Here is a 72,089-nt window from a genome sequence, read left to right as displayed (position 1 = left end):
TTAAATTGAAAATACGGGTGAGAACACGTGCCTCGTAGCAAGCAAAATCTCTCCAGTCCTTCCACAGCCAGCTTCTGTAGTTTACCTTGTAGGTAAATATAGCCATTACTCGTCTTTCGCAACGGAATTTTACGTTCGTCTTTAACCAAAATTTTTCGTGGCCGTTTGCTCTTCTGGACTGAAGCGTTTTTGAATAAAATTTCTAACTGAACTGCATTTTACAACAGTTCTGTTTACTGCATTTGACATCGCTACTAGATAAAACAAGTTTCCGCCCCCAGTGCAAACCATTACTGTAGTTTTCTTTAAATTTATGTTCATGTTACAGACCGAGTTGGTTGACTATCACAAAATAAAGCGTTATGTTACGACTTTTGTCTGTAATCGTGTAAAAATCGATTTACTGCCAAGTGATCGTAAAACTGAATGGATTCTTAACGCAATCGTCAACAATTTAGGTTTATTTATGTAACCTGGCAAGATCTAATCTACATCTATGTCTACTACATCCACACTCCGCAAGCCACCTCACGGTGTGTGGCGGGGGGTACGAAGAGTACCTCTATCTGTTCGCCCTTCTACTCCAGTCTCGTAAGCCGGCCGCTGTGGCCGAGCGGTTCTAGGCGCTACAGTCTGGAACCGCGCGAACGCTACGGTCGCTGGTTCGAATCCTGCCTCTGGCATGGATGTGTGTGATGTCCTTAGGTTAGTTAGGTTTAAGTAGTTCAAAGTTAAGTCCCATAATGCTCAGAGCCATTTGAACCATTTGAACCAGTCTCGTATTGTTCGTGGAAAGAAAGATTGTCGGTATGCCTATGTGTGGGCTCCAATCCCTCTGAATTTATGCTGATGGTCTCTTCGCGTGATATACATAGTAGAGAGCAATATACTACTTGACTCCTCGGTGAAGGTATGTTCTCGAAACTTCCGTACCGAGCTACTGAGCGTCTCTCTTGCAGAGTCTTCCATTGTAGTTTATCTGTCATCTCCGTAACGCTTTCGTGATTACTAAATCATCCTGCAACGAAGCGTGCTGCTCTCCGTTGGATCTTCTCTATCTCTTCTACCAACCCTATCTGGTACGGATCCCACACCGGTGAGCAGTATTCAAGCAGTGGGCGAACAAGTGTACTGTAACCTACTTCCTTTGTTTTCGGACTGCTTTTCTTTAGGATTCTTCCAATGTATCTCAGTCTGGCATCTGCTGTACTGACGATTAATTTTATATGGCCATTCCATTTTAAATCACTCCTAATGCGTACTCCCAGATAATTTATGGAGTTAACTGCTTCCAGTTGCTGACCTGCTATTTTGTAGCTAAATGATAAAGGATCTTTCTTTCTATGTATTCGCAGTACATTACACTTGTCTACATTGAGATTCAATTGCCATTCCCTGCACCATGCGTAAGTCAATTCATTGCAGATCCTCCTGCATTTAAGTACAATTTTCCATTGTTACAACCTCTCGATATACTACAGCATCATCCGCAAAAGCCTCAGTAAACTTCCGATGTTTTCCACAAGGTCATTTATATATATTGTGAATAGCAACGGTCCTACGACACTCCCCTGCGGCACACCTGAAATCACTCTTACTTCGGAAGACTTCTCTCCATTGATAATGACAAACTGCGTTCTGTTATAAGCGAACTCTTCAATCCAATCACACAATTGGTCTGATAGTCCATATGCTCCTACTTTGTTCATTAAAAGACTGTGGGGAACTGCATCAAACTCCTTGCGGGAGTCAAGAAACACGGCATCTACCTGGGAATCCATGTCCACGGCCCCCTGAGTCTCGTGGACGAATAGCGCGAGCTGGCGTTCACGCGATCATCTTTAAGGAAACCCATGCTGATTCCTACAGTGTAGATTTCTAGTCTCCAGGAAAGTCATTATACGCGAAGATAATACGTGTTCCAAACTTCTATAAATGATCGACGTTAGAGATATAGGTCTATAGTTCTGCACATTTGTACGACTTCCCTTCTTGAAAACGGAGATGATATGTGCCCTATCCCAATCTTTTGGCACGATACGCTCTTCTAGAGACCTACGGTACACCGCTGCAAGAAGGGGGCAAGTTCCTCCGCGTACTCTGTGTAAAATCGAAGTGGTACCCCATCAGGGCCAGCGGCCTTTCCTCTTTTGAGCGATTTTAATTATTTTTCTATCCCTCTGTCATCTATTTCGATATCTACCATTTTGTCATCTGTACGGCAATCTAGAGAAGGAACTACAGTGCAGTCTTCTTCTGTGAAACAGCTTTGGAAAAAGACATTTAGTATTTCGGCCTTTAGTCGGTCATCCTCTGTTTCAGTACCATTTTAGTCACAGAGTGTCTGGACGTTTTGTTTTGATCCAACTACCGCTTTGACACAATACCAAAATTTCTTAGGATTTTCTGCATCTCACAAGACATTCTACATACACTACTGGCCATTAAAATTGCTACACCAAGAAGAAATGCAGATGATAAACGGGTATTCATTGGACAAATATATTATACTAGGACTGACATGTAATTACATTTTCACGCAATTTGGCTGCATAGGTCCTGAGAAATCAGTACCCAGAACAACCACCTCTGCCCGTAATAACGGCCTTGATACGGCTAGGCATTGAGTCAGAGCTTGCATGGCGTGTACAGGTACAGCTGCCCATGCAGTTTCAACACGACACCACAGTTCATCAAGAGTAGTGACTGGCTTTTTGTGACGAACTAGTTGCTCGGCCACCATTGACCAGACGTTTTCAATTGGTGAGAAAATCTGGAGATCTGGAGAATGTGCTAGCCAGGGCAGCAGTCGAACATTTTCTGTATCCAGAAAGGCCCGTACAGGACCTGAAACATGCGGTCGTGCATTATCCTGCTGAAATGTTGGGTTTCGCACGGGTCGAATGAAGGATCGAGCCACTGGTCGTAACACATCTGAAATGTAACATCCACTGTTGAAAGTGCCGTCAATGAGAGCAAGAAGTGACCGAGACGTGTAACCAATGGCACCCCATACCATCACGCCGGGTGATACGCCAGTTTGGCAATGAAGAATACACGCTTCCAACGTGCGTTCACCGCGATGTCACCAAACACGGGTGCGACCATAATGAAGCTGTAAACAGAACCTGGATTCATCCGAAAAAATGACTTTTTGCCATTCGTGCACCCAGGTTCGTCCTTGACTACACCATCACAGGCGCTCCTGTCTGTGATGCAGCGTCAAGGGTAATCGCAGCCATGGTTTCCGAGCTGATAGTCCATGTTACTGCAAATGTCGTCGAACTATTCGTGGAGATGATTGTTGTCTTGCAAACGTCTCCATCTGTTTACTCAGGGATCGAGACGTGGCTGCACGATCCATTACAGCCATACGGATAAGATGCCTGTCATCTCGACTGCTAGTGATACGAGGCCGTTGGGATCCAGCACGGCGTCCCGTATTACCCTCCTGAACCCACCGAATCCATATTCTGCTAACAGTCATTGGATCTCTACCAACGGGAGCGAAAATGTCGCGATACGATAACCGCAATAGCGTTATGCTACAATCCGACCTTTATCAAAGTCGTAAACGTGATGGTACGCATTTCTCCTCCTTACAGCAGGCATCGCAACAACGTTTCACCAGGCAACGCCGGTCAAGTGCTGTTTGTGTATGAGAAATCGGTTGGAAACTTTCCTCATGTCAGCACGTTGTAGGTGTCGCCACAGGCGCCAACCTTGTGTGAATGCTCTGAGAAGCTAATCATTTGGATATCACAGCATCTTCTTCCTGTCGGTTAAATTTCGCGTCTGTAGCACGTCATCTTCGTGGTGTAGCAATGTTAATGGCCAGTAGTGTATTTAAGTAGTGGTAACAGGCAGGCCAGTCCACTTGCCGAATATCCTCTCTTGCAAGAGCTCCTCCACCAGCAGAGTTCGATGCGGTCGCGCCGTTGCATCCATAAAAATGAAGTCGGAGGCAAAGACACCCCTGAAAAGGCGCACATGGGGAGGGGTGCTGTGTCACAGTAGCGTTGACCGGTGAGTGTACCGTGTTCAGAGATTTGGGGGTCAGCATGACCATACAACATTATGTCTCCCCACACTATAACATCTGGAGCACCAAAATGATCATGTTCGACAGGTTCAAATGGCTCTGAGCACTATAGGACTTTACTTCTGAGGACATCAGTTGCCTAGAACTTAGAACTAATTAAACCTAACTAACCTAAAGAAATCACACACATCCCTGCCCGAGGCATGATTCGAACCTGCGACCGTAGCGGTCGCTCGGCTCCAGACTGTAGCGCCTAGAACCGCACGACCACTCCGGCCGGCCTGTTCGACGGTGTTTCTGTGTGCATTACGTGTTCCAGCATCTCGCGATATGTGAGTAAGTCCACAAACGCTACTGAGCCTGAATATACCCTTATCTGAGAAGAGCACACGACCGCACTCCTTGTTGGTCCAGTGCCTTTGCTTTTGGCACTATCACAAACGGCGCCGCCGATGTGCGGATGTCAACGGAACTCAACGCACTTGTCACCGTGCCGTCAGACAATCCCTACATGTGAAACGTGAGACTGCGTGTCTTGCAGTCCCGTTAAATGTGACTGCCATTGCACCCGTTGTTTGACGTGGGTCCCTTCTTGCCTGCTGCTGTTTTTGGCCATGGTTGACCACTCCCTCTCCTTCGGGCAACAATTCCTGTGGTAAGGAACGCTCCCTATGCACGTGAAGCAATGCTGTGAGAAATATCAAACTCCTGGGTTGCACTCGTCAAGCTTCATCCTTTTTCTAGTTTCCAGGTGATCTTTCCCCATGTGAAATCATCCAAATGTTGTCTCCGGGTCGTGATGTAACGAAAAACACCACCACAGCGCACCGTAACTGCTCGCTGGTTGAGACATAGTCTTTCCCCGTTCCTCCAGCTGCCCCGTGTTACGGTGTTAGCCCAATCTATGGCTATAGTCACGCTCACGTCACGCCTTAGGTCGTCCAGTTTGCTGTAAATGACTGGGAAACTTCTGGCTACATGCTCCGCCCTTTCATTAAGTTACTTTATATTGCTCGTCTTTAAGTTTTGCTGAGCACTGTGTGTTACAATGAGAATGTAATGCTACATTTACGTATTAATAATTACACACACACACACACACACACACACACACACACACACACACACACACAGTTTATTTTCGCACAATAATTAGCAGTTACGGGGAGGTAGGTTTTAATTATGAGCACTTGCAGTCGTGGGCATCGGAGAAAAGGATGGAAGAGGGAGGGAAATACGAAGGTTAAGGTTCAGGATGTTTGTAAATTAGTTATACAAAGTAACCTTTAATTGTGAAAAAGGTAAATGACTTACAGAAATGTTTGATACAGCAATGAGTGCTGTGTATCTTCAAGTTTTGTTCGCGTCTACCACTCTTAGTTCCCGACGTTCCCACTAGGTGACACATGCGAATGAGGTCTTCCAACAGTCATCATGGAGTCGTATAAAGGTGCAGAGGGTGCGCAGGGTTGTTCATGGTTTCATGAATTCAAATCCGCCACGACAGATCAGAGACAATTCAAGATCAAATATCGCAAGCCACCACCCAAAAGAAAAATTGTTATTACTTGGTACAATCGTTGCATCAAAACTGGCTGTCTATCACATACGACGCCGAGTGCAGGACGGCCAGAAGTCTCTGACGCAGAAATTGAACGAGGCATAGTCTATGGATTGCTATGTTGTTGGCAGCATATTCAAAAAACCAGGACTAAAAATAGCCTATAGGACAGAAAACTCCTGCAGAAAAAACTAAGAGCACCCAACATAAGTACAGACAAACACAAAACATCCGGTATTCACAAATTGACATGTCGAGACTACAGATCAGTGTATACGGACAGACAAGAACTAACTTTAATACTAGATGAAAAGAGCACAGAAGTTCATTAAAAAGTAACAGCTGTCATTCTACATTTGCTGCGCACATTATGGACACGAAATGTAGCACAAAAAGTACCAACACTGCGTCGAAAATTCTTAAATGCAGCTACAGCCCCTCCCCCTCCCAGAAAAACCAATAATCGAAGAAAACTATTAAACACAAAAAGCCACAATTGAATAAATACTCCAAATCCAGTCCCCAACCCCCATTCCAAATACACACAAACACAGGCGCGCGCGCACACACACACACTCACAGACGCGTACACAGACACAATAAATAATAAATAAAGAAGCAAAAATAAATAGTTAAATAAATGAATACAAACCCATTCGCCCACCCATCCACCTACCCCCCCCCCCCCCTCACACACACACACACACACACACACACACACACACACACACACACACACGCGCGCGCGTAATCTTCCACGTAGTATAAGTTAATGATAGGAATAACCATAGATGCCTAGTCGTAAAATGTCGAAGCAAATAACTGTCTTGCATTAAGTTCTATATGAAAAAGTGTGAAACATAACAACTGCATTAAATTACATAAAGTCTAGAAATCCACAGCATATGGTAACAAGATATATCTACAAAATTTTGCCTGTTTTTCAGCTATGTCACCGTTCGAGGTATCGCAGTGGTTAGCACAATGGACTCGCATTCGGCAGGAGGTCGGTTCAAACCCGCGTCCGGCCAGCCTGATTTAGGTTTTCCGTGTTTTCCCTAAATCGCTTCCGGCAAATGCCGGGATGGTTCCTTTGAAAGGGCACGGCCGACTTCCTTCCCATCCTACACAATCCTATGGGACCAATGACCACGCTATTTGACCCCTTCCCGCAAATCAACCAATCAAATATGTAAATACTGTTTTAAAACTAAAATTTATATGTGTACAAGTAGCAAACTTTTTTCTGTCTTGTGGAGATAAAAAACTACTGATGATGCTGAAAGTTCAGTGCAACATGTCTGGGGAATAAAAATAAAAATTACGTTTTGCTCACGGTGCTTCCTCTCGAGAAACAAATCTATTCGTAAGCAAATTAGGACAGAAGAGCTTCAACCTCAAGATGATTAAAACGAAATTAGCCTTGTGTAGAAGTGTTTAACAAAATGCAGACTCAAGATGGTGAGTCGGCATAATGTATTGGCATGGGGTGAACAGAAAGCACGTCATGTAATTTAACGTGAACGGGACTCGCCTATAGTAAATGTTTACTTTTTTCGCTGAAAGCTGGATGAGACATTTGTCGTGACTCAAAAGGTAGCCGCACTGAACATTTGTAAATAAAACTTGAAGATATACTGCATTTAGTGCTGTATCAAACATTTATGTAAATTTTATACCTTTCTTACAACTGCACGTTATTTTTGTACAACTAATTTAGGAACACCCTATATATAAGGCTAGGGGAAAATAAGGTTGCGTGCCTCGTCGATGAACTAGCGTAACTGGGAGAGGATAGGAGCATTGGCTTTACTACTTCGCAGAAGGAAAAGTTATTCATATAGCTAATTTTTTTGGGTAATTTTATGAGGGTGTCAGAAGGAAGAGCTTCAATTTCCTCCTAAAAGCAGCAGGGGCATTGGAAAGTGCGTACAGAGCAAGGCACCTTGTCTGGAGGCGGGCATATGGAACAGCGATGGCATTTGCCATTGTTTTCGTTTTATGGGAGGTCACCTAGGACACGAAGTAAGGGAGACCTTGTGTTGCTGGATTGTCCGTCCTTACAAATCTTGTTGCTTTGTTTTAATTTTACTAATAACAGCCGTTTTCCAAAACTAACTCTGTACCCAAATTTTCAGATTTAGAGGAAGCTTCGTAATTAAATTATAGACTATTTCACTTCACGGGAAATGTGCTTTAAAACCTTTTCAAAACAGTTATTCTCATTCAGCGTTTAATGAAAGCACAGGAATTTTTAATTGCTTTACTGATGGCATGATTAATCTCAAGGAGATTGCTACATTCCAACAAAAGCGAGTCACAGATATTTCACGCAAAGAGTAGAATGGTTAATATTCAGTTAATATTCATAGCGAAAAGTGATGTGGAATAAGTTATTGAAATTTAAATGAAACAGGCTACATGAATGGCTGCTTACGTTCAATGAAGGCAGTAAAATAAACAAGTAATACTACGGAAACACTGTATGAAGCGGCGAATGGCGTCAATACATCAGCTTTCGACTAATCAGTATAAATCCTCAGCGCGAGTGCCAATACACATGGAGAACACGAACTGCATCGATAAATTTTCGGAGACTGTTCAGGGATATGTACTGAGTATTGTGGTGCAAAAGGACACTTGAACTCTTGGGGCACAATTCAGAGGAGTTGCATGTGGAATGATTTCTTAGCCATATTTATCTGTGTATCGGTGTTGCTTAAAAAAAAAACTTGTTCTATTCTCTCGCTGTACTTGCTGTCGACGACAGAAATGTCCAGTTTAGTCTTCGCATTCTGTACTACTCGGTTTTATCTCGATTTTGTTCTTGTGGCAGCGTTAGTTTTACGTTAACAGTGGTACAAAGTAGTATGTATATGTTTATTGAAGAAGAGATGGCCTTATGTATGGATTCACCGAGCGCAATCGAATAGCGGCACGAGGGATGTGTGCTGAGCTGTTCCTGCGTCGGCAGCAGCCACATCACACGTCTACGCCCGTCGGAGAGTTGTTTTCAGGGTGGCGCACGAAAAACGGGCCCGAGTACGGATCGCTCGCTAGGTACGCACGAATTATTGCCCGCCACGAGCAGATACAACAACATATAGACAAACATGTAATAATCAGGTAATAAAGAAATAACAAATAAGCTAACGCAAGGGTCTGTATTTAGTGAGCTGATCATGTGTTTTACATCACATTCCATTAGATGCTGAAAATGACCTCCTTGTGCTTCAGTACAGTTTCGTCCTCGCCATACATGTTCTATACACTGAGCTCTGGCGCATTAGTTCTCAAAATATCATTAGGAATGTTGTCCTTCAAGTCTTCTAACGTTTTTGGGTTATCTATTACACTTCTCCCTTTAGACTGCCCCACAGATAAAAGTCACAAGTGGTCAGGTTCGGCGAACGCGGCGGCCACAGTCCTTTCCCGACAGTCCTTTCTTCTATGAAACTTTCAAGAATTCGTGAACTTGACTCGCGCGAAGTGGGACAGGTCGCGCCATCCTGTTGAAAGTCAGCGTACGTACGTTCATGGAGAGTCAACTGTGCGTAAAATTCCTCAAAGATTCGCATATGTACAGCAGTGTTTACTGTTGTTACAAAAAATAAGAGACCCACAATCCGAGTTGCTGTCACGGCACACCACACTCCGATATTTTCACCGTGAAGAGTATCCTCATTAATGGTATAGGGATTGTTTGTTGACCAATAAATGGTGTTCTGGGAGTTCATGGTTGGTTGGTTTGAAGATTAAAGGGACCAAACTTCATAGGTCATCGGTCCCCTGGGAGTTCATGTGTCCTATCAGATGGAACCAGGCTCATGAAATATAGCAGTGGATCCAACATTCCACTCTGAACTGCTTGACATAGCTACAAGAAGCAGTTCACGCGTTTTGCCTTATCCTCTTCCTCCACATCTTTGAAACATGTCATTTATTTGGGCTTCATTCCTGTATGGTGTAAAACAGGTTTCTTTGGACTCTAGATCATTTGTGCTCGAATATCCGCGTTCACAACAAGTGTACGAACGGACGGGGCTCGCTTATTTTTGCGTTTGCAACTTACCAAGTAGCACGCCAATTTTGTTACCAAATGCTGTTCTTTGCTGGCATGGAAACGCCAGGAAACTTCTTTGCAAAATTATCCCGTGTTTTTTTTTAAGAACTGTTAGACACGTACGCTTCCATTTTTGAGATTCTTTCTTGAAGAGAATAGATCTCGCTGAGGCATTTACTTCACGCATTTTAACCAAGTCGCAACGGCTTTCGTACTGACCGACAATAACCACTCTACTACTTGGAGCCGGTTTCTCGTGCGCCCCGCAGTATTAAGGTGGATTCACACTTGACGGAACGTCACCGTCATGTCCGTCAAGTCAAAAGGCTCTGCTCTGCAGTTCCAATGGTGGCAATCACACACGCCGTCAACGGAACGTTATCGACACGTCACGTCACGTCTCGTCACGTCAGCGTCACGTTAAGGTTTCACAGGAAGAATGTTTCGACGGGCCATAGTGTAGCCTACTTGGCGAACAAATGATACATTAAGTACACAGCGTGAACTAATACGAAAGTATTCCCCGCTGACTGCCATTGCGAAAAGATCTTAATATGTTCTGGAAGACAATACTAACTTAAAAGTATTTTATTTTATATAATGAAGGAATAAATTGCAAAATAGACGACACATATCTTGTTCACTGTGCTTTACTTACGATTTCTCCAGTGGAATAGCGACAAGAAAATCCGGGAGTAAAGCTGATGCTCATGGAGAAGTTTAAAATAAGATCCGTAATAAACTAACGACGAACTGCAGGTGGCAGACGTATGCAGGGTGGTCAATTGATAGTGACCGGGCCAAATATCACATGTAATAAGCATCAAACGAAAAAACTACAAAGAACGAAACTCGTCTAGCTTGAAGGGGGAAACCAGATGGCGCTATGGTTGGCCCGCTAGATGGCGCTGCCATAGCTCAAACGCATATCAACTGCGTTTTTTTAAATAGGAACCTCCATTTTTATTACATATTCGTGTAGTACGTAAAGAAATATGGATGTTTTAGTTGTACCACTTTTCTCGCTTTATGATAGATGGCGATGTAATAGACACAAACGTATAAGTACGTGGTATCACGTAACATTCCGCCAGTACGGACGGTATTTGCTTCGTGATACATTACTCGTGTTAAAATGGACCGTCTACCAATTGCGGAAAAGGTCGATATCGTGTTAATGTATGGCTATTGTGATCAAAATGCCCAACGGGCGTGTGATATGTATGCTGCTCGGTATCCTGGACGACGTCATCGAAGTGTCCGGACCGTTGGTCGGATAGTTACGTTATTTAAGGAAACAGGAAATGTCCAGCCACATGTGAAACGTCAACCACGACCGGCAACAAATGATGATGCCCAGGTAGGTGTTTTAGTTGCTGTAGCGGTCAATTCGCACATCAGTAGCAGACAAACTGCGCGACAATCTATGCACCAGGAATTGCATGGCGACGACTTTGAACGTCGTGTACAGTTCTGCCACTGGGCACAAAAAAAAATAAATAAATAAATAAATAAATAAATTACACGACGATGACGTTTTTATGCACGCGATCTATTTAGCGACGAAGCGTCATTCACCAACAGCGGTAACGTAAACCGGCATAATATGCACTATTGGACAACGGAAAATCCACGAAAGCTGCGACAAGTGGAACATCAGCGACCTTTGCGGTTTAATGTATGGTGCGGCATTATGGAAGGAAGTGTAGTTGGCCCCCATTTTATCGATGGCAATCTAAATGGTGCAATGTATACTGATTTCCTACGTAATGTTCAACAGATGTTACTACGAGATGTTTCACTGCATGACAATGGCGATGTTGTTCCAACATGATGGGTGTCCGGCACATAGCTCGCGTGCGCTTGGAGCGGTATTGAATAGCATGTATCATGACTGGTGGATTGGTCGTCGAAGCACCATACCATGGCCCGCACGTTCACCCGATCTGACGTCCCCGGATTTCTTTCTGTGGGGAAAGTTGAAGGATATTTGCTATCGTGATCCACCGACAACGTCTGACAACATGCGTCAGCGCATTGTCAATGCACGTGCGAACATTACGGAAGGCGAACTACTCGCTGTTGAGAGGAATACGGTAACGTATTGCCAAATGCATTGAGGTTGACGGATATCATTTTGAGCATTTACTTCATTAATGTGATATTTACAAGAAATCACGCTGTAACACCATGCGTTCTCAGAAACTGACATGTATCACATTGGAACAACCGAAATAATATGTTCAAACCTACCTACGTTCTGTATTTTAATTTAAAAAAACCCCCTGTTACCAACTGTTCGTCTAAATATGTGAGCCATATGTTTGTGACTATTGCAGCGCCGTCTATCATAAAGCGAAGAATGTGGTCCAACTAAAACATTCATATTTCTTTACGTACTACACGAATATGTAATAAAAAATTAGGGTTCCTATTTTTTAAAAACGCAGTTGATATCCGTTTGACCAATGGCAGCGCCGTCTAGTGGGCCAACCATAGCGCCATCTGGTTGCCTCCTTGAAGCTAGTTAAGTTTCGTTCTTTGTAGTTTTTTCGTTTGACGCTTATATCGTGAGATATTTGGCCCGGTCACGATCAATGGATCACCCTGTATATGTAAACATAGTTGAAGTACACTAAAACGACCAATCTAGACATACCGTAGGCAAACCATCAATCAGCTTGTGTGGAGGTGATATTAGACACCTAAATCTTGAATTTCTCTTCGTAATTTATATTTGTATCTTGCTTAACAGGTCATAAAAGCTGTTGTTTAGACATTCTGAAACATTTATAGAACGATGACTCCTCCTCTTCCAGCTCCTTGTAAAGGGTGTGGAACTCTCCTTCAGAGTCTCGATTTTTTTAACATCTTTCTAATCCAGACTATTTTTTTCTCTCTGTTCCTCATCATCAAGTGCAACAGCACTCATTGCAACTTGCTTTAAAGTAAATTTAAGCGTTTTATGACGATCTACCATGAACTACAAAACAACGCCTTTGGTGAGTATTTTATGAACCACAACGTTCTTTCGACGTTGACGTGCCGTGTAGTGTGAATGCTCAAAATTTCCTATGACCCTCAATGTTCAAAAAATGGCTCTGAGCACTATGGGACTTAACTGCTGAGGTCATCAGTCCCCTAGAAGTTAGAACTATTTAAACCTAACTAACCTAAGGACATCACACACATCCATGCCCGAGGCAGGATTCGAACCTGCGACCGTAGCGGTCGCGCGGTTCCAGGCTGTAGCGCCTAGAACCGCTCGGCCAGTCAGTCCGGCTCCTCATTGTTCAAAAACGTGATGGTTACGTAACGGTGACGTTCCGGCAATTGTGAATCCACCTTTACTCTGTGTTTGACTTTGCTCACTGCATATTACACTGTTGTGACATTATGTGTACAGAAACAACGGTAACTGGGGTGGCAAACCGAGTAAATCATTGTTACGTTGGTAGGCTGTAAAGCAGGACCGGCAAGAAATTCTGCACGCGTGCGTTGCTCGTGCACATTTGCAACTTCCGGGTCACAGCGTGCACGCCGCAGCCGTCAGCGTTCATGCAGTGCATGTCTCTACGCACAGATGTCGCTTTATCCACTTGCTGGGATACTCTGTACCGGCGCATTCTAGTGCTCTTTCCACAGCTTGCAAGCCAACCAAGGGAAGGTATTTCGCGTATTAAACGTTTAAAATACTGTCACAGTCTACTCATTGAGACGTCTGCTTTTATGTTAACAGTTTAACCCAGTAAGCCATGTAATACAGTTAACAACCGTGGGTTTTTATTAAGGCAGCTTGACTGACGGCACGTAAATCGCGTAGTATTTTTGAGCTAGTATTTATGAAAGAGAGCACTTAGGGACTTCCAACGAACCTTAGTCATGATTTCAAATAACATTAAACTAATGCAACGTTTCCTATAACTAATTCTCGGTGTCCTCAGTTACACACACATAATTTATGTCCCACTGACCACTGAACAGAATGATAACCGCAAATCTCTGGATGATCACCTGTTACTTCAATACCATTATTGCTATCTCTTTCATCAGTTCCGTCTGAAATTTGCATAATAACCGACAGTTAGATGAATGTTATGTTTTATCGACTTCAGCTGAGCGTAGCCGTTCACACGTTTAAAAAAAAAAAACCTAAATGTAAGTATACATTGAAACAATCGGTTTAATGACCAATTTTCCTCTTGCTTGTACCACATAAACAGGGAAGTGGAGCCGCCGCCGTTCATTTAGGACACATGTCTAATAACAGATGTCGCTGTCGCACACGTGCGCACATGTGCAGCACTTCCGCACGCCTGCACACTGTGCAGCGTTTGGCCGGCCCTGCTGTAAAGGGACAGCGGGGGCCACGGGTGTCTGATACCAAAATACTGTGAAAATAATCCCTGAACAAACAATAGTTTTGTTGCAACTCTTGTTCACTCAGGTACGGGAAGCCCTTAGCGGCTCGCCATCTTATCTTATTTATAAGTTTTCATGACGTCGCCTTTCCGGCTTATATTTTTTTGAATGTGACTCGTAAGTACTGCATCTCTTTCCAGTCAGTACACACTTTAGTTTATTAATGTCTTATTTACCTATTATGTTTTAGAACAGTTAGTTTAATTCTGAAGACGACGCTCATAGTAGCGTCGAAACCTGGTCAATTTTGACTTAATATTTGTGACCGAGGGCTCATTTGTTCTAATATAATTCTGACACGGTCACTGAACCTTAGCAGCTATGTTTAAACCTTTTTTTTCTGAAATTTTGTCTATGGAGTTCGGATCCCCCTTGTATAAACAGGGAAGGGGTTCGCCATACCAAGACAGATGCCGGACCCTCGCTGGGCCGTCACCAGCAGACGGCCCGTTTTAATCACGACTCTGCAAGGCCTGACCTTTTGTCCTGAGCTGACTCCCACCCGAACCGCGGCGCCGGGACGGCGAGCACTTTGGCCGGCCGCGCCCTCTTTACCGGACACGCCATGTCAGCGAGGTTCCCCTGCACCGGCCGTTAATGAAAACGCCTTATTAACCCGGGCCCGGTAACGGCCTGAGCCTCTGGAACAGCAGATTGTGGCCGCGCCTTGGGATCCTTTTTCTTTGCGGGGGCACCCCGTGACGCCCTAATTTAGGGCTCTCCTTCAGCGCGGTTAATCTGGCGGAGATCGATGGCGTCCCGATAATTGGTTTCCTCACGCTGAGGGACGCATTAGCGCCATAATGGCGCCGACTGCACCTGAAAGCGCAGACGCGGTCACCGCGTGGACGTCGGCCTGCCCCGCTGCGATAGCGGACGCGGCCCGCGCTCTTGTACTACAACCACACCCACACCCCGGCCGGGGGTGCAGCAGCAGCAACAGGAGCGTCCGTGTGGCGCGGAACACACGGAGATATGTCGGTAGGGAGGTAACAGGCGTCCTGCTTCAGGAACAGTAGCATTCGGGGTACCACACCTAATTCTCGAATCTGCAAGAACTGATATGTTGACGGTAATTTTGTGCTTTCGTCATAACATTGGAATAACAAACAAGTATTGTACGTTACTACTTCTGTATGTGCCATTCTTCTCAATTTTAATTCCTTGTATTCCTATGTCACAATGGTTACTTTTGAGAAGAAAAAGCAAGCCAAGAAGTGTAGTGATTATAGAACAATTAGTCTGATATCGCACGTGGCAAAGATCATTGCAAGAATACTAAATAGACGGTTGGAAAACAAAATTGAAGGAGTGGTGGAAGACGACCAGTTTGGATTCAGGAAAGGAAAAGGGACGAGAGACGCCATTGGCATGATGAGGATATTGTCAGAGAGTTTTGGCCGTTAACGAAGAAGTTTGCGCTTGTTTTATAGACTGGTAGAAGGCCTTCGACAAAGTCAATTGGAATATATCGATGAACATCCTTAAGGAAATAGGAATCAACTGGAGAGATCGGAGCCGGCCGGAGTGGCCGTGCGGTTCTAGGCGCTGCAGTCTGGAACCGCGTGACCGCTACGGTCGCAGGTTCGAGTTTTGCCTCGGGCACGGATGTGTGTGATGTCCTTAGGTTAGTTAAGTTTAATTAGTTCTAAGTTCTAGGCGACTGATGACCTCAGAAGTTAAGTCCCATAGCGCTCAGAGCCATTTGAACCAGGAACTAGTACCTGGGACAAAGGGACGACTGAACTACAGAGAAACAAACAGTGTGGAAATAGGGCGGGGAGTGAGACAAGGATGTTGTCTGTCGCCAAGTCTCTTCAACCTGTATGGAGAAATGCTGGCAAGAGAAGCGCTAAAAAGGATGCTCAAGCTTCGAAGTAGGAGGACGTCTCATCAACACCATCAAGTATGCAGACGACCTGGCAGTGCTCGCCAAAAATCAGAGACAGCTGCAACACATGATGAACAATTTGGTGGACACGGGAAGAAAATACGGCGTGGAAATCAACATCGAAAAATCAAAAGTGATGCACATATCAACACGTGAGAAACACTTGAAGATAACTGTTAACAGTCGGGAACTGGAAAATGTGACTCAGTTCAAGTACCTGGGAAGTTTTATCACAGAGGATGTCCACTGCACCAACGAAGTCCGAGCAAGAATCGCCATGGACAAAGCTGCTTTCAACAAGAAGAGGACTCTGCTGAACACCAAGTTGAGTTTGGCACTGAGGAAAAAACTGGTAAGTGCTGCATTTGGAGCATTGCGCTGTATGCAGCAGAGACATGGGCCATGAGAAAGAAGGAGAAAAAATACTTAGAGAGCTTTGAAATGTGGAGCTGGAGGAGAATAGAAAAGATCAAGTGGGCAGATCGCGTAAAAAATGACGATGTACTGCGAAGAGTACGAGAGAAGAGAAGTATTCTGCCTTACAATTCTTCAGAGAAAGGCCAACTGGATTGGACATGTACTTAGACACGAGGGACTCATACATGATGTCATGGAAGGGAAACTCAGAGGAAACGCAGGACGAGGAAGAAGAAGAATCCCACATCTGGACGACATGAAAGATGGAAGGAGATACAACACACTGAAGAAAGAAGCTGAAGACAGGGAACAGTGGAATCAGAATCAGATATTCTCCGTACGAAGATATGGACCTGCCACTAGGAGGAATACTACATAATAATAATAATAATCCCTATGTACTTAATCTTTGAATTGGCCTAAAAATTCAGCAAATGTCATGGTATCTCTCTGTATATTACTATAGTATCACATCTCGATAATCAGACAATTCAGTTGTTACCTAGATATCGAGTGACATCGTAGTCATCGACAAACAAAAATATTACCAACTGACATTTTTCTTCCATTCTTTCCTTGCTATAGATCTCATATTATCATCACGCTGTAAGAAAATATATATGTGTGCATTCGTCATGAAATATGTAGTTGTTCACCTTCAATCAGTAAACTAGACTTCGGGTTACCGCATGTACTTCTGACATTTACAGGGTGTTACAAAAAGATACGGTCAAACATTCAGGAAACATTCCTCACACACAAAGAAAGAAAAGATGTTACTTGGACATGGGTCCGGAAACGCTTACTTTCCATGTTAGAGCTCATTTTATTACTTCTCTTCAAATCACATTAATCATGGAATGGAAACACACAGCAACAGAACGTACCAGCGTGACTTCAAACACTTTGTTACAGGAAATGTTGAAAATGTCCTCCGTTAGCGAGGATACATGCATCCACCCTCCGTCGCATGGAATCCCTGATGCGCTGATGCAGCCCTGGAGAATGGCGTATTGTATCACAGCCGTCCGCAATACGAGGACGAAGAGTCTCTACATCTGGTACCGGGGTTGCGTAGACAAGAGCTTTCAAATGCCCCCATAAATGAAAGTCAAGAGGGTTGAGGTTAGGAGAGCGTGGAGGCCATGGAATTGGTCCGCCTCCATCGGTCACCGAATCTGTTGTTGAGAAGAGTACGAACACTTCGACTGAAATGTGCATGAACCACATGTTGTCTCGTACTTGTAAAGGCACATGTTCTAGCAGCACAGGTAGAGTATCCCGTATGAAATCATGATAACGTGCTCCATTGAGCGTTGGATGGTCGCGAGTTTGTAGTGGACCTGTCTGATGTCAACTTCGGGCGCTGCTCGTCGCATTGCTGTGGGGACTGTTTTCTTGGAGAGACCCATGCCTCGAGCACATCTCGAACAACGCTCTCCATCGTACGTGTAAGTGATTTTGGTGCCGTAGACACGGACTTTGATTAGAAGTCTTCTTTCAGGAACGCTGTCAAATGCCTTCTGGAAATATAGAAATATGAAATCAGTCTGAGATCCACTGTTGATAACACTCGTTACTTCGTGCGAATAAAGAGCTAGTTGTGTTTCAAAAGAACGATATTTTCTGAATCGGTGCTGACTGTCTGTCTAGACAATTCAAAATGTTCAAACCAAGTACTAATTCGAAAATCTTACTACGATTCGACATTTATGTCCCGGAACTTCAAATACTGTGATAATTGACTAAATGATTACTATAGAAGAAATTAATGTCATACAAATATATATGTCAGTATGGAATAAATAAAAAAAAATCATTATGGTTATAGGAAGCTGCAGGTATCCTTTTGCACTGTAATACTACAGTACAGGATAGATATTAAGCAGCTGTGTTGGGAGATTTGGGAGAAACGTGTGAGTAATTAAGTACGACGTGAATGGTCACAGGCTTCTTTGACTATCTGCAGCAGGCACAGGAGGGCTGAAATATATCTGGCAAAGGTTTCATCAAAGACTCACATTTATTCAACACTCCATCCTGAAGTGAAATGGGAAGAAATTTAAATTTGCGGTACAATCAAAAATACTTTTCACCACAAACTTCGCAAAACAAGTGCGAATGTACAAGTGAAAGAGAAACCAAAAAATTGCCTCGTCGTCATCGAGCGATTCACGTCTAACATGAATTTGCTTAAATCGATCTTTGAAAAAAGCAACGTAAGGCTATTTGCATTTTTATGCTCGAGGTCTTCAACTTTCTACTTTTATACCTTTTGTAGAATAAACGCTGAAGTTTAGCAGAATAAATTGCATCTGTTAGTGAGAAACTGCAGTTATCAGATTTATATGGGAACTACGATGTTACCAAAGCTCAGCCAACCTACTACAATGGTCTCCAAAATAAAGCTCCTGTTAACATGCGTCACCTGAAGTTGGGCATCGAAAGTAAGTTAACTGAACAATAAATAAATTCAAATTATTCGTCTCAAATCGCGATACCCTTACTTGTTAAGCCGGAATGTCTACATTCTGTATAAAGCTGTGTGCTTCTAAACGCTGAGTCTCCAGAATGGTGATATTGACTACTGACTCGGTAATGGCTCCCGGTTCGTATAGCTCGGGTGAGTTATAACGCTAGTGGTATCATTTTATTCGCAGGCGTTATCCATTTATATAGAAACCAGACTACATACGATAAATTCATTTTTATACCAGTTTCATTCTTACACTTAGGCAAGTTATCTGAATGGCAAATTGAGGCAAAAACATTGTTGGAGGCGCCGGGTATCGATCCCGGTACCTCTCACATGCTAAGCGAGCGCTCTACCATCTGAGCTACGCCCCCAGGATGGATGCAAACCTTTCTTGGCATAATGGCGTGCTCCGTTACGCAGCCAACCTGTTACTCGGCCTGTTCTGGTGAAACCTGTTGGGTGTGGCCGCCACCCGACGCCGCTGCGTCTGCGGCCGCCAAACTGTTACATAGAAAGTACGAAATGTAAGTCCAGTGGCTGGGGGCGTAGCTCAGATGGTAGAGCGCTCGCTTAGCATGTGAGAGGTACCGGGATCGATACCCGGCGCCTCCAGGAACCTTTTTTTTTTTTGTTACCTCCAGTTGCAGCGACAACAGACAATGTAGTGATTTTTCTTATACCGGGAACTTCAATGAGATACAAGTACTCAGGTATCTCCTGGGGTCCTTTGACAGGCGAAACAGTGTGGCAGGCCTTCTGCAGCAATCATCCTCTGCCCGCCTCGGCTCGTCTGGCTGTGTGGCCACCGGCAACTTCCTGAACCTCCTGCTCAGACTTTGTGTTCAGCGAATGAGGAGGTGGAATTCTACTCGTGTTTCTGAAGGTAGAACACATGACGTCGGGACGGAAGACTTGTCTCTACACAGAGCTGGACGGGTGTTGCCTACGGCTTCGCCGAAATGTCCATCAGACCGACACGTCTGTGAAACCGGTGAATAAATGTTAGGGGAGACGTTGACCTGAGACAATAACGCCATGTGATCCATTTCATCTTACTTTTTTCTAACCTGATACATATCTAGTAGTTTGAGCACTACTGAAGGAACAGAAACAGAAAATTACACCACTGGCTATTAAAATTGCTACATCACGAAGATGACGTGATAAAGACGCGAAATTTAACCGACAGGAAGGAGATGCTGTGATATGCAAATGATTAGCTTTTCAGAGCATTCACACAAGATTGGCGCCGGTGGCAACACCTACAACGTGCTGACGTGAGGAAAGTTTCGAACAGATTACTCATACACAAACAGCAGTTGAGCGGCGTTGCCTGGTGAAACGTTGTTGTGATGCCTCGTGTAAGGAGGAGAAATGCGTACCAAAACGTTTCCGACTTTGATAAAGGTCGAATTGTAGCCTGTCGCGATTGCGGTTTATCGTATCTCGACATTACGATGGTCGAGATCCAATGACTGTTAGCAGAATATGGAGTCGGGGGGTTCAGGAGGGTAATACGGAAGGCCGTGGTGGATCCCAACGGCCTCGTATCATCGGCAGGCGAAATGACAGGCATCTTATCCGCATGGCTGGAACGGATCGTGCAGCCACGTCTCGATCCCTGAGATGGGGACGTTTGCACGACAACAACCATCTGCACGAACAGTTCGACGAGGTTTGCAGCAGCATGGACTATCAGCTCGGAGACCACGGCTGCGGTTACCCTTGACGTTGCATCACAGACAGAAGCGCCTGCGATGGTGTACTCAACGACGAACCTGGGTGCACGAATGGCTCGTCACAATACGCCACTCACTTCTCTTGATGAACTGTGATATCGTGTTGAAGCTGCGTGGGCAGCTGTACCTATACACGCCATCCAAGATCTGTTTGACTCAATGCCCATGCGTATCAAGGCCGTTATTACGGCCAAAGGTGATTGTTCTGGGTACTGATTTCTCAGGATCTATGCACCCAAACTGCGTGAAAATGTAATCACATGTCAGTTCTAGTATAATATATTTGCCCAATGAATACCTGTTTATCATCTGCATTTCTTCTTGGTGTAGCAATTTTAATGCCCAGTAGTGTAAAAAAAGTGAAGAGAACAACCGATGGAAGAAAATGATATTTATGTGTTCTGGTGTCCGATTCTTGTGACATTAGTCTATACTGCGTGCCACTAAGTTATGCTTTTTTGCACTCAAAATACACCTACATTTTCATTAAAACATACTACAGGTACGGAAATCCTGAAGTATCAGCTTTATCCTGTTCGGTCAAGGTGTTCATGGTGTAATTCCATCGGAGCAGTTATGAGACGCCTAAGATTCTGGAAAAATCAGAACGTTGTGTTTGGCCACTGTACACGACGAAAACACGTAACTGTGAGAAGAACAACTTAGGTACACGATAGCTTATATCTGTAATTTGTGAGCCGGCTAACCACGAACAAGTTGCAGAACAATTAAGGAATCTTGAAATGCAAGTCAGGACTGAGTACAGAAGATTCTTATATGCTCTTTGTAATACACACAGTTCACATGAAACTGACAGGTAAGAAGATTCTTACATGCTCTTTGTAATACACACAGTTCACGTGAAACTGACAGGTAACTAAGTTCTCTAAAATCTCAATCGAAATTACACAAAATGACGCTAACACTGTTGTGGGGAGATGTCCCAAATTATATGGAAGACTATGTGGAGAAAATGCTACAAGATTATCTCATCTGGGCAACTCGCGGATTCAGTGTTAACGAGGTGAAAGAGAGCAAAAATTATAACACACGCCGATTGGCCGAACAAGTAAGCTGAGAGTACAAAACGCACATTAACAAACAAGCGGTTGGTATTGGCCTGCAGCAGTGTTTCACAATCAGCCAACATCTTTGCACCTAGCACTGCGGCGGGAACGACTCATTCAACTAGATACACACTCATTTTGCACGAAAGCATGTGACTATCTTATGTTTCTCAGGCAGCGCCATGACATCCCGTACTTTGATGTCTGTGCAGAAACGGCAAGAAATGTCATGTTCAATTATTCTTTTGGTACGGCAGTGGTGGGACATGTCTCCGCCCTCAGCGAGGACAGGTGCCGGCTGTACCCAACAAAAGCATTAAGCAGGCCGCAGCCCCACCGCTGTGAAACTGCTCAACTCCCCCGGGGAGGCTCGCCTTCGTAATGAGACTTACTCACTGCCTTCTGCCAACAAAAGTGAACTAGAGACCGCGCTAGGAGCTCACCGTCCCAGCGAGGAAAAAAGCAGAACTTTCTTCCCAAGCGAACATGCCCAGTACTCTCAATAAAAGTAGCTACGAAACAGCAGCAGAAAAATGAAACAATATTGCATAGAAATATGTGACACTCTTGTCACAGTTACTACAATAGTACTTTGTAATGTTCGTTAGTTGCAGATTTACTGCAGTGCCGGACATTTGTATGTAGTTGACATTCAAAGCAGTGACCCTTAAATGGTTCTCTCTCTGTGAAACAAGGCAACAATCAGAACAACAGAAACCTGATTCGACTAAGGTAACATTTGACAGAAATTGAGTCTTTTGTTTTTGCGGTAAAAGAAAAATTTCGTGTGACTAGGGCCTCCCGTCGGGTAGACAGTTCGCTGGGTACATGTCTTTCGATTTGACGCCACTCCGGAGTCTTGCGCTGCTATGGGATGAAATGATGATGATTAGGACAACACAACACCCAGTGCCTGAGCGGAGAAAATCTCCTACCCAGCCGGGAATCGAACCCGGATTGACATTCTGTCGCTCTGACCCCTCAGCTACCGGGGGCGAACTGTTTCTGCGGTGACGTCAATCATGTCAACATGTGGGAGGAAAACTGTGGCTTTTGTTTTCTCTGTACTTGCTTCAGGATGTTGTTTACATCTGTCATGGCGCTGAGCTGCTTCGACTAGATGCCCACAGTATCCATTCCATTTAAACATTTGTTGAATATAATTTGGAACTTAGATCTCAAATATTTCACGTCTCCGCAGTGCCCTGTGCCTTACGAACCGGATAATTATTAGGCAACCTGTGTAAATTGATTACTGCCGAATTTTACTTTTAAAAGAGTGGATTAAAACGGCTGATACATAAAAATCCTATTCTTTAGTTCATCGCTATCTGTACATGGATATCAACAACATATTTTCTGAAACTTCCTGGCAGATTAATACTGTGTACCGGACCGAGACTCGAACTCGGGACCTATGCCTTTCGCTGGCAAGTGCTCTACCACTTTTGGCCCGCGAAAGGCGAAGGTCCCGAGTTCGAGTCTCGGTCTGGCACACAGTTTTAATCTGCCAGGAAATTTCATATCAGCGCACACTGCGCTGCAGAGTGAAAATCTCATTCTGGAAACATATTTTCTGTAAATACGTCTTTCGTTGTTCGTATCTAGTTGCATTGCTTGGGGAAAGCACAACCAGAAATTCGGTTGCACTGAAAGAAATCCAAAAACTTAACGGATTGAGGAACGCAAGCAACAGCGTTTGGTTTCCGACGTAGAGATAAGAGTATAAAAAGCCAGGCGACTGCGACACATTGAGGACGCAGAGGTCTGTAAACGAAGAAGCCGGCGGTAGATGGCTGTTCGTCTCCCTGCGGCCCACAGCTTAAATATTCCCGCGCTGGCTCTGCAGAAACTTCGCTGAATTTTTAATCAAGTAATTCTAAGCGATAAAACAATTTGCGCCTGAATTATGTATAGAACGGTAATTTAAGTTATCTCTGCAGAATGAGTTTTTCCCAGGGTGTTTTGTTTTTGTTGGGAATTTTCGCAAGAGATCAAGTTCCGATAGATTTTTCTCCAGAGATGGAGAGGGAGATTGGAAGCTAGGGAGCTATCCGTCTGAGCCTGCGTTAACACTTTACAAAGCAAAAAAAGAAAAGTTTTAAAGTGATCTGATGTTCTACTTTTGGATTGACTTCTGCGTTACAGATCATTTATTGTGCTTCCATAACCACGAAATTAACATGTATCATCCTCACGTACACAAGAATTATTTTTCCCATAAACATCACGCCTGTAGTGCATTGATTAGCTCTGCTGACTATGTAGGTGCATGTTACGGATTCTACGGCCGCTGACTACTACAGGTTCTTCTGCGACGTGGAGTTCTGGAATGGTGTCCACTGAGCATCGTGACGCCAAGTGGGATATCGACTGAATAAAACACAAACAAGCAATGTGAGAAACTTGCAAATCACCGAAGTGGCGCCAGAAAAGGCCTGCATGATAGTATTAGTACAATACCAACAAAAAGCATTTTAGGAATGCTGAGTCTCTCTGCAGTTACGTACATGAAATTTTGCTTCCTTAAAATTATGGCTGGAAATTTAGGGTGGCCGTGTTACTTTCTACATCTACATCTACATCCATACTCCGCAAACCAACTGACGGTGTGTGGCGGAGGGTACCCTGAGTACCTCTATCGGTTCTCCCTTCTATTCCAGTCTCGTATTGTTCGTGGAAAGAAGGATTGTCGGTATGCTTCTGTGTGGCCTCTAATCTCTCTGATTTTATCCTCATGGTCTCTTCGCGAGATATACGTAGGAGGGAGCAATATACTGCTTGACTCCTCGGTGAAGGTATGTTCTCGAAACTTTAACAAAAGCCCGTACCGAGCTACTGAGCGTCTCTCCTGCAGAGTCTTCCACTGGAGTTTATCTATCACCTCCGTAACGCTTTCGCGATTACTACATGATCCTGTAACGAAGCGTGCTGCTCTCCGTTGGATCTTCTCTATCTTTTCTATCAACCCTATCTAGTACAGATCCCACACTGCTGAGCAGTATTCAAGCAGTGGGCGAACAAGCTTACTGTAACCTACTACCTTTGTTTTCGGATTGCACTTGCTTAGGATTCTTCCAAATGGTTCAAATGGCTCTGAGCACTATGGTACTTAACATCTATGGTCATCAGTCCCCTAGAACTTAGAACTACTTAAACCTAACTAACCTAAGGACATCACACAACACCCAGCCATCACGAGGCAGAGAAAATCCCTGACCCCGCTGGGAATCGAACCCGGGATCCCGGGTGTGGGAAGCGAGAACGCTACCGCACGACCACGGGATGCGGGCAGGATTCTTCCAATGAATCTCAGTCTGGCATCTCCTTTACCGACGATCAACTTTATGTAATCATTCTATTTTAAATCACTCCTAATGCGTACTCCTAGATAATTTATGGTATTAACTGCTTCCAGTTGCGGACCTGCTATTTTGTAGCTAAATGGTAAGGGATCTATCTTTCTAAGTATTCACAGCACATTACACTTGTCTACATTGAGATTCAATTGCTATTCCCTGCACCATGCGTCAATTCGCTGCAGCTCCTCCTGCATTTCAGTACAATTTTCCATTGTTACAACCTCTCGATACACCACAGCATCATTTGCAAAAAGCCTCAGTGAATTTCCGATGTCATCCACCACGTAATTTATGTATATTGTGAATTTTAACGGTCCTATGACACTCCACTGCAGCACACCTGAAATCACTCTTACTTCGGAAGACTTCTCTCCATTGAGAATGACATGCTGCGTTCTGTTATCTAGGAACTCCTCAAGCCAATCACACAATTGGTCTCATAGTCCATATGCTCTTACTTTGTTTATTAAATACTTTTCTTCTAACTCACAGTGGTTTTGAAGTTTACGCTTATGCTTACAACAATTAGAACAATCTACTTTGTAGCACTAAGGCCAGTCAGCCCCAGCCCAGAGACTTACCACGTTGGGGCAGTCCTCTGCTTCTAAGTAAACCACTGACAATGATAGCAAATTTTTACACTAGCCAAATTGCATGGTAGATCTATAAGATATCAAATCATTGTGTCTGACTACGATTTTCCATGTACTTTTCCTGTGATTGAAAGGAGCAGATTCTGGCCAGCAAACATGCTATCTAAGATCGTTCGTTGTGTCTGATTAGATATTTCTGCAAAGTGTGTCTTTCTGAAGGTGTGCCTCCCGACTTAAATTAATACTAAAGCAGCCACGCAAAGCATTCACTTTCAGAGCTGCATAATTCTACTGCTCTTTTGTATATCTGTTCTGGGTGACATTATTGTCGGTGAACGGTATTATACTGAGGTGACAAAAGTCATGGGATACCGAAATGCACCTACGCAGATGGCGATTGTTTCGCGTACATAAAAGGCACTGCACTGGCGAAGCCGCCATTTGCACTCAGGCGATTCACGTGGAAACGTTTCCTACGTGATTATGGTCGCACGATGGAAACTAACAGACCTTAAACGCGGAATGATAGTTGGAGCTAGAGGCATGAGACATTCCATTTCGTAAATCGTTGGGGAATTCAGTATTCCGAGAGCCACAGTGCCAAGTGCGTGCCGAGAATATCAGATTGCAACGTCGTTTACATAGAGATGTCAGTGCTAACAGACAAGCAACACTGCGTGAAATAACTTCAGAAATCAATGCGGGGCGTAAGAGGAACGTATCCGTTAGGACAGCGCGGTGCAGTTTGGCGTTAATGGGCTATGACAGCAGACGACTGATGCCTGCAGTGCCTGTCCTGGCTCTCGTGACCATATGGGTTGGACGCTAGATGAGTGGAAAATCGTGGCCTGGTCAGTTTAGTCCTGGTTTCAGTTGGTAAGAGCTGATGGTGCGGCTCGAGTGTGGTGGTGGCCCTATAATGATGTGGGCTGTGTTTCAGTGGAATGCAGAGGGTCCTTTGTTCCATCTGAACCGCTCACTGATTGGAGATGGTTATGTTCAGCTACTTGGAAGCATCTGTAGCCACTGGTGGACTTCACGTTCCGAAAACAACTATAGAAATTTTATCTATGACAATGTGTGATGTAACCAGGCAACAACTGTTCAGGGCTGATTTGAAGAACATTCTGGACATTTCGAGTGAATAATCCAGCCATACAGATCGCCCGACATGAATTACTTCGATCATACATAACGGACAGGTCAGTTCGCGCACAAAGTGCTGCACCGGCAACACTTTCGCAATTATGGTTGCAATAGAGGCAGCATGGCTCAATAGTTCTGCAGGGAACTGCCAATGACTTATTGAATCCATGCCACGTCGAGTTGCTGCACTACACTGGGGTGTCTCCTAAGTGTGCATACATTGCAAGAATGGTGATAAAGGATTTGCATAGCAATTGGCTAATGAGACACATTTGTAATTTATTTTCTGGTTTTTGAGGATTTCTACCTTACTTTCAAGGGCGACTCGTTGAAGAATTGTGCATCATAAATTAATCCCCACTTAGAACCTTAAAAATGATGAGAAAACTACTTGGAAATAAATTCTTTATGTTGTGTAGATCTGATATAATTAAATTTTCCTGCAGACATGTGAGTCTGAGCGTTATTTACAGTAATGATAGAAGCTAAAGAAATGAATTACAATTTGTGGCACAGGCAAGGTTTGAACCCAGGTTTTCTTGCTTCCTTGATAGGTGTGCTAGTCATTACATGACCACAGTAGTATAAGTAACACAGCTGCACAGACTGATCTTGTGCAATGCCCTCCGAATACAAATTTCACTTCATGGCAACGCTGACGATTTAACAAGGGGAACACAAGCTGAAGACGTGAACTGGAGTTATGGAGGCCAATGGAGTAGGGTTGTCTACACAAGGTTCTTGTCTCCACTGCTGCGGTGGTGTAATAGCTAGCACATCTGCATGATAAGCCAGAAAACCTGTGTTCAAGTCCCGGCTGTGCCACAAATTTTAATTTATTTCTTCAGCTTCTGTCATTATCATTATGTTGCGTTCAGATTGTACTGTATATGACGGAAAACCAAACTTGCTTTTATTATTATCAAAACATTCACAAAAGGTATATTTTACACTTGGAAACAATCAGACATCTGCCTCCCTCCCCTCCCCAACACACACTTAAATTAATTAATTTATTTTCATTCTCTTTCGATATCTATTCTACTTAAACACAGAAACCACAAATCATAAATCACCAGTGAGCTATAAAATTCGTTACAAGAGAGAAAAGTGAGTCCACTTCGCGTGAGGTCACCTCACCTCTGGACATCCTGAGTAGAGATTTGGAGTTCAGTGTGCCCGTGCAACATTGTGCCTCCCCACACCATAACACCTGGGCCACCAAAACGATAATGTCCAACAATGCTGGACGTAGCATCATACGGCGAGAGGTGCGAACACATAAAGCAGCCAGGAGCGTTTACGTTCGTCTCGCAGCGTATGTCTACCAGGTATCTTCTGTACTGTAGTGTACTGTGCTATAGTGTAGCGGTTTTTTCGATGTACGGCGCCAGTTTCATCAAGCTGTTTTGTTTGGCAGTGACACCTTAAGCGAAAGCTACTTTCGTCCTTAAGCTTTTCACAGCAGTGTATGTTTAATAAATGACTGAGAATAATTGAGATCCTTGGGAGAGCTAGCCATTACGAAACTACTCCAGCTGATGTGTGACGTATATGAAACTGGCGAAATAGCCTCAGACTTCAAAGAGAATGTAATAATTAAATAATTACACTTCTAAAAAGTTGTTGGCACATTTAGAAGTCTGTTCTATATATATATTATTTGGTGTCTGTTCTTTTCGACATTCCCGAAAGAACAGACATCATTCTGAGCCTGCAGTCATTATCAATCGAGACCCAAATGAATTACAACGTGTAGTGGCTAGTGGGCATTGATTTACTTCAGACGGGAAAGTTGAAAATTTGTGCCAGAATAGGATTCAAACTCAGGTTCCTGCTTACTAGGCAGGTGCTCTGACCATTTTTTTTTTATTTCGTTCGTTCGTGTCCGTGGCATTTGGTCGGGACGGACGTCACATGACATCCTTTCCAGAACATTGTTGATTTCTTCACTCATTTAATTGTATTATGGGGGCAACCAGTCCTCTGACCACGGCGGCCAAAAATTAGGACATGGTTCTAGCATTCACGATTCTAAATGTGAATAAGGCCTGTTACTAACAACCACTCTCCCATACGGTCGCAGTGGTCATGACAAGTGCACAGACTATCCTAGCACGCCTCCCGTCAGACACTCATTCCCAACTTATCCACACACTACTGACGCACTGCCCCTGCCCATTATGCACATTATTCGCGTGTTGCCGATTGCCGTAAAAGTTCGAGCGTGATCTGCATCTGCACTGCAGTGTCTTCTTACTTACATATTTGTTGTCTGTTCTGCACGCCACATTTCAACTCTTAAGGAAACCGGCCAAACGCCTGGAGTAATGAGGACAAAGGGCAGAGGAACTACGACAGCAGTGTGCGATTAGTTGAGAATTTGACGGGAGGCGTGCTGGGGTAGTTCGTGCAGTTGTGCTGATTACTGTGTCCGGAAGGCTCAGTGTTCAGAGCGTCCGCCTACTAAGCTGGAAATCCAGGTTCGAATCACAGCCCAGTAAGAACTTTCAGCTTACGACATTGATGTAAATCAGTGCCCACTAGCACCTGCTTTTCCTAACTACTTTGTGTCTACATGCGAATACAGCCGAACAATCAGTTTAGTACGTCATGCTTGCAAAATATTGCCACTTTTTATTAACAGAAGAAAGGAAAAATTGGTAACAGCCGAGCTCGCGGAAGATCATTTTGGTTTACGGAGAGACACGTAAGGCATTACGACTTAAATTTAAAAAAAAAAGTAAAACTGAGTTTTGCCGATGACCTTGTTATTCTGTCGGAGGCAGCAAATGACTTGCAAGAGCATTTGAACGACATGCTTACAGTCTCGAAAAGAAGTTATGAGGTAAACATTGACACTTAAGTAAAACAAGGTAATGAAATGTGCAGTCGAAATAAATAAGCATGGATCCGTAAAGTTCGTTAAAAAAAAAAGTCAGTATCTGAATACGGAAATAAGACATTAAAAGCAGTATCTGAATTCTGTTATTTAGGCAGCAAAATAACTTAAAATGGCCAAAGCGTTATTCGTGTAAAGACTTATGGAATGAACGGTTTAGAATCGGCGAGGAAAAAGAAACTGTATTTTCGTGCAAACATTTGTGGAGTGTACGGTTTTAAATCACATGGGACTTAACTGCTTAGGTCATCAGACCCTAAGCTTACACACTACTTAACCTAAATTATCCTAAGGACAAACACACACACCCATGCCCGAGGGAGGACTCGAACCTCAGCTGGGATCAGCCGTACAGTCCATGACTGCAGCGCCCCAGACCGCTCGGCTAATCCCGCGCGGCTTTTCATTATTAATCCACCGAATGTGCCATCTCAAAATTAAAGGGAAGCCGTGTCTGAAATGTAAATAAATATTATACTGCAGCAATAAAAAGACGTTTTGAAGTCATAGAGAGGGAACATAAATTCAAGTGTTGGGGGAGTCTTTTTTGAAGGTTTATGTTGGAGTGCAGCCCTGTACGGAAGTGAAACGTGGACGGTAAGCAGCAGAGAAAGAAAGAGAATAGAAGCTTTGTAATGTGCTGCTACAGAAGAATGTAGAAGATTGGATGGACAGATCGGAAAACGAACGAGGTAGTATCGTATCGAAATAAGGAGAGCGTTTTTTGTGACAGAATGTGACTGAAAGAAGCAATCGCTTGTGAGGAGACATCCTGAGGGTCCAAGGAGTAAGAGGGAAGTTGGTATATAGACGTTGTACAGGGAGACTTCGGTTTGTATACAGTAAGCGGGTTCAAATGGATATTGGTTGCAGTAGCAGAGATAAAGAATCGTAAGATAAGCGTCTCGCACTGAAAAAAATAACAACTACAACAGTAACTTGTAAACAGAGGCGAAAACTGCCAAATTAACGATTCAAATACATCTGCTAAATGGAAAAAACATAAATAAAAATGTGGGAGGAAAGAATCTCTAAGAAAACGTAAAACAAAACAACAAAAATGGTTCAAATGGCTCTGAGCACTATGGGACTTAACATCTGAGGTCATCAGTCCCCTAGAAATTTGAACTACTCAAACCTATCTAACCTAAGGACATCACACACATCCATGCCCGAGGATGGATTCGAACCTGCGACCGTAGAAGCAGCACGATTCCGGACTGAAGATCCTAGAACCGCTCGGTCACAGCGGCCGGCGGTAAAACAAAACAAAGTTGCTAACATCATATTCGGTAGTTGTCCACAGTTTGGACTGTACCTCGGAAATGAAGTCAAGTCTAGTGCTTTTGGAAGCGCAGTTCTACAGCAACTGCAGCTATTAGGCGCTGAGGTCCAGTGAGCGCTACTGTTGTGCAGCCGCAGTACTGGAAGCGCCCTCGCCACGCGGACGGGTCTGGCATCCAGGAGCCTTCCGGAGCGTCGCTGGTCCGCCGACACGCTGCGCGGCGTGCGCTGGGTGATCAATACGCCCCCACCTCACCTCCGCCGCCGCCCCCGCCGCCCCCGCCACAGCCGCCTCCGCCACCGGCTCCACACGCCTCCGGGTGCGCGCTAATCGCGGCGTCGCCCCCGCGGCGTGACGCCACCGCTGGGATCCCGCAGGCTTCTTCTCGCCACAGTCAAACAGACCGCCGTATTTTCTTCACATGTGGATTCTGCCTCCGTCTGCCTACCGTGGCTTCTTCTTTCATATACCGTCCTCTGCCGCACTAAAAGAAGTATTAGGAGGGGAATAACGACAATAGAACGAAGAACGAGTTGAAAGAGAGGGAGAAGCAAGAAGAAGATCAAGACGTAGTTCACATTCGAAGCCTTGTGCCAGTTAAGTTTTCCTGTGTAGTCCAGGAAGAGATACATCATCATTTAAAGTTGCGTCGATATGTTCGACCCGTTTGATTTCTGATAACCAGGATCGATTTTCAGCATCATGCCGAAATGTTGTTGGGCCTTTTCCGCCAGCACCACACCTGCGAATCTTCTCTGGTAACGCTGGTGCTGTCAAAGTGAAAAGACAATAATGTCAATTTTCATGCACATCTAAATCACTGCTCTGAAGTTCACATCCAAGTGCTTTGGCAGAGGATTCACATAACTACTTTCAGGCCTTTTCAATCTCGAACAGCACGTGGCGAACTGAGCACCTAAATCTTTTCGTGCGACCTCTGATTTGCCTTTCTTTTCATCCGTGATCTCTCTCCCCTGTTTCTCGATAGTTCAAATCTGTGCTGTAAGGATACATGCTGCAAAGGGCGCACTTCACAGTTTCTCTGGGAGGTGAGACGTAGCGAGCTTTTACCGATGACATTTTAGGCGTTCTCCTTGAAAACTTGCTTGTTTGGTTGCAGCACAATGGTCACCCAGTCCATTTTGCGCTTGGTATTGCGCAAGAATTGAACAACTGATTTCCTGTCAGATGGCTAGGATACTGTGGACCTCAGGAATGGATCGCCCGACTTAACACCAGTAGATTCCTTTTTGTGGAGATAACTGAAGAACTGTGTTTATGTCACCTAACCCACAACCACGGATAACTTAGTGTGGGAGTCGCATTGAGTTGTGCATTCAGTAAAATGGGCACCCATTTTAAGACCGCACTTCAATGTATGTGCCGCACCAGAACATTCATTTGAACACAGGCATTTATCTACAACTCGTTGCGTCCAACCCTAAAACACTGGACTTCCTTATCCTCCAACATAATACAGAAATTTGATTTAAGCCGATTTGTACAGTGTTGGTTTAAATAATTAATAACGTTCCGCTTAAAAAATATACAATTCGTTGCTGTAATGATCTGTAAATTAGCCAAATAAATTCCGTCGATACAGTTCCGCTTTTTATATTTACCTATCTAAATACGTATTTCTTTCACTTCTTAGTACGTAACTTACTGAGGAGAAGCACGTCATACGTCCTGTGTACAGAATGGAGATGCCATGGCTCCTACCTATGTTGTATGGTTACGTTGAAATAGTAATCATCGGCATAGTAAAGCACGTAGAACATTTCAAGCCAGTTTGTCGTTTGTTGCATGCCGCCTCGTGGGTTGCATGTTTAATAGGTAGTACTGTAGTATACGGCCTAAATGAAACCGTGGTTTCAATCTTCCAGAAATTCTTAGCGGCTGTGATCCCAACGTGTGGAAAATGATGTTGTTTATCAACTATTTCTCCTTCTTCTTGATTTTCGCTTTGGCCTGGAAAATCATAAGTGTTCTCGACACTCCTCCATCAACTATTTATGTTCCTCGCTTTCGCGGTCCATTCTCCTTTTCACACAGTTTTAATTACACTATGTGAATAAAAGTATCTGAACACTCCCAAAAACATACATGTTTCATATGTTTTTCATATTAGGTGCATTGTGCTGCCACCTACTGCCAGGTACAATCAGCGACCTCAGTAGTCATTAGACATCATGAGATAGCAGAATCGGCCGCTCCGCGGAACTCACGGACTTCGAACGTGGCCAAGTGATTGGGTGTCACTCGTGTCATGCGTCTGTACATGAGATTTACACGCTCCTAAACATCCTTAGGTCCACTCTTTCCGATGTGATAGAGAAGTAGAAACGTGGCACGTACAGCTCAAAAATGTACAGTCCGACCTCGTCTGTTGACTGACAGAGAGAGTTGAAGACGGTCATAATGTGTAATAGGCAGACATCTATCCAGACCATCACACAGAAATTCCAAACTGCATCAAGATCGACTGCAAATACTATGACAATTAGGCGGGAGGTGAGAAAACTTGGACTTTATGGTCGAGCGGCTGCTCACAAGCCACACATCACGCCGGTAAATGCCAAACGACGCCTCGCATGGTGTAAGGAGTATAAATATTGGGCGATTGAGCAGTGGAAAAACGTAGTGTGGAGTGACGAATCACGGTACACCATGAGGCGATCCGATGGCAGGGTGTGGGTATCGCGAATGCCCCGTGAACGTCATCTGCCAGCGTGTGCAGTGCCAACAGTAAAATTCGGAAACGGTGGTGTTATGGTGTGGTCGTGTTTTTCATGGAGGAGGCTTGCACCCCTTGTTGTTTTGCGTGGGACTGTCACAGCACAGACCTACATTAATGTTTTATGCACCTTATTGCCTCCCACTATTGAAGAGCATTTCGGGGATGGCGATTGCATCTTTCAACACGATCGAGCACCCGTTCATAATGCACGGCCTGTGGCGGAGTCGTTACACGACCGTATTATCCCTGTAATGGACTGGCCTGTTGAGAGTCCTGACCTGAAACCTACAGAACACCTATGGGTAGTTTCGGAACGCCAACTTCGTGCGAGGCCTCACCGACCGACATCGATACCTCTCCTCAGTGCAGCACTCCGTGAAGAATGGGCTGCCATTCCCCAAGAAACCTTCCAGCACCTTATTGAACGTGTCTGCTAGAGTGGAAGCTATCTGTCATTAAGGCTAAAGGTGGGACAACACCATACTGAATTCCAGCGTTACCGATGGAGGGCGCCATGACTTGTAAGCCATTTTCAGCCAGGTGTCCGGATACTTTTGATCACATGGTGTAGGTCGCTTTCTTGTCTGTCTGTCCGTGAGCTACAACTTTTGTAATTTACTTTAAAATAAATTCCTGGGGCACTAGAGACATGAAATTTTAAATTACCTCAAAACTCAATGACAATGGAATACAGGCTCGCTTTCTTATCTACTGTATGGCGGAGGGTACGTTGCTTACCACTGTCTGTTGCATGAAGCTTGAACTTGACATTTTCAACATAGATCAGACAATGCAATATTAATTCGCTTTCTTCTGCAGTGTGTGGCGCAGGGTGCTTTCTGTACCACTGCCATTTCTACCCTTTCTCAGTTCCCGTCGGGAATGGTTTGTGGGAGGAACGATTGCTGGTAAGCTTCCGTGTGAGCTCGAATCTCCCTAATTTTGTCATCGCGTTGTTTTCGCGAGATATACGAAGCAAGAAACAGTAGGTTGGTCGAACCAAGTGATGAGAAATTGAAATAAACATGAAATTTACGACACGTCTCTGTTGTAATCACGTCAAAATGTTTCAAATCGAATGGAAAATGTTAGACACATAAAACTAAATATAAAAACTAAACATAAAAAAACTAAATATAAAAACTAAATATAAAAAAATATAAAAAAATAATTATTTAAATAAAAATAATTTTTTAGTGTACCACGTTTTTAAATCGGACTAAAAAGTATAAAGTAAGTTCTGCTAGCTCCAGAAAATTCCTAAAACCCTACAGATAGTCTTGAGTGTTTGTGATTATGATTTTTAATAGCTATAAAAATATTATTAAGATTTAAAACGAAAGCCGTAGGGCACGTGCAATATGCAGTTAATGCATGAACAGCTTACCTCCTTACTATAATCTATTGTTTCCGCACCGCCTTTCTCGTTTTAAAGCTTCCAGTGTTTTTATAGCTATTAAAAACTGACAAGCGCAAATTTTCAGGGCTACCTTTGTGAGCTTCGGAATTTCTATGGGACTAGGGACTATGGGACTAGGAGAAATTATTTTACACTTTTTAGACCGATGTAAAGACTCGAAACATGGATTAATGACATCCTTGACCGCAATGAAGATTTACTTACAGTTGTTACCGGTTTCGGTCAGAATGTGACCATCTTGAGACCTACAGCAGGTGGGCCGCCCGTGTGGCCGAGCGGTTCTAGGAGCTACAGTCTGGAACCGAGCGACCGCTACGGTCGCAGGTTCGAATCCTGCCTCGGGCATGGATGTATGTGATGTCCTTAGGTTAGTTAGGTTTAATTAGTTCTAAGTTCTAGGCGACTAATGACCTCAGAAGTTAAGTCCCATAGGCTCAGAGCCATTTGAACCAAGCCTACAGCAGGTGACTTTCGTGGTTTCACTACACCTGCTCCGCTCGCCGCCACCACTTACCATCTCGGTATAAATGATCTGAAGATTGTCACATTCTGGCTGAAACTGGTAACCACCAAAATAAATATTTCATTGCCCTCACAATCATTTTTAGTCCATTTTTAAAGCTTTTTAGCTGTGCATCTACGTTTTCGTCGAGTAATGTTCTCAAAAATTACGGACTGAGAGACGAGGCATATTAAAAATTCAACATTATTTAAATAATTATACTTCAGTAAAGCGGCTCGCGTCATTAATTAACTGCAGGTAAACTTCAAGTACTCCAAAAAGAAATCGAGACTTTTTGTGTTGCTTCCACTGTCTTAAATGACGAGATAAAATATAAATAGCTAAAAATGGTGCAAATCTGTGTTGTGAAGGCAAGAAACATATTAAGATGAACCAACAGTATTGGAAATTCGTTGTGCACACTGTTTGGATTGTCGATGTCGCTGATTTATTTATTATGACTGATATGTGGGCCGATATGCTCGGCTGAGCTGGCAGTGTTTAAAAGCGTTGGAGCTGTTGGCGTGAGGGCTCGGCCGGCCAGCCTCCGGAATACGGTAGAGGGACAATGCGCGGCCGCGGACGGTGGCTCATAATTCGGCAGGCTTTCAGCGCTGGCGGGCGCGCAGCGATGGGCAATTTGACGCAGGCCGCCGCCGCCGCCGCCGCCGCTGTCAAAGCGAGGCCGTTATTGCGGCCTAAGCCGCGCCCGCGCCGATGAAATTCGCCGCGCATGCGCCGCCCACGCACGCCACGCAGCATTCCGGAAAATCAAACAGCGCAGCAGCCGCCGCGGCCATAGACGAGCCCAGCACGCCGCACATTAACGGCAAGTGTTCCAGGGACGCACGCGCCACAACAAGGAACAGTATCTCGTCGTATGTCCTCTTTCACTTCCTCCTGCTGCATGACACTAACGAGGGAACCTCCCCATCGCACCCCCCTCAGATTTCGTTATAAGTTGGCACAGTGGATAGGCCTTGAAAAACTGAACACAGATCAATTGAGAAAACAGGAAGAAGTTGTGTGGAACTATGAAAAAACAAGCAAAATATACAAACTGAGGAGTCCATACGCAAGATATGTAATGTCAAGGAGGGTGTGAGCTCAGGAGTGCCGTGGTCCTGTGGTTAGCGTGAGCAGCTGCGGCGTGAGAGGTCCTTGGGTCAAGTCTTCCCTCGAGTGCAAAGTTTACTTTCTTTATTTTCGCAAAGTTATGATCTGTCCATTCGTTCATTGACGTCTCTGTTCACTGTAAGAAGTTTAGTGTCTGTGTTTTGTGGCCGCACCGCAAAACCGTGCGATTAGTAGACGAAAAGATTTGATCGCAAGGTCATAGATCAACTGATTCCTCCACAGGAAAATACGTCTGATACATTCTATACGGTACTGGTGGCGGCATGTGCGTCACATGACAGGAATATGTTGTTGACCCACCTAACTTGTACACTTGGCGAATGAGTGAAAAGATTTTTCTACCTTGCCCGATTTAGGTTTTCTTGTGGATGTGATAATCACTCCCAAAACAGTGATGAAAACATAAAAGTTTGTCACATAAACTGAAAATAAAAAATTAAACTTTTCACTCTAGGGAAGTCTTGCACCAAAGACCGCTGGTCCCGTAGCTGCTCACGCTAACCAAGGTACCACGGCGCTCCTAAACTCATATTATCCTTGATGTTGCCTATGTTAGGCACAGACTACTCAGTTTGTATATTTTGCTTATATTTTCATAGTTACACTCAACTTCTTCCTGTTTTCTCGATTGATCTGTGTTCAGTTTTTCAAGGCCCTGTACCAACTTATAACTAAATCTGAGGGGGGTGCGATGGGAAGGTTCTCTTGTAACAATGAATATACAGGGTGAAAAGTATTTAAACCGAAAAACTCTGAGAGGTTGTAGGGGACATCAAAACAGATATTTTTCCTTAATGTCATTTTTTCCTATGAGGATTATTTAAACCGGTGGAGGCCATACTACGATATTCAGATGTTAGAGGGCGTATTACGCTCTTCAGTTGTAGACAACTCCTGTGCAGTAGTGCATTGTCTCTGTTTACTAATGGAGCGATACACCTGGAGTGAGTGCAATGATATGGTTGGTGCGTACTACGTAGCGCGCCACAACGGACGAGCTGCATAGCGGGTTTATCAACAACAATGTCCTAAGCGCCGTATCCCGCATCATACGACATTTGCGTGAAACCGGCTCATTTAGCAGATTACCTGGACAGGGACGCCGCCGCCCGGTAAGAACGCTGCAATGTGAGGAAGCTGTCTTGCAGCATGTGGAGCGGCATCCTTCAATCAGCACTCGTGCAATTGCACGTAACATGGGGACGAATCAGACGAATGTAAGAACAGTCCTTCGAGAGCAGTTGATATGCCCATTTCACTTACAGCGTGTCCACAACATGGAACCGGTTGATTATCCACCCAGAGCACAGTTTTCGCAATGGTACTTGGGACAGTGTGAAATGCATCCTACATTTACATCCTTTGTGTCGTTTACCGATGAAGCAACGTTCGGGCGTGATGGACTCTTCAACATGCACAATTCAAATGTATGGAGTGAGGATAACCCACATGCCACATTTACTAGCGCTCATTAAGTGCGGTTCTTCGTTAATATGTCGGTCGGTATTGTTGGGGATCGTTTAATTGGGCCGTATCTGCTACCTGTACTAGTGAATGGCAGGCACTATTACACTTTTCTCGCCAGAGCAATGCCAGAATTGCTGGAAGACATCCTGCTTCCTACAAGACAACGCATGTGGTTCCAACATGACGGGGCGCCGGCACATTTCAGTCGTCGTTTGTGTCAATTCCTGGACCGACGGTTCCCAGAAACGTGGATTTGTAGAGGTGGTCCTGTACCATGACCTGCTCGATCCCCAGATATGTCCCCTCTGGACTTTTTTGTGTGGGGAGAGATGCGCAACCTTGTTTACGCAACTTCTGTTGCATCAGAAGAAGATATGGTTGCCCGGATAGCAGCAGCAGAAGGTACAATTCAGAATAGACCTGGAGATTTTGCCCGTGTCAGTCAGAACATGATCCGACGGTGTAACCTTTGCTTACGTGTCAATGGAGGCATGTTTGAAAATCTAATGTAATTGAAATTGGGTTGTGTTAATGTGTTTTCTCTTAGTCATAAAAAAATGGAAAAGTGTTTGTTGGTTTAATAAATTTGCTGCCAGAGAAATCTTCCTCTACCGGTTTAAATAATCCTCTTAGGAAAAAATGACATTAAGAAAAAATATTTATTTTGATGTCCTCTACACCCTTCCAGAGTTTGTCGGTTTAAATACTTTTCACCCTGTAGATAATGCTAAGCAAAATAATGAAAACAGTGGTAGGAATGAGATGGTTGTATTTGAAGGACCCCATGATTCAATCTCTCTAATTTTACATTCGTGATCTCCTCGGCAGGTTCAAATGGTTCAAATGGCTCTGAGCACTATGGGACTCAACTGCTGTGGTCATTAGTCCCCTAGAACTTAGAACTACTTAAACCTAACTAACCTAAGGACATCACACACATCCATGCCCGAGGCAGGATTCGAACCTGCGACCGTAGCAGTCGCACGGTTCCGGACTGCGCGCCTAGAACCACGAGACCACCGCGGCCGGCCTCGGCAGGTATAAGTAGGGGGAAACAATATATACGATACCTCATCCAGAAACGCACCCTCTCGAAACCTGGACAGCAAGCTACACCGCGATGCAGGGCGCCTCTCTGGCAGAGTCTGCCACTTGGATTTGCTAAACATTGAAACGTCCCCTTATAAAAATTATACATGGCTGTGCTTAAACTGACACACAATATTTTTTAGCGCAACGCAATCTGACTTTCAATAATCCCTACAAAAGAATGGCCCTGACTAACATTAATCTATACCTTTCACAAATCACTTACCTCACAAAAATCTTCGTTACTTGAACTACTGCAATACAGCGAGCGCCACTACTGCCAGCTAAATAAAAGATTCAAACTACGGAAGGCACTAACTACTGATAGGCATAGTTAGCAAATGAAAGTTTTTAATAGAGAACAAACAATATATTTACCTTAATAGTCATAATATATATAGCAGCTCATGACATCCATTCTTACAAATGTACTGTTTCTGATGGGCACACGTCCAGATTATCCGCTCTCAAAAATCCGCCCTCTCACTTCCCCACATCCACCACTGCTGGCGGCTCACCTCCAATTGCGCAACGCTACGCGCTATTAACATCCAGCTGCCCAACACTGCAACAGCCAACAACAATGCAAACCAGCCACAGACTGCACACAGCACAGCCAGTGATTTTCATACACTGCGCTACGTGGCATTATCAATAAAAAAAACCGAAACAGCCTACTTACAACATCTCCATAACGCTGTCACGGTTACCAAATAACCCTGCGACGAAACGCGCCGCTCTTCTTTGGATCTTCTCTATCTCCACCATCAATCCGACCTGGTACGGATCACACACTGATGAGCAATACTCAAGTATAGGTCGGACGAGTCTTTTGTAAGCCACCTTCTTTGTTGATGGACTACATTTTCTAAGGACTCTCCCAATGAATCTCAACCTGGTACCCGCATTACCAACAATTAATTTTATATGAGCATTCCACTTCAAATCGTTCCGCACACATATTCCCAGATATTTCACAGAAGTAACTGCTACCAGTGTTTGTTCCGCTATCATATAATCATACAATAAAGGATCCTCCTTTCTACGTATTTGCAATACATTACACTTGTCTATGTTAAGGGTCAGTTGCCACTGCCTGCACCAAGTGCCTATACGCTGCAGATCTTCCTGCATTTCGCTACAATTTTCTAATGCTGCAACTTCTCTGTATACTACAGCATCATCCGCGAAAATCCGCTTGTAACTTCCGACACTATCTACTAGGTCATTTATATATATTGTGAAAAGCAATGATCCCATAACACTGACCTGTGGCACGCTAGAGGTTACTTTAACGTCTGTAGACGTCTCTCCATTGAGAACAACATGCTGTGTTCTGTTTGCTAAAAACTCTTCAATCCAGCCACACAGCTGGTCTGATATTCCGTAGCCGAATATAACCATTTCCAGTCAACGATCGGTTCAGTTGGACCATAGGACCCAGTCCATTGCATGTAAACACAGCCCTCACCGTTATGGAGTGACCACAAACTTGCACAGTGCCTTGTTGACAACTTAGTCCATGGCTTCGTGAGGTCTGCACCACACTCGAACTCTACCATAAGCTCTTACCAACTGAAATCGGAACTCATCTGACCAGGCCACGGCTTTCCAGTCGCCTAAGATCCAGCTGATACGAACATGAGCCCAAGGGGGGAGCTGCAGGCGATGTCTTGTTGCTAGAAAAGGCACTCGCGTCGGTCGTCCGCTGTCATAGTCCATTACGCTAGCTGCGCCGCTCTGTCCTAACGGATACGTTCGTCGTACGTCGCCCATTGATTTCTGACGTTATTTCACGTCATGTTGCTTGACTGTTAGCACTGACATCTCTATGCAAAAGACGCTGGTCGCGGATGTTAAGTGAAGCTCGTTGGCCACTGCGGTTTCCGTGGCAAGAGGTCATGCCTGGAATTTGATACTCTCAATACAGTCTTGACACGTACATCTCAGAATATTGAATTCTCTACCTATTTCCGAAATGGAATGCCCCATGTGTTTAACTCCAAGTACATTTTCCGTGTCCAAAGTCTGTTAATTCCCGTCGTGTGCCCAGAATCACGTCGGAAGCCTTTTCACGTGAATCACCTGAGTTCAAACGACAAATCTGCCAATCCACTACTCTTTTATACCGTCGTCTGTGTATGTGCATATCGCTATACCATGACTTCTGTCACCTCAGCGTATATGTACCACCAAAGTAGGTATGACTTACTGGCCTTATGTGAATATGGTGAAGTATAAATGGATAGGAAGATTATCCATTAAAAGTAACAGTTTTAGACGAGGGTAGCCAAGTCTGTATTCCAGATGAAGCAGCAAATGAAATGGGAAAACGGCATGTAAGTGCAAAAAAGCGTGGAAAAGAAACAGGTACTACAATATCTTTGATTTACTTTGAAGATGCAGGGCTTCAATCGATGCTACGGTTTTGTAACATCTACATCTACATCTACATCTACATCTACATCTACATGGATACTCTGCAAATCACATTTAAGTGCCTAGCTAACGGTTCATCGAACCACGACACACATTCACAATAACTGTGGTTCAAATGGCTCTGAGCACTATGGGACTTAACATCTATGGTCATCAGTCCACTAGAACTTCGAACTACTTAAACCTAACTAACCTAAGGACATGACACAACACAATAACTGTGGTATCAACGTTCGATACCACACTTATTACGGGTTTCAGTTATCGACCGTGATCCATATTAGTATCGTTAGACCCGCGAGTCGCGACCAGCGCCGCTCCGCGGCTTGTACCAAGTTTCTAGCGAGCTCTCGCCCACTCTTGCTCGGGACGTCAACTAGTAAAGTAGCATAGCCTTTAGCTAATACAGGGTGTTTCAAAAATGACCGGTATATTTGAAACGGCAATACAAACTAAACGAGCAGCGATAAAAATACACCGTTTGTTGCAATATGCTTGGGACAACAGTACATTTTCAGGCAGACAAACTTTCAAAATTACAGTAGTTACAATTGTCAACAACAGATGGCACTGCGGTCTGGGAAACTCTATAGTACGATGTTTTCCACATATCCACCATGCGTAGCAATAATATGGCGTAGTCTCTGAATGAAATTACCCGAAACCTTTGACAGCGTGTCTGGCGGAAAGGCTTCACATGCATATGAGATGTACTGCTTCAGCTGTTCAATTGTTTCTGGATTCTGGCGGTACACCTGGTCTTTCAAGTGTCCCCACAGAAAGGAGTCACAGGGGATCATGTCTGGCGAATAGGGAGGCCAATCAACGCCGCCTCCTGCATGTTTCGGATAGCCCAAAGCAATCAAACGATCATCGAAATATTCATTCAGGAAATTAAAGACGTCGGCCGTGCGATGTGGCCGGGCACCATCTTGCATAAACCACGAGGTGTTCGCAGTGTCGTCTAAGGCAGTTTGAACCGCCACAAATTCACGAAGAATGTCCAGATAGCGTGATACAGTAATCGTTTCGGATCTGAAAAATGGGCTAATGATTCCTTTGCAAGAAATGGCGGCGCAGACCAGTACTTTTTGAGGATGCAGGGACGATGGGACTGCAACATGGGGCTTTTTGATTCCCCATATGCGCCAGTTCTCTTTATTGACGAAGCCATCCAGGTAAAAATAAGCTTCGTCAATAAACCAAATGCTGCCTACATGCATATTGCCGTCATCAATCCTGTGCACTATATCGTTAGCGAATGTCTCTCGTGCAGCAATGGTAGTGGCGCTGAGGGGTTTCCGCATTTGAATTTTGTATGGATTGAGGTGTAAACTCTGGCGCATGAGACGATACGTGGACGTTGGCGTCATTTGGACCGCAGCTCCAACACGGCGAACGGAAACCCGAGGCCACTGTTGGATCACCTGCTGCACTAGCTGCGCGTTGTCCTCTGTGGTTGCCGTACGCGGTCGCCCTATTTTTCCAGCACGTTCAACCGTCACGTTCCCAGTCCATTGAAATTTTTCAAACAGATCCTTTATTGTATCGCTTTTCGGTCCTTTGGTTACATTAAACCTCCGTTGAAAACTTCGTCTTGTTGCAACAACAATGTGTTCTAGGCGGTGGAATTCCAACACCAGAAAAATCCTCTGTTCTAAGGAATAAACCATGTTGTCCACAGCACACTTGCACGTTGTGAACAGCACACGCTTACAGCAGAAAGACGACGTACAGAATGGCGAACCCACAGACTGCGTTGTCTTCTATATCTTTCACATCACTTGCAGCGCCATCTGTTGTTGAAAATTGTAACTACTGTAATTTCGAAAGTTTGTCCGCCTGAAAATGGACTGTTGTCCCATGCATATTGCAACAAACGGTGTATTTCTATCGCTGCTCGTTTAGTTTTTATTGCCGTTTCAAATATACCGGTCATTTTTGAAACACCCTGTAGGAAGCAACCTCTAACAAGGCGCATAGTAACCTATGGCGTAAGTGAGGCCTCAATAGCTATCTGTTTATTCTTATATCTATGCAACCAAGAAGAATTCTGTACAACCAGTTTAGTACAATATATACAATATTATTTTTTACCAACGTCTTCTAATTATTTTAGTCGTTGCAGATCTAGACCATGCAGTCAGCGCCTTATCGACGTTACCCATAAACCTGCTGTGATTTATATGTTTCTATTTAGCATTGGCCACCAGTCAACACTGGCAACAATAACTCTGTTATTCCAGTGTCGAGCAGGGCACGAAAAAAACGAACACCTATACTTTCCATGCGATCTCTAATTTCCCTTATTTTATTATGATAATCGTTTCTGCTTACGTAGGAAGGCGCAAACAAAATATTTTCACATTCGGAGGAGAAAGTTGGTGTTCGGAATTTCGTGAGAAGATTCCGCAACAACGAGAAACGCCTTTGTTTTAATGATGTCCATTCCAAATCCTGCATCATTTCAGTGACACTCTCTCCCCTGTTTCGTGATAATACAAAACGTCCTGCCCTTCTTTGAACTTTCCCGATGAACTCCGTCAGTCGTATCTAGTAAGGATGCCACACCACCCAACAGTATTCTAAAAGATGACGGACAAGCGAAATGTAGGCAGTCTCTTTAGCAGATCTCTTACATTTTGTAAGTGTCCTGCCACTAAGATGAAGTGATTGATTACCCTTCCCCACAACGTTTTCTATGCGTTCCTTCCAATTTAAGTGGTTCGTAATTGTAATATGGTTATCATAACACAGTAGTGCGAAACAGTTACTTCATCGCATTAGGAGAAAATACCTATGCAAATCCGACCGATTTCGGACGAATATTCTTTTAAGAAAATACACTACTGGCCATTAAAATTGCTACACCAAGAAGAAATTCAGATGATAAACGGGTATTCATTGGACAAATATATTATACTAGAGCTGACATGTGATTACATTTACACGCAATTTGGGTGCGTAGATCCTGAGGAATCAGTACTCAGAACAACCACCTCTGGCCGTAATAACGGCCTTGTTACGCCTGGTCATTGAGTCAAACAGAGCTTGGATGGCGTGTACAGGTACAGCTGCCCATGTAGCTTCAACACGATGCCATAGATCATCAAGAGTAGTGACTGGTGTATTGTTACGAGCCAGTTGCTCGGCTACCATTGACCAGACGTTTTCAATTGGTGAGAGATCTCGAGACTATGCCTGCCTAGGCAGCAGTCGAACATTTTCTGTATCCAGAAAGACCCGTATAGGACGTGCAACATGCGGTCACGCATTATCCTGCTGAAATTTAGGTTTTTGCAGAGGTCGAATGAAGGGTAGAACCACGGGTCGTAATACATCTGAAATGTAGCGTGCACTGTTAAAAGTGCCGTCAATGCGAATAAGAGGTGACCGAGACGTGTAACCAATGGCACCCCACACCATCACGCCGGGTGATACGCCAGTATAGCGATGACGAATTTACGCTTTCAATGTGCGTTCACGGCGATGTAGCCACACACGGATGCGACCATGATGTTGTAAACAGGACCTGGATTCATCCGAAAAAATGACGTTTTGCCATTCGTGCACCCAGGTTCGTCGTTGAGTACACCATCGCTGGCGCTTTTGTCTGTGACGCAGGGTCAACGGTAACCGCAGCCATGGTCTCCAAGCTGATAGTCCACGCTGCTGCAAACGACGTCAAACTGTTCGTGCAGATCGTTGTTGTCTTGCAAACGTAACCATCTGTTGACTCAGGGATCGAGACGTGGTTGCATGATCCGTTAGAGCCACGCGGATAAGATGCCTGTCATCTCGACTGCTAGTGATACGAGGACGTTAAGATCCAGCACGGCGTTCCGTACTGCCCTCCAGAACCCACCGATTCCATATTCTGCTAACAGTCATTGGATCTCGACCAACGCGATCAGCAATGTCGCAATAGGATAAACCGCAATCGCGATAGGCTACAATCCGACCTTTATCAAAGTCGGAAACGTGATGGTACGCATTTCTCCTCCTTACACGAGGTATCACAACAACTTTTCACCAGGCAACGCCGGTCAACTGCTGTTTGTGTATGAGAAATCGATTGGAAACTTTCTTCATGTCAGCACGTTGTAGGTGTCGCCAGCGACGCCAACCTTGTGTGAATGGTCTGAAAAACTATCACAGCATCTTCTTCCTGTCGGATAAATTTCGCGTCTGTAGCACGTCGTCTTCATGGTGTAGCAATTTTAATGGCCAGTAGTGTAATTTACTGATAAATGATGGCAGCAAAGTTTTATTTGCACATGGTAACAAGTGACTGAATTAGATGATATTGGTGTCTGCTTGCGAAAAGGGAAGACTCATGTTTTTATAGTTGTGAATTACTCTTTGTGCATGGAACGCTCAAAAACTCGAACAAATATTATGGATAGTTGTGTATACTTCACGCTGAGGGTATTCGCTGGACATGAGCACCAGTGATCATCTAGGATTTGTGAACCGCCGTGGCTGAGACTGGAACGCCCTCCCACAAGAACTCATCACCAGTTTTGTGGCCAGCACGGGAGCGCATTGCAGAGCCTGCACTGCCGTCCCTGGTGATCACACAGCCCATTAAGAACCACGCCCAGCCATCGGTAATGTCCAGGGGACCATCGTAAATGGCGGTGACTTCAGTGCAATTATTATCTTTGAACAAAAGTGTCATTTCTGTTCGTCTCGTTGCGTATTTCTTTCATTTACCTTGGGCACTTTATTGTAGCATCCTTTTTTACGTGTAGTCATAGTTTCATCGAGCTTTGTTCTTGCCAGTGAAACATCATGCGAAACTTACTTTCTGTCTGTTGTGTTGGCAGAAGAGCCAGCACCGTGTTGCGAATAGAGGCCGAAATGCTCACGCAGGCTGGCGTGAGGAGGGAAGAACCATACTGACGGGAGGTCTGGAACATGACAAGGAATTAGAATTCAGAAAGCGAACGTAATTAGTTTGATACTTTAATCCATTAATGGTGAACGTAGCTCTTGACGGTACATGATTCACAATATTATCTGTTCAGATTATAGTAACTGAATATGGCGCCTTGCTAGGGCGTAGCAAATGAAGTAGCTGAAGGCTATGCTAAACTATCGTCTCTGCAAATGAGAGCGTCTGTAGACAGTGAGCCATCGCTTGCAAAGTCGGCTGTACAACTGAGGCGCGTGCTAGGGATTCTCTCTAGACTAGACCTGCCGTGTGGCGGCGCTCGGTCTGCAATCACTGATAGTGGCGACACGTGGGTCTGACGTATACTGACGGACCGCGGCGGATTTAAAGGCTACCACCTAGCAAGTGAGGTGTCTGGCGGTGACACCACACTTTCTTTACGTTTTGCACTCCATTTGGCTGAAGAACAGTAGCACGAGGGCTGCCAGCGAGCTCCCCCCTCCTCCCCCCCTCTATGGAGGGAATTGAATAAACTTCAGTATAAAGAACAAAAACAATGCACCATTGTGTCCTGAACACTGTTGTGTAACTTTTATTATGTGTCATCATGTATTTACTCATAACGTCTTAAATACACCCCTTACGGATGACGATTTGCTATGTAACATTATCCATGGTTATACTTGTTGTATGCATAGCTTCTAGTTCTGCCCTTTAGGATACTTGTGTCTTTCTTCTGCAGTCAGCTGAGAACACTTGAGAACGATAAATGGGCAGAAAAAGGTTCAAAGGAGCTACCACTGATAACTGCGGATACTTTGTGCCCAAGGAAAAGTAATGTTGGACAAAATAAAAGGCACATAACTTGTCTGATGAATCGTTGCCGCGAGAGCTGTGAATGGACAGGAAGTGAGTAACATATGTCGATAGCGGTAGTCTGTATTAAAGAAAGAATTTGTCACACGGCACTGTTGGCTATCAGACCCTTAATCGGAAAAGATTCTGTTCTTCCATGCACACTGACCTATTTCATCGAGGTGCTTCAGAGGTGACTGCAGGTGACTGCAATGGATGTGTGTACCATGTGCTATCATGTTTATGTTGTATTACAATAGACGGGAGATGGTGATTTTCAATGCTAGCACCCCCGCCCCATTCTCTCTCTCTCTCTCTCTCTCTCTCTCGGATAGCAGCAAGGCGGGCCCCAACCGTAACTTCCACTTCCGATAGACAGACCAGCGCCAACAGTATTGTAATAGCTCACTTTCCAGTAAAGGGGGCACCTGTCTTACAATTTTCTGTACTGCCGTGATCTAGGCATCAGTTTCTACTCATATTTGCAGGCGTAATTACGCTTGGCATCTCGCTTGATCACTGTGATTATGATCAGCAAACGGAAATTAACGACAGATAAGGAGATTACTACGCTATGTAAATAAGTGTCGAAGACAGGCTCAGATATTCAGTATAAAGGGTATGATACGGCATAGCAGCATCTCGATGAGTGTACATAAAAGATTATGTGGCTGCTTATATAGCAACGCGCAAACTGGCTGACACAGTCTGGGCAGAAGTGGTTTCCACTGGCACGATCTTGCTGCCTTATCTGCAGTTGGTGCGCTTTTCGCTGCTCAAGGTCAACGCACTGCAACTGTTTGCGCTATCTGTTGATCGTCCACTACAGTACAGGATAGCATCGCTGTCGAAATACTGCCGCTCATCAACTGTTTTTACCAGTCCTGCAGTCCTTCTTGGTATTAAGGTTTATTTTGCTTTAGCTTTAATCGATGGTCACGGGGACTCAAATTTGAATTACTTTAACTATTATTGATGTTGACTTGATCAGTACTGCAGGAACTACAGCTTTGGAAAACATTACTCTTCGAGGTGTAATCGCCTACAAGACTTCGATGTTATCCGAGTCTGTGTGGTCATACTCTGCCTCCCTTAGTGCACCTGAAGCTGTCAAATGTTCAAATGTGTGTGAAATCTTATGGGACTTAACTGCTAAGGTCATCAGTCCCTAAGCTTACACACTACTTAACCTAAATTATCCTAAGGACAAACACACACACCCATGCCCGAGGGAGGACTCGAACCTCCGTCGGGACCGACCAGCCGCACAGTCCATGACTGCAGCGCCTGAGACCGCTCGGCTAATCCCGTGCGGCACCTAAAGCTGTCGATAGGCCTTTGTGTATTCGTTCAAGTCATGTATGTAAAATGGGCTCTGAACACTATGGGACTTAACATCTGTGGTCATCAGTCCCCTAGAACTTAGAACTACTTAAACCTAACTAACCTAAGGACATCACACACATCCATGCCCGAGGCAGGATTCGAACCTGCGACCGTAGCGGCCGCGCGGTTCCGGACTGAAGCGCTTAGAACCGCTCGGCCACACCGGCCAGCCATGTATGTGAATTAGGTCCTGATGATGCGTTATGTATTTCGATTAAAGATTGTGGTGGTATTGCGGAATTCTTTGTACTTGGTGATGCTACTGCATAAACATCGTTATAATAAAATACACATTGATCTTGCCAAAGCCGAGAAGCGATTTATTCTTTTTGGCCTCTACGCATTCTACAGATACAAGAAGGAAGGAAGATTACGATCTAACGATCCATCGACAGCGGAGTTATTACAGACGGAGCACAAACTCGAAGCTGGGAAGAATGGCGACGGTAATTGGCAGCGCCCTCCTCAAGTCCTGGCATTTGTCTTGAGCGATTTAGGGAAATTACGCAAAATTTAAATTTGGATGGTCGGACAGGGACTTAAACTGTCCCCCTCCAAATGCGAGTCCGGCTCACTTAGTTGCTTAACGTGAAAGTACTGAAACGAAACGGCAGAGCGTTCTTAAGCTGTTAAAGGTTTTAAAGTTATTGGCTTGAGAGTCCTTGTTCGGTTAACAGGAGAACATCACACAAAATAATCATTGAAATATACAAAAAACTAAGGGGAATAAGAGAAAGATTTTGGCGAATAATGATACGACGGTAACAGAACATTTAGCGTAACTTGAATGGGAGCATGGGAGACCAAATGGTTTTGCTACTGTCGCGCTTACGAAATGTAGTGTGCGTACTGTAAGACCTTCAGTACACACACCATCAGATTATTTGACTTGTCGCTCTAACGAAGTAGGTGAGTGTCAGCAATATGTCTCGTGGTCTTATAGTGACGTGTTTATCTTCTGCCGTGAGGTCAGACGATAGAAATGCCACTTACATGCTTAGAGTAGCTGAGTGACGGTGACCAACTTTAAACAGAACTTGATTAATTTTCACACACATTTATTAAAATAATAACAAGCAAAAAATTACTTAACTTAGTTCTGGATGCTATTTACAATTGACAATCTGAAGTTCCTTTGGTATTGGTACTTTAATCTTATTCTCACATATATCTCTGATACTTGACAAAAGTGTCTATACATTTATCTTCATGGCTATGTACAGGAATATGGTAATCTTATTAGGCGCAGACTGAATCTTGACTATAGATTGGTACAGACAAATGTAGAACTCGTACAGACTGGTGCAGACAAATGCAGACTGACTAATCGGAGGTCTATACACTCGTTATAATACCTCGCGCGTTCATGTATCACTGCAAGAGTGTGATCCGCGAGGATCATTGGCTGCGTTACATATTAATACGCGGATCGGCGAAAGCAGAATTTGGTTCGTCTCTATGGCAGCACCATCTCGTAATGCGGAGACGGACGAGCGCTGCTCCTGCGCTGTTGTGCTTAGCGGGGCGCGCTCTAGTGGGAAAGTTGTGTACGCGCTGACTACGCGGAACTATGTACACAACACGAACTGACGTTGTTACAGCGATGCATCAAGTTTTCGTGATTAGTGGGCAATAAGTTGCTTAAATGATTCACTCGTCGAAAAGTGGTAGCGTTTTCAAAGCTTCTGGAGCTTCAATACGTAGGAATAGAGCTAAAACATGCCGCCTAAACTACAGGTTCATTTGGCTCAAAAGCGCCTGTATTGTAATACAATGGCTGCCGAGTGCTCAGAGCGAGAAGACTCCACTTTACACTCACCTGGTGAGATTTTCCTGAAAGTCAGTCAGGTGCACTCTGATTCAAGTATTTGTTTTTGCTCTGAAAGTGCTGTCCTGTTTAAGAACTGCCTGACTGCAGAGGTCACTGGCGAGCCCCAAACGTCTGGCGGCATCCGAGCGAAGACTTGTGGTTGTTGTCGAGCGGTTCTAGGCGCTTAAGTTTGGAACCGCGCGACCGCTATCGTCGCAGGTTCGAATCCTGCCTCGGGTGTGTGATGTCCGTAGGTTAGGTGAACTTATGGTTGGTTCGCTGATTTTGGGGAAGGGACGAAACAACAATCCCATCGGTCCCATCGGATTAGGAAGTGATGGGGAAGGAAGTTGGGCGTGTCCTTTTAAAGGAAATATCCTGGTATTTACCTGAAGCGGTTTAGGGAAATAACGGAAAACCTAAATCAGGATGGCCGGACGCGGGTTTGAACCGTCGTCCTCCCGAAAGCAGATCCAGTGTGCTAATCACTGCCAATCTCACTCGGTGAAGGCTAATGCATTTCTGTTACAAAGACACAGGTTTATTGTTGCTTTCCAGTCTTGCTCACAATTCAGGAATGCAGACAAACATTTGAAGGAATTATTACCGGTGTTCACGCGAAAATCCAAATAGCAGACAGTGTTGCGAAGTTTCACGATAAGAAACGATAGTGATGAGACTTTGCGACTCAGGAGAGGAAATTCTGTACAAAGACTGGGAGAGATGGTTACAAAGTATCGAACATTCGTAGGGTGAGATTTCAATTAGATCTCACTAATGGCAAATATGTCCTGGAGGGAAAAGTGGGGGGAAAATGAACAAAACCGCCAAGTAGAGGCAGCCGTGGAGTGCAAGTATAACAGATGTAAGTAGGCTGTTTAGGTTTTTTTATTTGTAACACCACCTCTGTATAAAAATCACTGGCTGTGCTGTGTGCAGTCTATGGCTGGTTGGCATTGTTGTAATACTCGCCATTGTAGCGTTGGGCAGTTGGCTGTTAATAGCGCGTAGCGTTACGCAGTTGGATGTGAGCCGCCAGCAGTGGTGGATGTGGGGAGAGAGATGGCGGAGTTTTGAAATTTGTAAGACTAGATGTCATGAACTGATATATATTATGACTATTAAGGTAAATACATTGTTTGTTCTCTATTAAAATCTTTCATTCGCTAACTATGCCTATCAGTAGTTAGTGCCTTCCGTAGTTTGAATCTTTTAGTTAGCTGGCAGTAGTGGCGCTCGCTGTATTGCAGTAGTTCGAGTAACGAAGATTTTGTGAGGTAAGTGATTTGTGAAACGTATAGGTTAATGTTAGTCAGGGCCATTCTTTTGTAGGGATTTTTGAAAGTCAGATTGCGTTGCGCTAAATAATATTGTGTGTCTGTTTAAGCAGAGTCTTGTGTAATTTTTCCAAGGGGACGTTTCACAGAGGATGATGCACACTTATGCGCAGGGGATGGCGCCGGAAGTATTTGCCCAGTGCAATTACAGGCCGAATTGACACGATATCGGTAGATGAGACGAAAGGAATAGGCGAGTGTGGGACAGACACCGTGGTCCAGTGCAAAGAAAGCAACGCATCTGACCATGGACGCCGTGTCAGCTGCGTAGAGTTCGACAGACGCCATGCTTTCCTTTCTTGCAGGTGTGGCCAACGTGGTTTTTATATATGAGCTTCGAGTCAATGAAGAAGACCAATTATCTAATGGTGGTATACGATAGTAGACCAGCTGCGTTTGAATTACTGCATCCTGAAGTAGACGTTTGTTAGTAAACATGATGACTCGTGTTTTGGTGACATTAATGGTTACTGTCCAAAGAAGAGCCCAATTTTCAGTGCCTTGCCGGTGATGTTGTAATTTACGGGCTATTAACTTGGTATTCGCACAGCTCCTATAGACAGCGATGTCGTACAGAAACAACGAGAGCTGCATCACTGGTTGTTGCCGGATGTAGATCGTATAAATTGGATAAAGGGTGCGGCCAACAATTGAGCCCTGAGGTCCTCCTGCTCCTATCAGTCTTGGCGGGCTATTGGATCTCTGAATCGACACTTGCAGTTTCCTGTTTGCCGGAAACGACGACAGACTTTTCATTAACTGTCGTGGGCAATCGAGCAGAATTAATTTATAAATGAGTCCTCAGTGGCACACTTCATCGAAAGACTTTTCAATATCCAGAAACACACCTCCTGTTCTGTGTTGGGATCGGTGGGCTGGGCAGACTTGTTAAACTAGTCCAATGCTTGATGGATCGTGCTATACTGGTCTCGAAACCCATATTACGGCCGAACGACGACATCTCCTGACGTTAGAAAATCCCTGTGAAATTGGAGAATGAGTTTTCCAATAATCTTTCCAAGACTACTTAAAAGGGAAATCTGGCGGTAGTATTGTGGAAATAGCAGATCCTTTCTTGGCATAGGTAGGATGATCCCTCTGGCAAGTTTCACTAGTTTGGGAAACACAGGTTATGAAGGTAGGCGCTATAAAGATTTATGAGAAGGGCAGTGCTATTTGGCGGCAGCTGCTACAGTTGCAATAGAGTATTATTATCAGTCCCAGAGGCCTTTGTGTACATTACGTACCCTCGTATGGCGAGACTGTACTGTATCTTTCTATGTACGGTCCAAGTTTCATCGAGTTACGTTATTTGGCGACGAAAGTTACTTTCGTCCTTAAGTTTTGAACCTCTGTGTAATTGTAATGCAGACTCAAACCAGTCTGGTCTTCACTGTCCTGACCTTCAGTGGTAACCTTGGCAAACTGTAGTTCGAGGGTTATCTTCTTGATTTCGTATTTTGCCAAATTTTTTCCGGAATTCTGTTCTGTTTTATGAAGGGACTGTTGCCACTTATAACTTCCGTGCTGTTGTAATTGATGGCTTTATCTCTCCACGCGATGTCGGTCCGCCGGATCAAGATGCGTTTGTCGGTGTCATCTGTAGTGCCTTCTCTCTATAATTAAGTCTTTTAAAAGTTACGGCAGTAACTACTGGGAGAATAGTGGACAAGTACAGAGGTAGATATAGTACAGTTTTTCGTAATAACGTCAGCGACAGTTCTGATGGCCTGAGCAATATCACCCAGTGTGGTTGGTTCTTGTAGTGGTGGCATCTTGTTTGGAATAGGAGTGTTGAATCTCTTCCAGCTAGTGTGTGAGGTACGTTTTAGTCTGCCAACGTTACGATGCACAAACAAAGGTTTGCGATCATATTCAAGTTAGTTTATAATTGTTAATCCAGTTTGTCGAGAACTATTTTTGAACAACAAAATGTTCAGAAAATAGGGGCGTTGTAAACGGTTATAGTGGAAATTTTTGGGATCATCCACTGCTATCACTGTGATATCTGGAGTTGTCCACGAAAGATCGGAGAATTTTGTTATACCTGTTGGTTATTCTGGGATGCCAGGAAACATGTTTGGGGCTTAGATCGCCACCTACGACGTTTCGTCCCAAATTTGCAAGGGCTTCAAAGACTCTAATAAGAACAGATTTACTGCTAGTGAATTGTAAGCTGCAAAGACGGCAGTATTCCTACCATTGACGCACCTTCCAACAGCAGTAGTTTCAAGTCCGATCATGATCTCTCGGTAAGCGAATTGATTCTGGGCTGAAACAATAGTGCCGATTTCGATGCGATCAGGCCTGCAGACAACGTAGTTCCTACCTTTAAATCTTTTGTTGGGGTGAAGTGAGCTTCGTGGATGTGAGTTACGTTGATGTGATTTATATTGAGGAATACTTACAGCTGAAGCCGTTGGTTTGAAATGTCACTGGCGTTACAGTTCATAATAGTGAAAGGTTTATTTATCTACGACAACAAAGATATTTAAAGCTGTACTTACAATGATAAAAAGCTGAGCGAATGAACCTGATGTTGCACTGACGTTTCTTGGATAGTAACAATGATTTTTGAGATACTGAATTGGTCCGTTATACCAAGGATGAGCTGAATGTCGAGAATGATGTTTGTGGGAAGCTCAGTAGGAGGGAAAACAGATAGAACGTCAGACAGAGAGAGAGGGGTGTGGGAAAGATTTTGGTGATTTCATACGGCGTAGCCGTACTGTGGAGAAGCAGTAGCGGAATGGTTGTTGTTTGAACCAGATGTGGAGTAGGACAGCTTCAAATCTTTGCCTGGTAGCGAAGAAAACTGTTTCAAGTCAGATGGAGCAGGTGCTTGATTTAAGATCAGTCCTGTGCTGGTCCAGAGAGAACAAAAGTCCTGTTCTTCAGTGAAATGGAAGCAGAAGTTACCTTTCTCGGTTTTTGGTGTGAGTCCACCATGGAGTGTTTGATGACTCAAAAAATTACAAGCAGGTTCTAGAGCTAGAGACCACAGTCGTAGGGATGTTCGCTCGTTCCACGCGATTGTCTGTTGGCGACTGGCCAGGCTGATTTTTATCCTGACTGGGCGAAGGGTTTTGCTCGACGTCAGGGAGAGTGTCAGTAGTGGTTGGAAGTCGGAATGATTGGAGCTACATTTGTCTCCATTCCACTTTTTCGTCTGATGTGGACTAATCATTTGCACTTCCCTCTGGAGGAACAGATGTAGCTTTCTTTTTGGGAACAGATATTTCGCCGGAATTTGCGGTATCCACACCTGCTTGTGAGGAGAGAATTTGTGGTTTGCGCTTTTTTTTTCCTTTTCTGTTTCTGCCATCACCGTAGCGAGTACGTGTGTGCCGTATGATTTGTGTTCAGTATGACGGGATGGGGTGATGGGAACCCTGTCAGCCATTCTATTGTAGGCCCTGGGGACTCCACAGCACACTGTGAAGAAGCCGGACTGAGGTGTGATCGGCTCAGATGGAAGAATCTGTCTTGGCCTCCGTGCGTGCGCGCCTGTCTCATTCTCACACTTGAGCAAAGATTTGCTTTAGATGCAAACAGACGGGCAACACAGACTCCGCCCAGACTGAAGTGGTGGCTCATGAAGGGCATCGATCTGCCACTGACATTATCTCAACCCAGATAACGATGCCAACCTAAAAAAAAAAAAGATAACTGGAAAACGCACAGGAAGAACAAGAACTAGAGGAAGAAGAAGATGATGATGTTCAAAATGATAAGAGACTTGTGTTTCACACGAGTCTCTTATCATTTTGAACATCATCTTCTTCTTCCTCTAGTTCTTCTTCTTCCTGTGCGTTTTCCAGTTTTCTTTTTTTTTAGGTTGGGTTGAGGCAATGTCAGTGGCAGATCGATGCCCTTCATGAGCCACCACTTCAGCCTGGGCGGAGTCCGTGTTGCCCGTCTGTTTGCATCTAAAGTAAATCTTTGCTCAAGTGTGAGAATGTTTTCTAAATGTTAACGTAGCGAGTATCGGAAGCGGAACGAGGGCACCAACACGGTGTTAACCAGGTCGGGTGTGGGAAACCGTCCTAATACGACATCCAGGCTGGCCGACTCACCAGTCATCGTCGATAATCCGCGAGGCGGATTCGATCCGCATCAGTCTCGCCTCCCCGTATCCTAGAAGCGACAGCTTCCCTATCTAACACCTAGAATCTGGTTATACCGGAATCTCTAAATGCAGAACCTAAGAGCAGTCGAAGAATAGGCGAAGCGCTCGCTACCATAGCTCGCTAGTGGCTGCTCACATAGCAGTACCTGTCGACACCGCTATAGGCAAGATCCCAGTGTCAGAAGCCGCAAGAGCTAGTAAACACGCCGCCTGGCACAGCGCAGCAGCCTGAATGCTGACATTAGACCAGTTCTCATGTAACAATGAGACAGCTGCAGTGGTGTGCAGACATTTGCCACGGCGGACATTTGCCACAATTTTACCTGCTCCGAAGGGTTGGTCCCTTGTCTCTCCCCCCCCCCCCCCCTCCTCCTCCTCCTCCTCACTCGCCGCTCGACCCACAGAAAAGGTACTTACTGAGCCTTTCCGCTGCTTTTCTTAACATAGGACCAGAATCTCTAGGGACTTTTTGCCAATTTCTAGAGAGAGTTTCGTTGTGGAAACTATTAAATCTCGCATTGAAATCTGCACCAAATTTCGAGCTACAGTAGAACTTCGCCAGTCTTGGAGATTTTGCGCTCGTCTAAATTATACGTGCCTTTTTCGGTGCTCCTGCAGCAGCTTCCTGTCGTGTTTTGTGTACCATGGGGGATCAGTTCCGTCTGATATTAATTTTTTTTGGTATGAATCTCTCGAGTCCTGTTGATACTATTTCTTTGAGCTTAAGCTACATATGGTCTTCACTTACATAGTTCGGAAGGATTGGAGACTGTCTCTTAGAAAGACATCAACCGAAGTTTTAGTTGCTTTTATAAATATATATATTTCGCGTTTAGTTTTTGTAAATTCCCTTGTTACGGAATTGAGCCTCGCTGCGAAAGTGTGTTCACTAATTCCTGTACCCGTCATGATGCTCAGGATTATTTGTGTCTAAGAGGTCAAGTGTGTTTTCGTAACCATTTACAATTTGAATGACCTCGTGAACTAATTGATCAAAATAATTTTATAAAAGCATTTAGAACAATTATGGAAGTTGTTTTCTATTTACAGGAGGGTCTGAAAATGTATTTTTGTCGACATACGGAAGGGAGATTGAAGTCACTGCCAACTGTAATTGTATGAGTAGTGTACCTTTTGCGATGGGACTCGAGTTTTCTTTGAAATGTTCAGCAACTGTTTCATCTGAGACCGGAGGTTGGTAAAAGGAGCCAGTTATTAATTTATTCCGGTTGTCGAATATAACCTCTGTCCATACTAAATCACGGGAACTAACTGCTTCAACGCCGCTTGTTAGCTGGAACACACATTCATTATTTTTCCTTAAGTTGTGCTTCTTGTGTCTGTTGTAGTGGAGATCATTACAATTACGGCTTTTCCCTCCAAAACCTAGGATGGTTACTCTGTGACCCTGTAAATGCGAGAGCTAAACAATGTAGAACAACAACATACGGTACAAGCATAGCATTCTGTATTACTTCATTTCCTTATTTCTAACATTTTAAAATTGTAGGTCGACTTTAGATGACATGTCAATTATAGATGTTCTTATCTCTGTTTATGAACGTACTTTGTCATGTTTTGAACATTGTCCCGCTACTCTTTATTAACTAACGTTTCGCCATAAGGGATATCGGATTTTAGAGTAAATTAATATGAAGTATGTCGTCCTTCTTTTCAAACATTCACATACCCATTTCTTCTTACCTTATTGTCTTTTGGGCATGCAGTTTAGCAATTAAAGTAGGCACAAATGCAGCGATCAAAAAGATGTGGTTAGCGTACATTCTCATTCTGTTTACAGCGTTCCTTTCTCGTTGCTCCCATGGCGATGGACTGTTTCTATCGCAATCAATAAGCGTGAAAGGAAGCTACCGTGGAGACAGAGGGATCTATATTTATACTTGGGAGAACTAATTACATGCTGACATAATAGTCGAAATGGCTTTCGTTTCCCAAAAGATACAAATATTTCGATTTCGGAAAAGAAGCTCTGTATTTGGCCAAAATGTCAAAGAAGAAGGGCCCTTACGTACTGGCTGTACCGAGTAAGATGTGGAGACGGCGGTTTAAAAGCGGACAGAAGAAGTAAGAGGAAGGGCGTCCCTTGCCTGAGGGATCGCTGCTTGGCGAAGGGGCAAGTGTGGCAAATGTCCGGCGTGGCAAATGCTCGGCATTCAGCTGCAGTTTGTTGCTAGGACTTCGCTACTTGTGTTGCGCATGCGCACAGGGCACGTTCCTCTTACCATGCCCCACGCCTCTCTCACAGCGCAATCGTAATAAGAGGACAACAGCAAGACCGCATCCGTCACGCCCGGCGCGTGTTCTGATCAGCTTAGCTCGGCTCGGCGTGGCGCAGCGGCGTACCTGTTACGCCTCATGCGCGTCGTCCGACAGACACCAGACAAGCGAGCAGGCAGGCAGCCCAACGTAGCCGCCGTAATAGGCTTTACGCAACCGGTCCCGTGTCGATGACAGCACAGCTGAGGCACTGTGTCCATCGGCGATAGCGTAAAACGCGTGCCACGGCTGAGGTGCAGCATACTCCTAACGTACGCCGTCTCCGAGTATCATCGCTGCCTCGAAAGTCACAGGTAGTGTTAGAGCATGTGTGTGGCTTCTAAAAGCATCGTTACTAAGCGTTAATGTCTGTCTACATCCTGACAAGAATAAAAAGGAAAGAAATGACTGCAAAGGGTGAACCTCAACTCCAACGACAAAATGTCAGAGGTTATTCAAGGGTGTTTTCTGAACATTTTGGTATGATGGATCATTGACCTCTCTCGTGGTTATTTGCAGAGTAACAATATAATTTATTTATTCGGTTTTTACCTCAGCTACCTTTGTTTCTGCATATACAGGGGGTCCATTGATCGTGACCGGGCCAAATATCTCACGAAATAAGCGTCAAACGAAAAAACTACTAAGAACGAAACTTGTCTAGCTTGAAGGGGGAAACCAGATGGCGGTATGGTAGGCCCGTTAGATGGCGCAGCCATAGGTCAAACGGATATCAACTGCTTTTCTTAAATAGGAACTCCCATTTTTATTACATATTCGTGTAGTACGTAAACAAATATGAATGTTTTAGTTGGACCACTTTTTTCGCTTTGTGATAGCTGGCGCTGTAAGTCACAAACATATGGCTCAGAATTTTAGACGAACAGTTAGCAACAGGTAGGTTTTTTAAATTAAAATACAGAACATAGGCACGTCTGAATATTTTATTTCGGTTGTTCCAATGTATATACCGCTGTGAACTTCTAATGTCTGAGAACGCATGCTCTTACAGCGTGATTACCTGTAAATACCTCATTAATGCAATAAAAGCTCAAAATGGTGTCCATCAACCACAATGCATTTGACAATACGTGTAACGACATTCCTCTCAACAGCGAGTAGTTCGCCTTCCGTAATGTTCACACATGCATTGACAATGCGCTAACGCATGTTGTCAGGCGTCGTCGATGGATCACGATAGCAAATATCCTTCAACTTTCCCCACAGAAAGAAATCCTGCGATCAAATTCGGTGAAAGTGTGGGCTATGGTATGGTGTTTCGGTGACCAATCCACCTCTCATGAAATATGCTATTCACTACCTCTTGAACCGAACGCGAGCTATGTGCTGGGCATCGATCATGTTGGAAGTACATCGTCGTTCTGTCATGCAGTGAAACATCTTGTAGTAACATCGGCAGAACACTAGGTAGGAAATCAGCATACATTGCACCATTCAGATTGCCATTGATAAAATGGAGGCAAATTATCCTTCCTTCCATAGTGCCACACCATTCATTAACCCGCCAAGGTCGCTGATGTTCCACTTGTCGCAGACATAGTGAATTTTCCGTTGCCCAATAGTGCATATTATGCCGGTTAAGTTACCGCTGTTGGTGAATCCAACTAAAACATTCATATTTCTTTACGTACTACGCGAATATGTAATAAAAAATGAGGGTTCCTGTTTAAAAAAACGCAGTTCCTATCCGTTTGACCTATGACAGCGCCATCTAGCCGGTCAACATAACGCCATCTGGTTTCCCCCTTCAAGCTAGACGAGTTTCGTTCTGTGTAGTTTTTTCGTTTGATGCTTATTTCGTGAGATATTTGGCTCGGGTACTATCAATGGACCATCCTGTATATCTTCAGAAGAGTGAAATAGACTGTAATATTAATTAATTCTAACATGACCAGATCCGGTTTGTCGCAGACGCTCAAGTACAGGTCCAAATGTATTGTTATGTGGTTGTCGTCACAGAAGAAACAGCATCGTTAAGCCGGTCCTCCATTGCATTCAATGATACCTTACACGAGGTGCGTACCAGCCAAATCTTCGTTCCTGAACGTATCGATTCTGTTGCGTATCACTGTTAAGGTACAACTAACACCGCCGAAAAAACAAAGCCGAGACAGAACCTAGCAGTACTGAATGCAAGATTGAGGGCGAACAGTAAAGCGGGCATTACTGTTGTTAACAGCAAGTACGATGAGTGAACCCAACAAGTTTGTTTCTCAACAAGACAGAATATCGACGACATTTTCACTATTGTGCACATATTCTCAGTTCAACACAGATACAAAAGTAAATGTAGGTAAGAAGTAAAACGCAATGCAATTACTCCGTAACGACTCCCCAGCGACGAAGCGCCCTTTTACCACCATTTTAAAGAAATAATCTTGAAAATCGCTGAAACTTTTGTCTGTTGGGTTCCAGTTCATCTTGTCTATCACGCTTTTGTGACCACATGCTAATGAACAGTGAACCCGACCAGTTACCCGTAGTATCGATAAAAACAATGTGAAGTGTACTAGGCAACATCGGGTTTCTGAAAATTAGGCCGGTCTCTGAGGATTATTTTTATGTCTACAGTTCCGTCTCCAACTTCACACTACACCATCAGGGCAATGGAGATGTACGTTGTTAGTTTCCCAACGTCAGTTTGCTCAGGTAGAGGAATCTGCCGAGTAATTTATTTGTAGCCGCGAAGCAGTCGATTCGTGTCCTCATTCGGCCTTTGCCAAATATAGCGCAGAATCGCGCGGACGCACGTTTTGGAGCTTGTACGGCAGAGGAGTTGGCGCAGTTTGTTTTACTTTGTACAAGACCCACTACCTGTCTAAGGTCAGTCCTTCTCCTCTTATTTTGAAATTGCTTTTGGGCGTCTGGATCTATATGGCCTCTCTACACATTCTAGCATAACTATAACTAGGCCTTTATAAAATTACCAGTGCAAGATTTTCCACTACTGATTTATTCGTGTTGCACAAACGGTAATTGTCTTTTGTGAAACGTGCTGATGCGTTTTTTAAATAGTTGCTATGTTAACTTGACCGCTTGTGCAACGGGTTTTATGTACTGCCATGGCAAGCTGGGGTCGTAGATCCTTCGCAGAATTCAACTATTTACACACATTTCATTATTAAATCTCTTCTCGACGGCCTCGTTACTCCCCTCAAGAATCTCATCTCCGCTGCTTGTACTTTGCTGTCACCTCACGTTTTGGTTATCGAAGTCTCACTTTTATACAACAAAAATAGTATCACCATAGTTTCGTGAAATTTAGTTTTTGTATATTTTCGGGTTTTGCAGTTAAGTACGCTGTTTATTGTCTCACGTATTACCTGAAATTTATGCAGTTTGTCACCTACATCATTGTCATAATTATTGCTCGTGTCGCGGCCTAAATATTTTAAATATGACACCTGTTCAGTTACTTTGTTGTTAATCACTGTTTCCGACAGTAGTGACTGTTTACCTCGAAAAGCCACAACTTCCGCCTTATGTAACGAAATTCTCTGATTGCATTCTGTACATACTTGGTACTGCTAAATGGAGGCTGTCTTCGCTTTCTTGTATCATTACGTTATCGTTTGTGAATAGTAATGTACTTTAAGTAGCGTGTTTATCTAATTTAGTTCCTGGCTAATTATCTCATTTTCAGTTTTTAAGGACACTGTCAATACAAATGTTTAAAACAGTGGGTGAAACCGAAAATCCCAATCTTACTCCTTAATTGAATTTCATCTCATTTGTTTGCGGTATAAGATTTCGACTGCCTTTCTGAGGTATGGTAGGTAGCCACTCCCGTTGATTATTGCCTACAACTTATTGCGATCAATACATGGCTATTTTCCAAGGTTCGTCTTACGTGCAACAGATAACTTCACGTTTTTTTTTCTTTGTCGAACGTACTTAGCTTCTGTTTACCCTAAAGCAATGACATTTTTACATTTACTTCTAAAATTAATCATTACAAGTGTCACAATAAGTAATTTCAGGCAAACAAATTGTTTTCAGAACTCGTATGTGCTTGATATAGTCAAATTTAACGTTACTGCAGAACATGATTGAAAGTAAATACAGCACAGTACACGATTCATTATTGTACATATTTAAACCTAATTCTCGTAATAAATTGCTTCATACGAATACCGAGAAGACTTTTGCAACAAATCCTTGATTAATGTCTTTACGTATCTTTATCCGAACGTGTTTGTATTACACTGAAGCGCCGAAGAAACTGGTATAGACATACGCACTCAATTACAGAGATATGTAAACAGGCAGAATACGGCGCTACAGTTGGAATCGCATATATAGGACAAAATGTGTCTGGAGCAGCTATTACAACGGTTACTGCTGCTACAATGGCAGGCAAACAAAATTTAAGTGACTTAGAACGTACTGTTACAGTCAGTGCACGAGCGACGGGTCACAGCATTTCCGACTTCGAGATGAAGTGCGGATTTTCCAGTACGACCATTAAAGGAGTGTACCGAGAATTTCAGCAATCCGGTAAACATAAAATCTCCCACATCGTTGCGGTCGGAAGGGGTCTTGCAAGAACGGGAGCAACGAAGACTGAAGAGAATCGTTCAATGTGACAAAAGTGGCAACCCTTCCACAAATTACTGAAAATTTGAATACTGGGCCATCAACAGGTGTGAGAGTGCGAACCATGACGAAACATCATCGATATGGGCTTTCGGAGCCAATGGACCACTCGTGCACCCTCGATGACTGCACGCCACAAAGCTTTTCGCCTCGCCTGGGGCCGTCAACATAGACGCTGGACTGTTGATGACTGGAAAAAAATTGCTTGGTCGGACGAATGTCAGTTCAAATTGTATCGAGCAGATGGACGTCTACGGGTATGGAGACAACCTCACGAATTCACGGACCCTGCATGTCAGCAGGGAACTGTTCAAGCTGGTGGAGGCTCTGTAATGGTGTGGTGCGTGTGCAGCTGGAGTGATATCCGACCCCTGATATGTCTAGATACGACTCTGATAAGTGACACGTAAGCATCCTGTCTGATCACCTGCATACATGCATGTCCATTGTGCATTCCGACGGACTTGGGCAATTCCAGCAGGTCAACGTTACACACTACAAGTACAGAATTGGTACAGAGTGGCTTCAGGAACACTCTTCTGAGTTTAAATGCTTGTCACCAGACTCCCCAGACATCAACATTATTGAGCATATGCGGGATGCCTTGCAACATACTGTTCAGAAGAGATCTCCACCCTTCGTACTCTTACGGATTTATGGACATCCCTGCAGGACTAATGGTGTCAGTTCCCTCCAGCACTACTTCAAACATTAGTCGAGTGGATGCCACGTCGTATTGCGGCACTTCTGATTGCTCACTGGGACCCTACACGATGTTAGGCACCGTACCAGTTTCTTTGGCTCTTCAGTGTAAGTCATCTCTGAAAACGTGGACATTGCAATATCAAATTCGAAACCTTCTTTCTTTGTACAAGAGTACGCTTTCATCGATTAGTGGTAAGTAGCTCTGTTTCGATTTTATAACGTACAGGATGTCATTAAATAGAGCTCCAACAATAAAAGGAGGGAACACATACGACAAAAGCGAAACATCAGATATATGTGTGTCAATTCAGATCCTGAGCCTAACCTGCAATATCACAAGAAGCGAGGTGGCAACTTTACAAGGTAGACGTGTCCATAGCTGTAAGCAAGAGTGTTCCCTGCGGGAAGGAAGAGAAGACAGCTTACTCATCCCACTCTCTGCCCTATTCCCCTCCCAAGAAAAAAAGGAATGGACTTTACAAACTGGATTCTTAGTCCGCCCCGACAAACGAACGTATCTGTTAAATAAGGGGGAACATGTAATGCATATTGATTTGAGGGAAGTACATTCAAAATCACTCCTCGTGAAATCTCAAAACTCAATAGTTATTCACCGTGCAATTAATATGAGTTGCCATCTCACAGCTCAGACCCTGCGTACGCTCTTTGCAGCGGATATATACCTAGCAGACTCTTGCCACTGCCAAGACCGATGTACCATATAGATACACTCCTGGAAATTGAAATAAGAACACCGTGAATTCATTGTCCCAGGAAGGGGAACCTTAATGGACACATTCCTGGGGTCAGATACAGCACATAATCACACTGACAGAACCACACGCACATAGACACAGGCAACAGAGCATGCACAATGTCGGCACTAGTACAGTGTGTATCCACCTTTCGCAGCAATGCAGGCTGCTATTCTCCCATGGAGACGATCGTAGAGATGCTGGATGTACTGCTGTGGAACGGCTTGCCATGCCATTTCCACCTGGCGCCTCAGTTGGACCAGCGTTCGTGCTGGACGTGCAGACCGCGTGAGACGACGCTTCATCCAGTCCCAAACACGCTCAATGGGGGACAGATCCGGAGATCTTGCTGGCCAGGGTAGTTGACTTACACCTTCTAGAGCACGTTGGGTGGCACGGGATACATGCGGACGTGTATTGTCCTGTTGGAACAGCAAGTTCCCTTGCCGGTCTAGGAATGGTAGAACGATGGGTTCGATGACTGTTTGGATGTACCGTGCACTATTCAGTGTCTCCTCGACGATCACCAGAGGTGTACGGCCAGTGTAGGAGATCGCTCCCCACACCATGATGCTGGGTGTTGGCCCTGTGTGCCTCGGTCGTATGCAGTCCTGATTGTGGCGCTCACCTGCACGGCGCCAAACACGCATACGACCATCATTGGCACCAAGGCAGAAGCGACTCTCATCGCTGAAGACGACACGTCTCCATTCGTCCCTCCATTCACGCCTGTCGCGACACCACTGGAGGCGGGCTGCACGATGTTGGGGCGTGAGCGGAAGACGGCCTAACGGTGTGCGGGACCGTAGCCCAGCTTCATGGAGACGGTTGCGAATGGTCCTCGCCGATATCCCAGGAGCAACAGTGTCCCTAATTTGCTGGGAAGTGGCGGTGCGGTCCCCTACGGCACTGCGTAGGATCCTACGGTCTTGGCGTGCATCCGTGCGTTGCTGCGGTCCGGTCCCAGGTCGACGGGCACGTGCACCTTCCGTCGACCACTGGCGACAACATCGATGTACTGTGGAGACCTCAAGCCCCACGTGTTGAGCAATTCGGCGGTACGTCCACCCGGCCTCCCGCATGCCCACTATACGCCCTCGCTCAAAGTCCGTCAACTGCACATACGGTTCACATTCACGCTGTCGCGGCATGCTACCAGTGTTAAAGACTGCGATGGAGCTCAGTATGCCACGGCAAACTAGCTGACACTGACGGCGGCGGTGCACAAATGCTGCGCAGCTAGCGCCATTCGACGGCCAACACCGCGTTTCCTGGTGTGTCCGCTGTGTCGTGCGTGTGATCATTGCTTGTACAGCCCTCTCGCAGTGTCCGGAGCAAGTATGGTGGGTCTGACACACCGGTGTCAATGTGTTCTTTTTTCCATTTCCAGGAGTGTAAATACGTTCGTTAGAGGATGGTTTAGACATCAAGTTTTCCGGAAGCTCATACTGAACAGACGACCAGCTGGGAAACGTCCATTGCAGCTTGTCTAGAGCAGAGGATAATAATAGTATACACAAGAGCTATTTTTTGCTCAAGGTCAGTTCGATCGCGAAATTAGAACCACACTGAAAATCCGATGGAACTTTGCCCAGAAATGTTGCTCAATGTATAGTATTGCCGTCGATCGCGTCACGTCGCACTTTTCAGTTCTGAGTGTACAGAGGGCAAGTGTGAAGTGCGTGCTGTCATTCGATTTCTCGCTCATCGAGGGGCTCGGACGACTGGAGAAAATCGTCTACGAAGGGCAGTTCGTAACAAACGAAGAGGAGTGTCGTCGGGAATTGTTCTTCATGAGGATGCTCAGCCGCATGCTGCAGCTGCAACAAAGACGCTCCTGTAGCGTTGTCCACAGGAAGTGTTTCATTGCCAACATACGGCCCGGACATGGCTATCTCATGCACTTTTTCGCTCACGTGAACCGCTGTCTATGATTGCAGCATTTGGCACAGACAGCGAGCTGCAGTCCAGCGTAGAAAATTGGTGGAAATTACGGTCGGTTACCTTTTATGACGCGGATCTTGCGAAGTTTATACAACGTTACGACAAATGTCTAGGCCGGGACGGCGACTATGTAGAGAAGTAGGTGGGAAGTGTAGCTACATGTTACAAATAAAACATTTTCTATTTTCACTGTAGGTTCCATTTCACGACCAATCGGACCTCGAAAATAAAGTACTTCTCGTGTTTCATATGAACATGAGACAGCTCATTTTTCCACCCAGCCTTCCATCATGATTTGGTTTTATAGAGACCACGTAACTGAACAGAAAATGCTTAATCTACTTGACAACGCAAACTGATTCTTACGTATCTGCATTTCCACTACTACAGGTGTAGCATCTGGAACGACGAAGCAAATAATGATATTTAACTTTTTTTGCTGCACACAGGTACCCACTTTTCTTAGTTAAACGCATTAAAATAGTGCTAAGTGTGTATTAGTTACGATATAACTGACAAAAAGAAGTGTACTGCTCGTATGTCATATTTTCCTCCGCTTTACCTCTGATAAAATTCATTGTCTGTTTTTTTTTCAGCCCTGCATATACTTGTCAGCTCAACTTATTGTTACTTCATTTTTATGTTGTAATGTTTTGTTTTGTATTATTTCCAACTTTTCCAATAAGTTTAATTGATGCCTGTGGTCACGCGCGCACTCGCGTGTCAGTGTTTTAACCGTAAAATGCTGAGGAATCTCTACAGGATTGTCTAACCTTTTCTGAAACATTATTATATTATTATAGGCACAACTGCTGATGAACTTGAGCAGCTCTTGGATTTTTGACAAAATAATCGAATTACAGCGTGCTCTTTGCCAATGCGGAAGCAACTTTTTAGAAGCCACTGTGGTTTCACCTCACCCATAGTGAAGAAACTACTGCCAGTTACATTAGTGCCTTGGTCAAAAATTAATTGGTGATACTTTATTCAACCAATTTTGTTCTGAGCTGTAAACATTTAAATAGAAGCAAACATCCCTTATGTATCAAAAATGTCTTATATTTCCACTCCTTCAGCTGTCACATAAGCGTGTAGATACGCAGACTGAGAAATTAAGGATGTTTCCACACCGAAACTAATTAGAAGAGGAAGAGATTAATTCGACATTCGTTGGTTGGTTGACTCTAGAGGGAAAAAAAACCGAAGGCTACTGGTTATTTATTCTATTCTGTCAATTCATATGTGCAGATCAAATTAAAAAAGCCTTCATTTGCTATCCCTGACAACAAACGATAACAGACCATTCACAAAAAAAAAAAAAAAAAAAAAAAAAAATGGAAATGAGCTTATCGTATTGTTGGCCGGGAGGCCCCATCTGGGGAAGTTCGGCCACTAAGTGCAAGTCTTATTTCAGTCGACGCCATATTGGGCGACTTGCGCACCGATGACGATGAGCGGAGGTAATCTCTAACCCGGCAGGGAATCGAACCCGGGCGCGCTTGCATGGGAGTTGAGCACGTTACCACCCAGCTAAGCAGGCGGACACCTTCACAAATTAAGTGCATAACAGATTTCTTCGACACATTGTACAGTACCTACCATATGGATAATCTGTACTGTAGAAATGGTTCAAATGGCTCTGAGCACTATGGGACTTAACTTCTGAGGTCATCAGACCCCTAGAACTTAGAACTACTAAAACCTAACTAACCTAAGAACAGCACACACATCCATGCCCACGGCAGGATTCGAACCTGCGACCGTAGCGGTTCCAGACTGTAGCGCCTAGAACCGCTCGGCCACTCCGGCCGGCTGTACTGTAGAAGAACCCTCTAAGAAACTCTAGGACCTCACCAAGTACGGGGTGTTCAAAAAGTCTCTCCGCAGTGCCGTATGATTGTTAGCCGCGCGTGCCGCATGCCACAGTGAATATACCGAAACGAAACTCAGTGAAATACAAGTTATTGATTTATTGAAAATTCATTTTTACTTACAAATTTTCACATTAAATGTTGAAAGTGTCCCCCCCCCCCTGTTGTTGAATACACAATTAAATTCGCCTAATCCTATGGAACACGCGGCTAAGAATCATACGGCACTGTGGAGAGACTTTCTGAACACCCCTTATTAAGTTCCATTGAGGGTCTTCGCCTGATTTCATGTCACCCACATAACATAACTGCCATGCGTTTCCTTCTTCATGACAATTCTCGGCCGCACTCTGCAGAGGCAGTGGAGAGGCTACTGCAGCGTATTTCATGGGAAGTATTTGATCACGTGCCATACAGACCAGACATAACCCCCTCTTGTTTTCATCTCTTCACTCACACGAATCGCTGGCTATGACGACTGTATTTTGGCACAGTCGATGAGCTACAGACCAGCGCAAGGGATTGGTTGAAATCACAGGCCCTTGTCTTCTATGTCGAGGGTGACAGGAAGCTGGTACAGCACTATGACAAACACCAAAGTCAGAGTGACGAGTATGTAGAGAAGTTGCTGCAGAAGGTAGCTAAAGGTCGCAAACAAAACATTTTTGATTTTCACTGTAGTTTCCATTTCGCAACCGATCGGATCTTAAAAAAAGTCATCGTTTAAATCTAATACATTTATTTGTTATTGGGGTAAAACTACGTCTATGGAGTGGTAACGAGACGGCATAGCAGTCTACTTTATGGAGCTGTCAATAAGCAAGACTTTGCAAGTGCTGTGTGCGAAATAGTACGAAGGTGACTTAGGAATGTACTGTTGAGTGCACCCCAACAGGCGAAATACACTGTACTGTGTAATATACTATTATATGTAAGTTTCACGCCGGCCAGCATGGCCGAGCAGTTCAAGGTGCTACAGTCTGGAACCGCGCGACCGCTACAGTCGCAGGTTCGAATCCTGCCTCGGGCATGGATGTGTGTGATGTTCTTAGGTTAGTTAGGTTTAAGTAGTTCTAAGTTCTAGGGGACTGATGACCTCATAAGTTACGTCCCATAGTGCTCAGAGCCATTTGAACCATTTGTAAGTTTCACTAATTGTACGAAAGCAGACGCAATTCGTGGGGGGCCCAGTTTCACAAAACAATATAAAAAATAGCCGTCTGTTACGATTTCAGGCATGTATTTGTTGAAATCGGACTGTACAGCTGCCTTTTCTGGACATAACAGGATCATAGCGACAGAATATAATAGTGACGTTACACAATTTCTTTCTCAATACTGGTGCGTACTCCGTCCATCTCTAATAGCCTAGTCGTCAACGGGACGTTCAACCTTAATCTCCCTTTTTATTTCGAGCAAGGATCTCAACTTCACTCTTAACTTACACCGTATGATTTAAAGTATCTGAACACCTATTAGAGAGACCGAGAGAGGTGGCGCAGTGGTTAGACACTGGACTCGCATTCGGGAGGACGATGGTTCAATCCCGCGTCCGGCCATCCTGAATTAGGTTTTCCGTGATTTCCCTAAATCGCTCCAGGCAAATGCCGGGATGGTTCCTTTCAAAGGGCACGGCCGTCTTCCTTCCCCGTCCTTCCCTAATCCGATGAGACCGATGACCTCGCTGTCTGGTCTCCTTCCCCAACCCAAACCAACCAACCAACCTATTAGAGAACATTAATATGGGGTGTGTCCACCTCTCCGTTTATACATACTGCTGGGAACACCTGCAGTAAGGTGCTTGAATGACTGTGACGAAGCAGCAGTCAGTTCTTCCTCAAGAGCCGAAACTAGAGAAGATAGTGATACTGGACGCTCGGGTCTGGAGTGAAGTCGACTTTATAAGTAGTCCCAGAGGCTTTCCATTGGTTTCAGTTCGAGTCTCTGGGCAGACCAGGCCATTTCAGAAATTTTATTGTCTACAAGCCATTGCGCATTGTCATGCTGGTACAATCAATCATCGTCTACGAAATATTAATGTACCGTACACATCAAACAATGCTGTAAAAATGGATTCGTAACTCTCTGCATATAGCGTTTTCTTAAGCACAATGAGGGAACCACCCTCTAACCTCGAAAAACACCCCTATACCGCAACACCATCTCATCCATACTTCACTGTTGGCACTATACGTGACGCAAGGTGTACTCCAGGCATCCACCAAACGTAATTCTTCAGTCTGATTGTCACAGGGTATAGAGTGATCGATCTCTCCAAACTACTCGTTTTCAGTCCAGCGGCGTAGCTCTTTCCTCCACCTCAAGTGTCGCCTGGCACTGACTACACAAATGCGTGGCTTATGAGGGGTTGCTGGACCACAGTACCCCACTTTTGTTAACTCCCTACTCACTGCTGGTACTACTTTGGAACTCTCGAGTGATTCCTTCCGCTGCTTTCGTGCGATTTATTAGAACCAGCCTCCACAATGGTCGACGTTGCCTGCCCGTAAGTACATGAGATCTTGCCTGGCCTTGCTTTAGCTGTGGCTGTTCTTTCGTGTTTCCACTTCACAATCACATCACCAGCGGTCGAATTTGGTAGCTTTAGAATGGTTGATGGGTTCGTTACTCGGGCGACATCTTATCAACAGGCAGTTCACGTTCGAAGTCACCAAGGTCTCGTGACCAAGCCGATCTGTTCTTGCTGCTTGTCTACTGACAGCTCAGTATTGAATTCATCGTAGTTGTTTGTTGTTGTCTGTAAGTTCTTCGCAGCTAAGTTGGAGTCAAGGTATTTTGATAATCCAGCACAGTTAGCTCGCTGAAAGTTCCTTCTGGGTAGGGGCATTGAGTTTACAAGGGCAATTTTTAAACCAATTTCTGTCAGGACGGTGTTGGCAGTTTGGGAAGTTATACAGAACAGTACGAGTGGTGTTAAGTGGTTGATCTAGCTGATCTTTGGACACAAATACCAAGTCTGGGTTGTAATCCTTATTCCAGCGTGCACAGTGGGAGGTTCCCTTGTCTTTCACATCAGAGACCAAGTGCATGTTGCTAGTTTCTGCTCATTGAGCTAGTGACTCCCCATTTATATTCACGGTGTCGTACCGCCTATCCGTGTGATGGCTGTTAAAGTCTCCAGTGTATATGCAAGGGTGATCGAAAGCCGGCAGAACTGTTGAGGTCCAATTCACACTTGGAGGCTCGTACAGGTTGACAATTTTTAAGTCGTTTATCTGAATTACTATTGTGTAGGTGTGATTAACGTCTGTAGAATCAATTACATGCACTCCGTTTAGGCTTGGCTCTTGTGGATGGTGGATAGCTTCGACCAGTGTATAACCAGGTATTCGTCCTCTACGGTGAAGATCTTGCTCATCTTTGGTATGTGTTTCTTGAATATTGACAACATCAATGTTAAGTTCATGCAGTTGTTCCTGTAGATGCTCACATTTGGCAGAGCTTATGCCTTCGATCTTAAGCTGCATAATACGAACTAGGTTTATCTCGTCTCTAGTTGAATGATCCTGAAAAGGGCGGTTATTAGTTATTTTTCCGGGCATATTGTATATCACCTACGACACTGTTGCTCCTTTAGCACCACCCAGGGGTCACGTCTACATCTACATCTACATCTACATCCGTACTCCGCAAGCCACCTGACGGTGTGTGGCGGAGGGTACCCTGAGTACCTCTATCGGTTCTCCCTTCTATTCCAGTCTCGTATTGTACGTGGAAAGAAGGAC

At 44.4% G+C, this 72,089-nt stretch overlaps 2 non-coding genes across 2 annotated transcripts; one reads left to right on the top strand and one right to left on the bottom strand.

The window, feature by feature from the left end:
* Nucleotides 1-19,170: 19,170 nt before the first annotated feature.
* Trnaa-agc (transfer RNA alanine (anticodon AGC)) lies at nucleotides 19,171-19,243 on the bottom strand. Its single transcript has one exon. It is a non-coding gene; the product is annotated as a tRNA-Ala (tRNA).
* A 168-nt stretch (nucleotides 19,244-19,411) lies between these two features.
* Trnaa-agc (transfer RNA alanine (anticodon AGC)) lies at nucleotides 19,412-19,484 on the top strand. The gene has a single exon. It is a non-coding gene; the product is annotated as a tRNA-Ala (tRNA).
* Nucleotides 19,485-72,089: the final 52,605 nt, after the last annotated feature.

This window comes from Schistocerca gregaria, chromosome 1, assembly GCF_023897955.1.
Source record: "Schistocerca gregaria isolate iqSchGreg1 chromosome 1, iqSchGreg1.2, whole genome shotgun sequence".
NCBI lineage: Eukaryota > Metazoa > Arthropoda > Insecta > Orthoptera > Acrididae > Schistocerca > Schistocerca gregaria.
This window is presented reverse-complemented; position numbering and strand designations above follow the sequence as displayed.